The sequence below is a fragment of the Copadichromis virginalis genome, linkage group LG19 (genome assembly GCF_057382275.1).
Source record: "Copadichromis virginalis isolate Kocher_CV1m ecotype Utaka linkage group LG19, C_Virginalis_male_GT1.1, whole genome shotgun sequence".
Lineage (NCBI taxonomy): Eukaryota > Metazoa > Chordata > Actinopteri > Cichliformes > Cichlidae > Copadichromis > Copadichromis virginalis.
The window spans coordinates 20,579,043-20,649,637 of NC_140636.1; the positions used below are offsets into that span (position 1 = coordinate 20,579,043).

A 70,595-nucleotide genomic window follows, 5' to 3' on the forward strand; every position below is an offset into this window, starting at 1 on the left:
GCTGAGTGAACCCTCATCTGGGACTCTCCTCAGCTCTTACTGGAACAGTGGCGCGGCTGCCCCTCTGTTGGTCTTCCATGGTTTCTTGTGTTCTGGGGGCCTCTGGATGTCTGGAGTTTTGATCTCCTCCATACCTGCTTCACACCCTGGAGGACGGGGCTGTGGCCCCCCCCACACTCCCTAGCAGATCGTTACATGGAGAAACCTTTGGAATACAAGCGCGCTGATCCACACAGGTATGCACACGGGTGTTCACTGCTCGTAGACCCAAATTACACCTTTCTTGGCTGCTACTTCGAAGCACATCTGTCCTGCGTGCTGCACAACAACATTGAATATTTAGTATTTACTGCTGTTTACACTTAGCTAGATTAATGCGATGGTGTTGTGTTTAGTATGTTGCTTTGTTTTTTGTTTTTTTTGTCTTTTTTTGCTTGTTTTCTATTCTTCTCTCAACAGGTGATCCAGGAGATTTTTTTATTTTTTTCCTCCCCCCTTTCTCACTGTCCCTCTCCCCTTCTGTTTTTCCTTTCCTTCCTCTTTCTTTCTCCCTTTCCTATCTCTCACTCATGTCTGTCCCGTCTGTAACATCTGAAAATAAAATATAATAAATAATAAAAACAAAGATCGACCAAATGGACCAATACGGCAATGCCACGATGATCCATTTGGCAAAGTAAATCCATTGGGTATCCTTGTTGGTCTTCAGACAACAATTCTGATGGCTAAAGAACCAAATGGGACAGGCGAAAAAAAAAAAAAAAGTAACTTAGTCAGTTTTGAAGATTAACAATGGCTAACACTGAGCAGTGCTGATTTTCTAACACTGGAATATTTCTAACATTTTGAGTTATTTTCCAGTGTTAGAAAATCAGCACTGCTCAGTGTTAGCCATTGTTAATCTTCAAAACTGACTAGGTTACTTTTAAACATATAACACTGTCAAAAGTGTTAATTTAACACTCAACAGTGTTGTAGTTAACACTCAGAGGTGTGGACCCATATAGACACTCTCTAGTGTTAATTTAACACTGGAGATTTTGCTGTGATATACACAGATTAGTGTGTAACTATTACCTTCAAACAAATTGGTTCATTCTCATGAACTTAGAGAAATACACAATACCCAGTTTATTAAAGCTGACATATCGCAACACCATCTAGAACAAAGTGGCTATTCTGACTAATCTTGTTTTACATATGTGGCTAGAGACCAGTACCATATGTAGTACACCTTATAAGTTACTTTTAATTCAATTCAATCCCAAATAGTTTTTTCAAACTATATATGACCATTTAATGTTTGTGTGGGTATATTTTTATAATGTCTTTCTCATAATGTCTTTCTTCTACTCCACCACTGCTGCATTACATTCTCCTCAGGTCAAGCATCATCTAACACACAAAAACCTGCTTAAACAGGATATTTATTCCCAATAAAGTCGCATTTACTTATGTCAGCAGATTACATTGGGATTAGTTTTAATACTTGAATGCAGTCAATGACTGCCTAACATCTATGACCCATGCACATGGACTCATAAGCCCATGAACCTTTGACGTGCTCTGCTAGACCATTACTGCAGCTGCTTATAGCTGCTAGTTTGTCGGTCTCTCTATCTTCATTTTGTCTTCAGTAACTAAAAAAGATGCACATTTGGATTACAGGGTAATTAAAAGACCCACTGAAGAACATAGTATTTTGGGCACCAGTATATGGACTGTTGATTGTGTATTTTTCAATTCAATTCAATTTTATTTATATAGCGCCAAATCACAACAAATATACAAACTATACAAACTAATAATCAAGCTACAATCAAGCTATATAGTTTAGCTAGGAATACATCCACTTAAAACACTAACTAATGTACAAGAGGAGCGAAATTAAAAACTGAAAGTAACCACAAAACATGATAAAATAAATTAACAGTGAATATCATAGACTTGGATAAAGCAACTGTGACTTATTGAGTGAATAATTTAAAATGCATACATGACAATAAAATGTACAGTATTGGAAGCAATCAACCACAAGCTTTGAAAATAGTAATACAGCTGCAAAATATTTTATTGAAAGGATGCAAAAGGGGCACAAAACACTGTCAGAGGTGAGCCCAGTCCATTTATTCCAGCATTTATTTTCTTTCTTCATAACCACCTTTATTTGTTTTACTGGCATGTTTAAATATAAATAAAACATTCCATAGAGATAAAATGTGGGAAAATCCAATAGCACGAACACAAAGACATCTTTACGAATGTAAGCAGTGTTTATAGAGTGTTTTTCGCACTGTATGTGTGTTTATCAGTGTTTACCACAGCTACACACTCTATTTGTATCACCTGCTGCTGCCTAAAGATTCAGTAATAGATGTCTCTCTCATCTCAAGAGCACCTTTGTTGTACTCCTCAGACCACGTTTATAGTGCTATAATTTGCATACATCACTAAGACAGATGAGATAATAAATAGTTCCTTACAGCTGGGTATTATTTCGGCTAAATTGGGGCGTTAACGGTTTGGTCTTTTACTCTATACTGTGTCTCCTGCTGATAATAAAATACACAGTTAGGCCAAATTGCTGAGTTTAGCTATTTATTTTTCAATATAAGAACCCACCTATTCCAGTATTGATCGTAATTTTAGTGTTTTCACACTAGTGTTTTCTGATTTTTTTACTTCAGTGTGACTCTGAAAATAAAATATGGCACTGGGAAAATAAGAGTTTACACATAATCCTCTAATTTAATAAATTCACCATTCCATGTTTGCATTAACATAAATGTAAATATACACATTCTCTGTACTTATGAGTTCTTGTAATGTCACAACATGCATTAAGTTGCCATAAAACATATAGTTTCCTGCCTGCCTCCTTTTATATGCTTTCCATGATGTGGTGTGATAACCTCGGTCAAGACACCTGACAGAAACATAGTCCAGACAACAACAGTAACTGTGGGGGCTTCATTAGTGTGCATCCAGTGGCATTTGGTAGGCTCAGAGCTGAGCCTAGGATGACCCATATTCCTACCCCCTTATCTCTGATTGCTGCACTGTGGCAGGGGCTTGATTAAGTGTTTTCAGCCACTGTGCTGCTGCTCTTGAAGTGTGGTGGGAAAAGTGAAGGCAAGCATTTGACTTTCAAATGAGCCTGGCGGAGCTAAACTTGGAAGCCACATATAGGGGGACTATTCTTGAGCACTGGAGACAAAGAAAAAAGAAAAGAAAAATGATGGGGAAGTTTAAAGGAGCAACACAAACAAAGGATAAAGGTCTAAGACAAGACAACAACCAAGAGTGAGAGCCATGTTACTGTGTCGAGAAACTTTTGTGTTGTGAATGAACGCATGCAAGTTGAAGCCTCGCTTTGTAAACTGAAGGTATTGCAGGAGAAAGGATTGTGGGGGGTGCACTGAATCCATTTCAATGTAATATGTGTCATTCAGCCTTCTGCCAAGGCACTGTGCTATTTGTGGCCAGAGCGGAGAGGGAAAGTTAATGATTGCTCATAATGATTGTCAAAGCCAGAACAGCAGTTAAGGTGTTTTAAGTGACAGTGGTGATAATATGAGAATTCACACACTAACAGATTTCAGAACTTGCACAGTTATTGTCAGGAGTTCTGTCACAGATTAGTTTTAAGAAGGTGCAAATTGCCTCCAGTGTTGATACAAACTTAGAACCTAAAAGAGTGAGAGGCAATCATTAGATCCCAGTTTAAAATATTCGTGAATAGTACCATTTTAAAGTTTCTCACTGTTAAGAGTTATTTTGACTGTGTTAAGTGTTAATTGCTGCATACATGGTGTAATCACACTACTAAGAGCAGGGTTATAGTGGTGGTGAGGTCACAGAGGAAGTCAGACTTACATTGTATTCTCTAACTGCTCCCTTATTTACCTGGGACTGCCACAGCAGATGGACATATTAAATATGATTTTTATACTGGATGCCCTTCATGATCAACCGTGCCAGGGACTTGTCTCCCCCTTGTCCTGTTTTTTATGTATGATGCTGATGTGTTAACCACCATTCTATGAAAGAAAATATACAGTAAATGTATGCTAGAATCTCTGGGATTAGGACCTAGTATCTTGATTTTTGTTCATGTAACTTAATAGTACTTACACCAAAGCTTTAATTTTTGTAAGTCAGGGCTGCTGACCTTGGACACTTCTCTAATTATTTGTATACTCAAGTTCACTACAATAAAATGGCCCAAAATTGTAATTTATTACAAAGAATTTATTCATTACAGAGATTACAAAGAATTCCAAATTTCTTTATCTAATCACAAATGAGTTTCTAATTTCTGGATAGAGATTGGCAGTAGCTCCTCCAGGATAAAAGCACTAGACCTAGGTGAACTTAGCCACTAACCTGCTTGCACTCAAGTAATCAACCTGCAAACAATCTCACTCCTAAACATGCATGCACATTTAGTTTCCTTCCTTGACAATAAAATCACAACATTTACACTAAAAGGTTTAAAAAGGACATATAGCATTAAAAAGATACCAAGGTTTCCAGCCTATGTTCATGTTCACCCAAGAAGGAAAAGGAGCACTGTGTTCAATGACCAACAAACAGTTGTAAATTTCATGCACCAGCAAAAAACCTGGGTTACGTTTACTTTCAGCATTTCCAAGTTTCTCTGTGTGTTGATATTCTAAGGTTTTATTTCTCATCTAGTTCTGTTCTTGGTTTCAGTTTAGATCGTATTTCTTGAGCCCTTCATGTCTGGTCTAGTTCTGTCTCTGTGTTTTGCCTTCCATCCTTCTGTGTCAAGTTAGTAGTAATTCATCAGTGTTTAGTTCTTTGTTCTGGTTCGCCTTGATTTTCTCTCTGTATTCATGGTTTCTTCTTTAAGCCTTCTTTGTTTTACTTTCTGGATTCTGTTCTCAGAAAAGATTGTTTGTATTCCATCCCTCATTTTGGTTATCATGCTTCTCTGTTCTCATGGCTGGTCTAGTTTTCATTTGCCTGTGATGTTGTTTTAACTAACTTACAGTTTTATTGTGCTAGTCCTCATCCTGTGTTTAGTTTTGCTTCTTTTGTATTGTTTCCCTTGGTTGTTGTCATCTGCGCTCCCACCTGTTTCCCATTCTCTCATGAGTATTTATTGTCTGCCTCACCCTCTGTTTATTGTCATGTCTTGGAGTCATAGCTGTGTGCGCCATGCTCTGTGTTTCCTCATTCTCTAGAAGTGTATTTTCCCTAGTACCATTTTTACAGTGGTTTGTTTTTGAATTTGTTGAACAGCCAGCAATAAAGGCTTTTTTCCATTCTACTTCCGATTCCTGAGTTCTGTATTTTGAGCACACCCTGCCCCTTACACACTGACTAATAATTTAGTTAAACAACTAGGAGAATAGTGGTGGCGCTAACTGTGTTATTTCAAGCTTTCTATCATTTTTAAATATAAATATTTAGTGTAGTATTGCTGTGAGCAACAAAAATCTCACATGATGAGCTATTGCTACATGTTCCAGTAAAGGTAGGCAAATATGCCCCACACTGATGTTATTATCATACCCTACATGTATACTATACTAATACTATTTATTTCTGCTACTACTTTCAGGCAATTGGTTGCATATTGTGTGATAAAGAATCTAATAAAACTTCAACTTCAAACAGCTGAAGCTTCAAATTCAAACATGTGGTTAACATGGGCCTTATTTTCAGCCCAAACCTCTTTTCTTAAAGCGCACCATACAGAGAGTGAAAATTAGAAGTCTAAAAACCTCTTGAATGCCACTCTTTTGGTTTGGTCTTCAGCAACAATCCTTAAACTGAAAATAGATTTATTTATTTATTTTATTCTTTATTTATTTATTTCTTTACTTTACTCATCTCTGTCTCATACCACCATCTCTCTGGGAGAAATTTTTTTTTCAGTTGCATTGGGTTCATTTTTTATAAAATGAGTTTAAAAAAAGACTGGCAGTAGAAAATGAACTTGCAAGTAAAAGCAACAGGACATTTTTTTTTTCAGTCAAACCCAATAATGCAAAGTGACAAGTGCACAAAGCAGCAACACTGAGTGCCACCACCTGGTTGGCTCTCATACATTTGCATATCACCCAAATGTCGCATCTACTTCAAATTTGCCACTGAGTGATGGAGTGTTGTGTACTATTGAAATGAATAGTTACAGCTGCAGCAAACCAGTCGCAAAAGCAGTGGTGGGTACAACCTAAACTGAAATTAGGTTAGCTCTCCAATGTCGTTGTTTCAGTGGCTGCATATTTAGGTAAATCTTGTGCTTTAAATAAGGGGTTGACTTTTTAAAACCGCTAATAATAAATGCTATTGAAGGAGTTTTCATTTTACACTTAAGATGTAACAGCTGTTATAATTACAAGTGAAAAATCACAGCTGTAACTGAATCCTAATCATGGATCTCAACAGATCTGCTCTGTGTCACAGACGTTAGTGTGTGGAACACCTGCACAGATGAAATGAAGAAAAGTTCATCAATACAAAAATTCACACAATTGTTTAAAAATAATAAATTTGTTAGGAGGTGGTGGGTAGGTGTATTGTTGTTGTTTGGGTTTTGTTTTCCTTTTGGTTATAGGTAGGCGAGGCGGGGCTTGATGGCATTCCAACACACCTGCGACGCATCGGACGTCATCAGTGAGCGCTTTTAGGGAGCAGAGTCACGGACGTCTGGTGTCGGAGTATTGTCGCTGTCACAAGTGGTAACGAGTTAGCACAGGCTGCATCTGTTGATTTTACGCTCTGGAGCTGTATGTTTTAAGGATCCACGTTTTGCCTGCTTCTCTTTGTCTTAGCCTGTTCCATCGCTTGCCCGCCTACCTAGGATTTTGTGTTGGCTATTGTGGATCCGCGACGGAGTGCCACGTTTCATCAGGCTGCGATCACCGCAGCGGCTGTGGTTTGGGTGGTCAAGTAAGCTCTCCAACTCTCTCCGTCCACTTGTGTTTAACGTTCGGCTATCAACGGTACGCCATAAGCTCTGTTTTGTTCCTCGCACACTTTAAAAAAAAAAAAAAAAAAGGGGCAGGGATAGCTCAGTAGGTAGAGTGGTGGCCCCATGATCGGAAGGTCGGGGGTTCGACTCCACTGAACAGCTACCCTGAGGTACCCCTGAGCAAGGTACCGTCCCTACACACTGCTCCCCGGGCGCTGCACTGGTGGCTGCCCACTGCTTCACTGGGTGAATGGGTTAAATGCAGAGGAACTATTTCCCTATGGGGACTAACACGCACACTTTTTTGTTGTCAGGTAGCTCCGGTGCGTCTGCTGCCTACCTGCATGCCTCGGCTCCGTCTCATCTCCTCGGTGTTTATCTCCTGGCACATTTTATCCATCACTGTATATAGCCCCTTCCCTTGTAAATATCCCCCCTACTCGTGTATATAAACTTGCATCACAAACTATTTTTGCGTCCGTGTGTGTGTTTCTGCCACGTAATCCATCTGTGTAATCCAGCATACCTGACAAAATTGCATGAATATAGGAAATCTTCTAAGTGACTCAGAGTTGTCTCATCGTGCTTTACTGAAGCCTTGTCCTAATTTTTATAGATCAAGGCAAGAGTGCCCTAAGCTTTAAGTGTCCATTAAGTTGTTTGTCATATAGATATAAAAAAAGCTCACAGATTAAGCTGGTGTTAACCACAGGGTTTTTCATTTATATAAAAATGTAGTTTGTTGTTGTTTACATGCTAAAAATAGTTTTATTTGTGTATGTTCATGTGTTGTATATGAGTGTAGACTTGTGTATAGTTAAACATGTATGGATCATATAATGTCGAATTCTGAATATGGATTTTTAAGTAATGAAATTTGAAATAAGGGAGTAGGAACAGGAAAAGTGTAAACTTCATCCTACTTTTTCGAGCACACATATTTTGTAGACATAGATATATACATGAAAACAGTTAAGTTTTTCTTTTTTCTCTTGTTATTTCAGTTATATTTGCATGTTCGAAATAAAATTCTACCCATCCATCTAACCATCTACCCATCTAACTATCCAAAGTTTTCACTTCACTTTGTGAACTTTCTTCACTGTGTTCCTCTAAACTACATTATGAATAAATTTTCCAAAATGTATGAAAGCAAAAAAAGGGGAAAACTTGTTCCAGAGAGTACTACTAAAGGATATACTTTATTTTTTTTATTCTTGTAGCTCTCTAACAGAAGTAATTCCTTTAGGTAAGGTAGGATTTACAGTCAAATGTTCTGAGCTTCCAAATCAGATAGTTTAAATTTAAAAATGACAAAAAAATAATTTTGGCAGATCAAGAGTTTATTCTAAAGTTCCTCTTCGTTTTTCAGCACCAAAGACATCATAAAGGTAAAGGACTAGGAAATGGGTAGCATGGAAGCAAACCTTAACTCCTTCAGACAATGGAAAACTATGAAAGAGAAAATATGCCAACACAATGTGCAAACAAACTTTCAGCAAAACCAAACTAACAAACAAAAAGCCTTCCAAACATACTTTTAAACAGTCATTAGAAAATACGATGGATGCCACTTTGGTTTTCTTGGTTGACACAGTCCCGATTTATCTGCAGATACAAAATGTACTGCGTGTTAAAATACATTAACTACAAAGTCATGCCAGTTGTCACTAACAATTTGACATTGAATGTCCATGTACACAAACACATGGTCACGCAATGTCATGTTGTATTAAAGCAGGCTGAATAATAACAGGAAAGAAAAAAATCATGAATTTCAAAAGTGCAGCTAAGCAAACTTGGAAAGGTCCATTAGCAGTGTTTACCAAACTGAGATGCAACCATGACTTATGCCAACTTAAAAAACTGTTCTGTGACACAAGCAATTAAAAAACCCCAGAAAAAACAACCCTTCAAGTAAAAAGGTCCAGTAAATCAGACGTCCAGCGATACTTGATCCCCAAAGCTCAGGGCTAAACTCCAGAGAGATAACCAGCTGAGCTATCTAGCAGCTTTGATGATACTGTGAAATTTCTCTCCAGTGAAGACTTACTGAAGCGCCACTTGGATTTAAACCCTGAACGTCTGAGTTAAAATTCTGTTTTAACAGTTAGACTGTATCTTTAGAGGACAATACACCCCAAGCTGAGACCCAAAACTAACATTTTACACAACCTACATCACTGTGATAGTTACAAGGAAGCAGGGAGCTCCAATGCCATTTTATTGATAAGTTATGACTGTTTAAAAATTTATTCAAGAATAAGGTTCAGAATTACAACTGGACTTGAACCTCAATCTTCAAGTTAGACATCATAAAGCATAACTTTAGTTAGGCAAAATATCCATCAGCTTTGATGAAGGTGTGAATTTCCTGCAGATCGGCCATTAAATATGAAGTTTGCAGTTGGTGAAGTTCCTTCAACCAAAAAAACTGGGGCAAAAATCCTCTAAGACGCATAAAAAAAATAAACCTGTAAAAAGTATAATAAAATCCAGAGAGAAGATCGCTCAAGTTCATATTTTTATTTCTGAAAGTTCTTACACAGAAAAAAATGAAGATATTGTTTTCACTCTTTTTTTCATTTTTAATCTTGTGTTTTGCACATCATGGAAGTAACAATGTTCATTTATCACATGTTAATTTAAAAAAGAAAAAAGAAAGACCAGTTTCAAGATTGCATCTAATGAAGTATTGTCACAATGTGTTATTTATAGTTAAGCTAAAATTAAAGCTCTGAATACTTTCCTCTCCTATTTTGTACTTGTTCTTTATGGTGCTTTCATGTATATGTTGTCATAACACAGTTTGATTTTATGGCAGAAATAAGCACGTTAGAGCCTGGTGTAAAGTCACTTTCCTGAACTCGACCTTTGGATCCAAATAGAGTATTTTTATTAGAATTATCTGAAAAATAAGACATCTTATTCTACAGTCAAAAACATCTGCGTTCCAGTTGTATGTCTTAACACAGGGTAAATGGCCTGTATTTGTATAGCGCTTTACTTAGTCCCTGTGGACCCCAAAGCGTTTTACACTACATTCAGTCATCCACCCATTCACACACATATTCACACACTGGTGATGGCAAGCTACATTGTAGCCACAGCTGCACCTGTATAATGCTAACACTGAAGCTTCAAAATGCACTAATACAGATGGTTACATCACTGTGACTAAGTACATATTTCATGCATAGTTTGAAAGAAAGACTGATGTGCTTTCCCGAGGCTCTGAGAGATTCTGCATACAATAAAACCATCAATTTCCCAGTGTGAATGTTTTTCATTAACTTCAAGGAAATCTTAGATTCTCATCACTGTACTGTTCCTTCCCATGTGCTTATTTTTCTCTCATTTAGCATTATGATTTAACCTGATAACTGCAAAATTACTTTTCCAAGATTAAAATTCCAATAAAGCTCACTGTAGCAGTTGCGAAAGAATATTAGTACATATGTGGCATCATTGTATACAGTATTTATTACAGTAACATTTCACCCTATTGGACAATTTGAGGGCTTACAGATATGTATTCCCCCTTTTTGAATTATGCCTGAAATATGAAGCACACTTCAGTGTAAATACCTTCCCCCCTATTCATCACAGAAAAAAATAAAATGATGTTTTCCAGATCTAGTGGTGAAAATGAGCCCTTAAACCTGATATCTGACGCTTTGACACTCATCGTTGCACATGGCAGGCGAGCTCTTAACCTTGAGTCATTACACTCGTTCACCGTGTCAGATGAGTTCCAGCTAACAGCACAGGGAGGTGATTTGGTGCATGCATACAGGCCACAGAGCGAAATGGCTGAGGCACTAGAGATGAAGTGCATGCTCAAATCTTCAGCCAGTATCCCAGTGAGAGACAGGGCCAATTTCCTCCAAGAGCGCTTGTCTCCTCCGCCAAGTGTCATGTGTAAGGATGAGACAACTCCAGGACTGCCCGAGATGTCTGATGAGCCAGGATGTGAGAATGAGGAAACTAGCAAACATTACTCGGGCAGAAATGCGCGATGTTCTCAAAACAACACCAAAAACAACCCCGCACATGCAACTCACAGTTCCAAAGGAGTCACCTCCATCCATCCAACAGTGTTTGTGTTCATGTGAGTTTTTGACAGAGTTTAAAGAGTCATTCAGATCTATTAGCAATAAATAAGACACGTCGATTATATTTAGCCATAGCACGAGGAAGAAAATGTGTTATACCCACAGTAGAGTAAGAGGATCAAGAAAGAGTCATCACAGCAATCACTGATAGCTGTATGCTCAAGGTTAAGGGACACTTTGAATTGATGGATAAGGTATCTCGAACATTTTTCTGTGAGGTTTACGCTAAAGTGGATCTGATTCTTGTCAGAATGAAGACATAACCTAGTGAATTATAATACTGATTCATCTTTTTTTCTTTTTTTACAGGCTGTGACCAAAGCTGAAAAATGCTGGTTTTCCAGAATGGTGCTTCTGTGAACTCACTTGGTGGATGTTTTACAAAAGGAATTTGTGAGCAATATGTTAGTATAGATTATTATAATTATGCCAACACTTAGTTTTACAATTTCCTCTTCTACGTTTATCCATGGGTCACAATTGTGAGTTAAAAGGGTCAAAATTACAAGAAACAAGCTTGTTTGTTAGATTCCTCATGAAACTGAATCCTGCAAATATTTGCAGCTCCATCATTTTACTATCCCTTTACGGCAAAAACAGACAGCTGTGTAGCAGTGAGTCTAAAATAAGGCACTGTGATGGTGACTCCCTGAAGTGCAGCTGAAAATAAAATCAGCGGGAATTGAAACAGTAGATCAGAGTATTTTTTTATTTTTTTTTATAAACAATTGAGAGTAAGCAATTATGGATAAAAGTCCCTCTGATCTCATAATTCAGAAACACTAGCAAAAACTTAACTCTATACAAAGTAGTTCAATATTTAATTAGCTTTATCCATTTATACAGTTTCAGTGATGATTTTGCAAAGACAGCACCTTTGTTTCTGAACATAAAAAAATCACTTACTTAGTTAATAGCTCTGCTATAAGCTGGTGGGTGAGTAAAATCACAACATGGAGCAGGTAATGCAATGCTTATGGAAGCTGTAAAATACAGAGAGAACTACAATTATCACCTTCTTTTTTCAAGTGTGTAGTTGGAGTCCACTGATAGAAGATGATTAATCCAGGGTTATTTACTGTCACAACAAATATATAATATTATTTATCATTTGTTAAGTCAGTGGTCTCACCCCTACCGCCACTATACACGTATACAGGTATGCATATAGCTGCTGTTATTCAAGAGCCAACATGAATTGATTCGGTTTCTATGAGTCCAGCTACTCCTGTGCCAAATCTATTTTTAATTTTTAAAATTGTAAACTAAACATTGTGTGGATGTAGTTGGGAAAATAAAAACACATGAAAGTTATCATGGTGGAATTTGGGAAACGCATGGGTAATTTGTGAAATTTAAAAACATTTTAAACAGACTAAAAAATTAACTGAGAAAAGTATTTGCACAATAACCAATGATGCTAATAGTTAGTTGTAGCCCCATTAACTGACTAACTAATAATAATCATAAATTTAATTATTATTATTAGTGACAAGCATTAGTAAATAAGTTTAAAAATAACTTATAACGAAAAGTTGTACAATAACAGTATCTATCTATACAGATATATACAAACAAACAGACAATGCTATTCCTGCTCTTTTTTATATCATCAGGACTCCTGTTATCACAGTGGATGGAGTCCTTACAGCAGTGCTTCTTAGCACTGTGAAGTTAATTGCTTTGACCTGGCCTCCCAGGTGCAAATCACTCCACGATTAGAAGGTGTCAGTGATCCCCTACCTCTGCCTGCCACACAAGCACACACTGCACTTGTAGACCAACTCACACACCATTACAGTTCTTCTACACTCCACCTTTATTCTGTGTGAGATTCAATTACAAGTAAAACACACCAGTAGCTGAAGGTAAGCTAGAATATCACATGCAACCACTGCAAGGCACACTTCATTCTCTGCTGACAAGCAACATCATCCAGCAATAAAATTAAATGGACACCAATAAACTGTTTATTCAATCATCCATTTTTTAAAAAATATTTTAGCATATTCATTTCACACTTTTGTAATTTTGTGTAAAAAATGAAATAAAAAATTAGATCACCTAGTTGAGAACAGGCACCATGTATTAAGCATGAGTCCTATGGTGCATGTCAACTAAACAGTTTCATGTGATTTTAGGACTTTTGATGACTTTCCCAATGCCGCGTGCAGTGACACAAATCATTGTTTCGCTATCATACTTTGCCTGTATACATATATAAGATCATTCGTTTATATGTTTTCTTTTTTCTTTGGTTTTATCATTATTCCTTTGGGATATGATGCGGCAATGCTCGACAGACATCTCTTTGTCTGGACACTTTATATAAGGGGTCTCAGCAATTAGAGCAGAATGTTTTATTCCAATAATCCCAAGATCCTTTGATCTGCAATGCAGATCAGTGGCATGGATGAAAGATGGACTAAGCAGTGTCAAATTCTTCAAAGAGCAGCTTGTTTCTAATAGAAGCCTCAACATGTCCGTCTATGACATGGACGTAATAAGAGGACGAAACGTCACAGAAGAGAAGGCAACAGGACTGACAGAGCCCGAATGAGCAGGGAAGGTCCTTATAAATGTTCCATTAAGTTTCTGACACCTACAAGAAAACAGAGACATTGAGATCCGCTTCTCTTGAACACTGAAGAAGCCCTTCATGCCACTTAAATCACACGGGTTTCTCAGTATTAGAGACATAACAAATTCTTTATCATCTTTTCAAAAGAGCTGAGAACGTTGAAAAGAAAAGTATTTTGAGTAAAGAATCTGCCATCCTCTTATCACAGAGTATTTTAAGATGTATTTTAATATATTCAAGTCATATTTTCAAGGCTGTATGTGGTACATGCTATTACATGCTACCCACTAAATCTTTATGGAAACACTTCAACAGTATGATAGAGTTGTGCAGTCCTGGATGTTTTATCACAGATCGGTCTGTCAGTACAGACAAATGCTGTATCGTCTGGCATTCCTGGCATTTTTTCTGGAATGAAAGGAGCTGAAAAATGAATGACCCTTACTGGCAATTATTTCCAATTACAAAAAGAAAAAAGAAAGGCAGGTAGAATTTTAGCGAGGTCAGCATGACAGCATCAGGAAACTATTGTTTTTTTCCTCTCATAAATCTAATCTATTCAGCTTGGTTTAACTTCATATTTTTCTCTAGTAATTTCTGCATGGATCTATTGTCCAGCAGGGGGTCCACCCAGAGTTTGAGCAACATTGCGTTAGCAGAACAGCAGTAAGCATCATAGCTGCTGTTTTTAAAGACATCTCTTCTTCACACAACACTCCTATTGTCTTAAGCCCCTTCAGTGTTCCGATCATTAATAATCATCAAACCAACTTTTTTTTGATCGTCTTCCCCTTGCAAACAGTAGGCTTGATCAGAAGGTGAACTAGGCCTTACAACCAGAGCTGTGTGCCATAGATAACATTTCTCTTTGCTAAAACATATTGTTGGACCAGGTGACCAGAATCCTCCCTGTAATAGGTCTAGGCTGCTGGAGGCTTCCCAAGATACACTGAGTGTTCTTCACTCACCTTTTTCACTCATTTAATCATTAGTTATTGTTAATCTCTGGCTCTTTTCCAACTTGTATCTTTATCTTGTCTCCCTCCCCTCACCCTAACCTGCTACAACAGAGGTTTCTTCTTGTAAACTGGAGTTTTTCCTTCCCGCTGTCGCTAAAGTGCTTGCTTATAGGGGGTCATGTGATTGTTGGGGTTTCTCCGTTTTCTCTGTATTATTGTAGGGCTTTTAGCTTACAACATATACCCACACTCTATTACATTATTCAGGAGTAGATCTATTCTACCAGGAGTAGAATAGTTGATCTACTTTAGTAAAGCAAATTTATAATTAAATCAGATTATCTGGATAGAAATTTCATGTTGTGATTCTTGTGTACTGGATTTTTATTCAGTGACAGCAGCTTAAATATAAGTACCCCAAAGAGATACAGTGCAACATAAAACTGCTCTAAATACTATCGTAAAATCTTACAGCTCCCACTTAAAAATAATTGGCTGTTCCAAAGACTTGAGGTCTTGTAAATGGAGAAATTTAGGAATAAACAGCAGAGAAATGCAGAAGATTTCTCAATTAAAACTGTACTTTTAGTTGCTGTAATTTGGATTAAAAAGAGGAACCAAGTCAAAAGATCGGAGGAGGCCGCGGTCAACTTCTGTTTAACTTCTTCACCATGCTGATTTTACTACATGGCTAAAGACCCCTGCACTGTTGCAAGTGTCTTTACCCCTTCATGCACTGGAGGAGAAAATTATATTCATCTGAAAGTTGCGCAGTATTTAAATACTGTGGGAATAAAGCAATGTGTGGCCTTTTCTTGCTATGAAAATATTTGAAGTGTGAACAATTCTACTGTGCCAGAAGCATTTTTCGTGAGTTCATACGGTATACAAACTACTAAAAATTAACATCTGCAGCTAAAATTCTTAAAGTATGTATATCTATTATTTGCTTCACCAATAGCTCATAAGATACCTGAAATTATCTGCAGATAACTTGATTTCAGTGATCTCCTTTGTCAAAGACTAAATGACTGAGATTACCACGATACGGATATTTTGCTGGAGCAGCCCTGTTTGTTTACCGTCAGATAAGATCACATTTTATTAGAAGCTATGGCATGAAGTGCAGAGCAAAATCAAATTATTTTCAACAATGGGCTACAGAGATAAATATCCTGCATCCAGCAGCTCTTTGCATGACATTAATTCTTTGGCAAAGATTAGCATTGTGTGTACAGGAAAGTAAAGTCGAGTCGTTTGTCTTCGGCTCGGTCCCTTCACTTGGAATTAATTGTTCTCCATATGTGGAAGAAAGAGAAAGGATCTTACTCTATCCAGACTTCGTTTGTTATAATTACTGTGTCTACAAAAAACAAAAGAACATATTCTGATGTGTGGGATAATTTGACCCATTCATCAGCTCCTGTTGTAATCAAACTGCTTGCCAGTTCTTCTAACAGCAGTGGGACCAGAGCCATAGACAGTGATACTGAGGCACCTTTGTTGCTTTCATCAACATTTTTGGATGTAGTTTGATACCAGTAATTATTGTCTAAAAGCACCATACCAAGTCACAATCAGACTCCAGGAGTGAAGTAATGAGTGCCGACATGAACGTTCCTGGTTTCCCATTTCATCTTTTTAGTATAATTATATATAATTTGTATGTTCCAATAAAATATTTCCTTCAAATGTAGAGAAATTCATATTCACACAGGAATAATTAGAAACATTTTAATCTAACCACTTAAAGCAATTCCATGTAATTTCAAGATGCTGTTTTTGTGCTATGTTCCACCATGGTCCTGGTCTTTAGACCAAGGCTTCTGAGGTGCTGGACATTCAATTATTAATTATTAATACATATTTTCTGTTTGGTTTATTGTTTACATTTTGATCTTCTCTAGTTCTGAGTTTCAGCTTTGATTTTTTTTAACTGTGTGTTTTTATTTGCTCTCTCACTATTCTCATCCTCCTGGGTCTGAATTTCCCTATTATTGTTTCTACTTCCTGTTTTACTTTAGTAATTATTTGGTAATCACTTGAAACCTTCATTTTTCTCTCGCTTCCATCTCTTTGCTTATCTTCACCTGTACCTTATTCTCCTGTGTTCAATTCCCTGATTACCCTCATGTATAAATAGTGCTGCCTTTAGTTTGTTTTTGACCATCTGTGCATTGGCCTGCAAAAATGGCTCTCATTTTCTTCACGCAGTCTGCTTCTGTGTGTTTTTGTTTGTGTCCACTTCTTCTACACTCTAGTTTCTTGATAGATCAGCACATATACTTTAGAAACTAGACATACCCCATTCAGAATTCAAACTAGATGACACAGGGATATAATGCAAGTGTGAGTCTTATATTATAAAGTTCGTTTTGATTTGAATGTTAAAATTACGCCCCCAAAAGATTAGTACATACAGTAACATGTCTGACTTTGTGCTGTTATAGTTTCATGGGTTGTAATTTTATTCAAGTGCTGAGTCATATTCCTTTGTGCTGTTACTAGGCTGAATGAAAGCTTTGTCCAAGCAAGAGATCAAAGGCTTTTACCTTCCTGAGCCGTTTCCAGCTTCTGCAGTTAATCTCTTCAGTGAGAGGAAGATGGAATATTATCCAAAGCAGCAGTATAAGAACATGAGAACAAGGTAGGAACACTTTAATAGGCATTGCTACTGAATTTGTACTATAATAATCAACTCAGGGTTACAATTTTATGTCAGTTATTATTTGTCTAATACTGTAATGTTATTAGTGTACCTGAAAACTCCACATTACCCACTTCACCACCGTTTATTTGGAACAAATCTGTCATAATAAATCCACCCCCGAAAGCTGGTGGAGTCCATTTATTCCATTCTCTCTGTATGATCAGACATTTCCTTGGGTGAGAGACTTGGAGAGAAGCCAGCATATCTATCCCACTCTAATCCACTGATGGGCTGAGAAGCTAGTGACCCATCACATGCTGTACATCATTCACTGCTGACTGCAGGGTGCTCATGTTTAAGTTATGAACAACAGCAGACTGGGAATCTTAATTCTTAAACTGTAACTCTAGTGGGATTAAACTGACAAGACTATTGCAGAGATTCCCAAAAACAGAACAGTTTGAAATGACATAAGAAACGTCTTTCCCTTCCTGCTGAGGAACCTCAGGCAAATTCAGCAGAGTTAAAGATACAGCCTGTGGGTGTGTACATGATTTCATATTAACAAACCGGTTACAGTATATGTTTTGGTTGTCCTTTTCTTTCTTCTTTTCTAGCTACATTCATGAGAAGTCACACAAGGGGAACATTTAGGATGTGATAGCGACACATCTGGGTCTAACATGGGCTACTTCGGACACTAACAACAGCATTGTTATGGCACTTTGATTGCTGGAACTGGTGAGCTTACATGGGTCATGGAAGATGAAGTGTGGGCCAGATGTAGCTCAGAAGTTATAAGCAAGACTTGATACACATCACGAGTGATTTCTGGGCTACATTTGGTAAACCTGGCATCAGTCACTCTTTGTAAGTCAGTGCCTTCAGTTAGGAAAACAACATAATACTTCAAAGACAATTAATGAACACAAAAAAGATTATCTCTGGATCTGAATCAGTTTCACTTCCTGCTAATTTGCATCCTATAGCATGGTTAGTAAACCCACCATGCTCTTAATAGAAGTCATTGTACATTTAATCAAAAAGAGGTTGTTAAAACCTTTTGTAATGACTTCAATACTAAACAGAGCTAGTTGAGTACCACCTCGTTTAAACTTAACTGCACAATTGATTCTTACCATTATTGTCCATTATGGAATCCTTGGATTGTAAATACATAGAGTGCACAGTATAATGGATTATGGCAATTGTTTCTTCTGGGTTTTTTTTCTCAGCTATGCACAGAAGACATCTACACGATTAATTATCTGGAGATTACAATATAATGTTGCTGTATTTCAATAGTTGAATTGTCTGTCATTTTTCATTGAAGTTGAATTCACAGTGCAGAGCACAGAATACATGTGCATGCATAATTCATTTTGGTGAGTGTATGAGACTTCAACATATGGTATAAGGTGAAGAGATCAATCCAATTTAAATTAAAAATCACACAGAATTATCTGTGCTTTTATCACCAAAAAAAAAGAAAAAGAGATTACAATATAATAATAAAGTAAAAAGTTGGCTTTTATCTAACTAAATTAATTAAAGTAGTTAGAAGCACATTGTACAAATATAATAAAGCTTTCTTACGATCCTCTTTGTCCTGATGGTAAGGCTAACAGGATCATTCTTCTTGTTAATACCACACAGTAAGTATAATTGCTGTACTCTGTAAGTTTTAATAGGTTCCTTGCACTTAACAGTTAGTGATAGCATCCAAAGATGCTAAATCAGCAAGCAGCTCTCGTATGTCCATTGGTAATTATTTCTATCAGCCTTGAAGCGCAGCTGGTGTGAGTTTAAGCACTCCAAAAGGTATTGGTGTACAGAACCTTTCTCATTTGCCATACTAGCCCTGGGCTTCCCTTCTAACTTGCCTATAGAAAGCCTTTAGGGCACCTTTCCTGTGCTGGTTGCAATTATTAAGTGCAGGGTTCACATTTTCATATTACTAAACAGCACTTATCTTGTTATAATTTCATTCAAAGGTGCTAGCATGTATTAGGAGACAACTTGCAAATGTTTTATGCAAGTTCCAAAAGTTTCCTCATAGAGTTATAAACAGAGATTAAAAAACAAAATAGTGTGCAAAACAACACAACATTTGCTTTTGTGTGCGTTTATGTGTACAAAATATATACATGAACACATCAATCCGTTTTCTTCCACTTTTCTGGGGACGAGTTCCATGGGCAGTAATCATGGAACCCTAATCAGGAGCTCTGATCTCCCTCTCCCCTGCCACTTTCTTCACCTTATCCCAGGAAACAGGTATTCCCAGACCAGATGGGAGATACTATCTCTTCAGCATGTCCTGGGATCTACCCCGGGACCTTCTCCCCATAGAATATACCCAGAACACACAGAAAGCATCCTTATCAAATGCATGAACCACATCAACTGGCTTCTTTCAATGTGGAGGAGTAGCGGCTTTAGTCTGAACCTCTCTTGAACGACTGAATTTCTCAGTCTCTCTCTATGGGAGAGGCCAGCAAACTTGCAGAGAATGTTCAGTTCTGTTGCTTGTATCTGCCATCTCGTTCTTTTGTTCAATACCCAAGGTTTGTGATGTCAGCTTCACTTTTATGCTGAGCTATCTCTTCATTAGGAATAAACCAGTCATATCTCTGTGGATTATTATTATTATTAACCTTTATTTTACCAGGAAAAGTCCCAATGAGATTAAAAACCTCTTTTTCAAGGGAGTCCTGGCCAAGAGGCGACAACATGTTAAAATTAATGGATGTGGCCTAATAAATGAAAACATTTAAATCTGAAACTATTTTTAAGAAAATTAAAAAATATATTTTTTAAGTGTCTATTTATCAATCTAGTGAGGATATGGCAAGCAAGCTGTATAAACACTCCAGGGTAACTGCTGAAGGAGCAAGAGGTAAGCTGATCGGGAAAACACAGAACAGATGAGGTGGGACTGGGAGACAGGAGCCTAGATATGAAAAGAAAGACTGAAGACCTTTTCAAGGGTGAAGAGGTAATACACAGAAAAACAAACATGGCTCTGAGTAGAAGCCTGGCAGATCTGGATTGTGGATTGGGAACCTCTACACTGATCTCTCACTTTCCATGTTGTAAGTGAAGTGAAAGAAAATTGTTAGCCTGGGGCTAAGGGAACTCTAAGAGTGTGGCTAGAATTACTGTGGTGAGCTTAGCAGAGATAGTGCCCCTCATTCATTTTCTATGAGTAGTGATAAAACCCCCATGAGGTGCACAGAATGAGTACAAGCCTACAGCTAAAATAAATCTGTTAGCCCCCAGTCAATGGAGCTCTTCAGTCACTCAGCATTTGGCAAACTAAACACACATGCTGAGACCATTATGTTGAAACCATACTGAAGCGTAATGGGGTCAAATAAGGTTCTTAGCTGATGACCCGCAGGGTGTTAGAATGGTGTTTAAACAAATGCTAAACAAGCACATTTTCAGGAACCAGTTAAGTCCATAAGTATTTGGACAATGACTCAAATTTTGTGTAATATATGTGTAAATATAAATATAATACACATGTAAATCCAACAATAAAGATGTGATTACATTTCTGCTTTAATTCAAGAAGTCTATACAAAAGTAAGAGGTTATTAACTGTAATTCCTAAACAGCTACTGCAATACTTTTTGTCAAACCCCTTGAAGTGAAGCTGAAAGTGTGTACTTCAGTCACACATACATTGTGTTGGTGTACAGAGACAAAAAGATAAAAAAAATTCATATTAAGTTTATCACGGTATGTCTGAGAATGTCTGCAGAATTCTACAAAACCTGATAACTGTGTGTAAGCAATCCACAATTTACAAAACTAAAGGCTGAATGCTTTGAATGTATATGAAAAATGGACTAAACTGAACATTTTTTCTGTCATTACGAACGTAGACGACAACTAACCTATAAATTTGTCAGTCTAGCCTAAGCCCACCCTAAAGCATAACCTACTTTACTGTCGTTTTTTTTTTTTTTACTCTAATTGGGATCCTAACTTAATGTAGCCCTCTAACGCAGAGTGCTGCCCTCAGGCAATGGAAAGATTTGAGCTCCACGTCCAGTTTTTTTAAATGATTGCAAGCGGACAAAATACTCAAAGTATCAAAGAAGAGTCCAAGGAGTTGTTATCAACAATCTTTGAAAGTGGAGGCTGCTTTTCTTTTCAGTGGAGCATCTAATCCTTCTTTATGACAATTTCAAGCAAGTGACTGACAGCAACCAATCACAAACCAGTTGGGGAATAAATATTTTTTTTCTTCATGACTGGTTGTTGCTAGATGGTCACCTGTGTGACTGGGGCCTTACATTTACTCTGTTAGCACATAGCTTTATTGGGCTGTCAAATTAAGAGATGGCAACTCTGTTGCCTTTTATTTTTTCAATTACAAAGATTTTACTATATAACCACATTACAATGGTAAAAATAAATAAATAAAAAAAAAAATGAAGAATAAAGCAAAATAAGAAGTACAATTAAATGATATGTCTGTACATTTGGAAGACTGGAACAAAGGAGGTGACAAAGAGACATTTGTATTCAACAGTTGTTTCAGGAGGAACACAAACAATTTAAGGCTGGCAAACAATGTCTAATGCAGGATGCAGCAGATCCATTATTGTTATTTTATGGAGTTCACCAACAAGTGCATTTGTTTAAATTAATTTTGAATTGGCAATGATTGTAACCTACGTGTTTTACTGTTATAGCTGAGGCTTTGGGGCACAGTTTAACATAAAGCAACTTGAGGGCAATATTAAGTTAACACGTCGCTTTCTGACTTTGCTTAGACACACAGAGGGCAAAACACAGACCTTACTTTGGCATTCATGAGGCTGCTGCCTTGAATGATTGATACACCAGAAATATAAACGCATCTTCCTCAGGTGTATTAGTACTCCATCAGAACAAACAAGCTTCAACTTGTTTATATGCTGCCATGGTTCAGATTGGTCTTTGGTTATCCATGACTCATGATAATAAGGAGATGAAGTTTAAATCTTTCTTGCAAAGAATGCTGTCACATTAATGCAACTCATTATATCGCTAAAAAAACAAACAGCTAACCATTTATAAATTCTCAAGTTACTACATTTAAATCCATAGTTTAAATCAATGTAATTTCAGTTTTATCTACGGCTATGTATTTATTTATTGTCCTTAATTTTTATTGTTTAAAAAAAACAATGTTAATGATTCTATTTTAACCAAAATAACATATGAAAACTATAATATGACATTCGCAGAAAAGTATGCTAGAATAGTGGCTTTTGGTGTTCAGAGTGACCCACACTGTTGTAAAGACTTTCAGGCCCCCAAAGGTATAGCAAGTGAATGTCAAAGTAATTGCAGATCTAAGCTTTCCATGCATTTAAATTCTCTATTTCCAGAAAAGGACAAGGACACTAAGCTGCAAAACAGAAACCTTGAAGATGAATAACAGCCTTGCTGTTTTTTTCCGCCTCATTTCCATTACAAAGCTCAAGTCACTTTGTTATCACAGTTGAAAAATTGCACGACTTTTAGCAAACAAGTAGGAGTCTATTTTTCTTGTGTTAACAAATGTCCAGAGTTTGAGCAGAAAAGGCCAAACAGAATGACACGAACATCTGAGCTGCTTATAACAAGACTGACTGTGTGTTGGCCTGATTCAAAACTTAACAACATGACATAAATGTAGGAAAACAAAGTTCCTTAACCTTGACAAATATTGTCTTAACTTCTTCAAAGACAACTTTATGTGCAGCTGCAACCAAAAAGGAAAAGCCACTTTTGACTTTTCTGGGTACTCACTTGGATCTCTTGCACAAACCCCCCCAAAAAACAAAAAACACTGAATGAGATTTCCAGCCACTGAAAGAGTGACACTGTAAAGTTTTAGAATGCTGCATGCTTTTATTACTGAGCATAAACCCCCAATATGCCCTGTGGGAAATGCACAGAGGTGTTAGACAGGAAGGAACATGTTGATCTTGAGAAATATGAAGACACTGCGAACATCTTTATAAAAAAAAATCTACTGCAACACTTGGGAACATGTTCTGTCCTCGGTGCTACTAAAATTGAAAGTATCTACGGGCTATTCAGAGTTCAAGAGTAAGACAGTGTATGGATAATTCTTATGAAAAAAAAAAGCTTGGAGCTAATATTGACACTCCTAAATGAGCAGCGAATCAGTACCCAGTTATTTATCTTGCCGAAGGTCAAATGAATCTATGTGAAGGTCACACCATGACAGTTTCAAAGTTTCAAAAGAAAAAAAAAAGTTTCCTTATTTTTAGTCTCTTTGCTTATGTCACGGTTCGGCTGTGTGGCAGGCAGGAGGTTGGACTCACAGGATGTAGGACTCACAACATGGGAGGTTAACTGAAAATGGCAGCTTTATTGCTGGGAAATCCACCATAACATAAACTCACAAAAAACAAACAAAAACCTTGAGCATAGGAACTAGGGACTGAAACACTGGAAAACTAAGCGGGATCACAAGAAAATAAACCTGGAACTGAGAAGCTAGGAATCTAAACAGGAGCACAAAGAGGACCACACAGCAGTGAGGGTGTACAACACAACAAAGGGCAAATGAAAACATGGCTTAAATACACAAGGCAGGAACAAGGGAATGGGAAACAGGAGGGAAACACAGCTGGGCCTAATCAGACTTAATGACAGAAGGGGAAGCAAAACTAGATACACTGCGCCCAGGACAAGGACTATCAAAATATCAGAATCAGAATCAGAATCAGAATACTTTATTCATCCCGAGGGAAATTAGGGGTTACAGCAGCAAGCACGCTAATGGCGCATGCGCACTCACAAAGGAACCTTCTGACCAACTTTACACAAACATCACATTGGGCAGACATGTCAGAAGGTAGGCTGATAGGAAAAAAACAACGAAAATACACTACATGAGGTAAGAGGAGGAGAAAAAAAAACTCCACTCAGACTGAGCTCCTAGTGGGAGAACAGTTTGATAAAAGAAAAAACACCTCAGCACAAAAGCACATGACTATCAATACACCATAGAAACACGAGACAAGCAACAGGGGCGGGTAAAGGGTAAGAGAGAGCCGGCGTAGACAGCGCATCCGGTCCTGCAGCATCTGTGCTGGTCCAGTTGACTGCTATCATCCCCGGTAGGGCACAAGCATCGAAGGCGTTGGAAAGGGAGGGGGATGAGTGAGTGCTTATCAGTGTAAGTGTGTGTGTGTGCGTGTCCATAGTTTAGCTGAGACAGTGTCCTTCGGCCTATCAGGCTAAGTAAACAGTCCTCCAGCCAATCCAGGTGTCCTTCATGGGGCGGGAAGAAAAGTCATCACACAGTCGTTATCAGGGAGTTGTTTTGGTGGGCTCCAGCCTTGGGCCTGCAGCTGGGGCCGTGGTGTCCAAATGTTGAATATTGTTGATTTCTCCTTTGTGAGCAGCTCAAATTCTAGCACTCCGAGGCTGGTCTCTCGATCTCCCGTTGAAGAGCTGCGAGCCTCCCCATGATGGTATCAAACTTCTGTTCCGTGGTGTTATCAGTCTTTTGATTCTGAGACCTCACAACTGCAGTGATCCGTTCCGCGATGTTTTCCAACTGTCGCTCAAGGGTCTCATTTTGAGCAGGCCTCTCTCTGATGTTTCCCCTCATACGCTCAATGGTGTTGTTTTGAGCCTTCACAGCAGCTGTAAGCGTCTCCAAGGTGTTGACCATATTACGTTCGTTGTGAGAGGTCGCACCTCGTCCCGTCGCTTCGAATCCAGCGGGCAGCCTTGTGGGGGTTTGAACAGCTGGTTCCGCTTTCTTATTTCTCTGATAAACCAGGGCTAAGCCAACGCCGATCAGCATGAACCCTGTTATCATGGTTCCGAATAGGTAGATATCTTCAGCGTCCTCGATCGACAGTCCCGCCAGGCACACGGTCCTCCAGTTCTGCCACCCGTCCATCGTGTAACCGGCAGGGAAAGTCCCTCCAGGGCACTCAGGCTCTCCCGAGCCCCGACTTCTCGTTGAGAAAAGGGTGTCAATAGCACTCAGAGACCAGTTGATCAAATCCATAATTCTCTTTTAGGTTTAGAGAACGACAGTGAGAGACTGTTCCAGGGAAAGTAAATTCACACAAGACAAGACAAGGACATAGAGGCGAAGCAGGGAAGATAAGGGTGAGGAGGAGAGGAGAAAGTGCGACCGCCTTCGCTGAGAGCTCAAGAAGAAGGGAAAAACAGGAAACGAGACATTCACAAAGATGTGGACTTAACACAGAGACACGACTGACTGGGGAGACAGAGGGAACATGGAGACAAGATGAGAAACATGGAATAAGGGGAAGTCAAAGAAACGGGAACCTAAAGCCTAAGAACAAAGAATATAACATAAATATAATAATGAGAATCAAAACCATGAATAACAATAATGAAAGAAGATAAATTAATCCACAACAACATAACAGTTTAGCAAAGAAACATCGTTGTTTCACATGAGCTGGCATTCATCAGTTTGTCTATGTGGCTAAATCTATTAAAGTTATTTAATATTTCTTACTAAATAAAACATTTTAATGGCTGGAAAGATTGGAGAAGTGAATTAGTAATAATTATGTTTAATAAGAACCATCACTCCTGGTATTAAAAGGTAAAAAATGAATAGCTTTACTGGCTATATCACAGAATATATCTAATTTTGTGAAAGGTGGATAGAGTACTAGTGAATGATTTTGTGGAGTGGTCTGTTAAAAAATATCTTTTGAATGTGATCTCTGAATGAGATCAGAAAGCTGATCAACTTCAATACATGAAGTGTCTATCCTCAGCCAGGATGCTGATGGAGAAGTACAAATACCTGGTCGTCCACATCAACAATAGAGTGAACTGGAAGGCCAACACAGGCTTTACATAAGGGGTGGATGAACAGGCTTTATTTCTTGAGGATGTTGAGATCCTTCAGCTTGTGCAGCAAAATGTTGGAGATTTTCTCTGTCTGTTGTAACGGGGGTAGTTTGAAGTGTGCTGGATGAGCAGCATCAGAACTGGTTACATCTAAAGATGGAATAAACTGATTAGAAAGGCTGGCTCTGTGTTTGCACTTTGGGTGCAAACTGGACACATTTGAAGCGGTTGTGGCAAAAAGATTACCAAAGAGACTGTTATCTGACATGGATAATCCTGACCACCCTCCTTACTGGACAAGCAGTAGAGCTCCTTCACTAACAGACTGATTCAGCTCAACTCCCACAAGGACAGAAGAAATCTTTTGCACCTCATGTAGTATCGCTCTACAATCCAACACATTGTATATTAGGGTATTTAGCATAGTGAAAAGCAGAATGGGAGCCAGAGCCTTGAACTTTCAGGCCCTTTCAGCCCCTTGGATGCAGGAGATAAGATAAGCCTTGAAACTTTTCTTTTCGATAAGGTGACTCTGAATCATTCTTTTGTTATCTTGCAATAGGCCTAGGCTGCTGGGAGCTTGCTATGATGCACTGACTTCTTCACATACTGTTTTCACCCTGTGTATGTATTATTTATCTCTGGCTCTTCTCTTCCACATTGTGTCTTTTGTCCTGTCTCTTTACCCTTACCCCCAGCTGGTCATGGCAGTTTCTTCCTGTTGAAGGGGAGTTTTTGCTTCCCGCTGTTGCAAAGTGCTTGATCAGGGGGTCATCTGAATGTTATGGTTTTCCTTTACCCTACAATATAAAGTGCCTTGAAGTTGTGTTGTGATTTGGGTAATGTATAAATAAAATTTATTTGAACTGTCTCACAGAGAATCATCTGTTTTCTCATTTTAACATTTTTGTTTCAATGTAGTTTTTTTTTTTTTTTTACTTTACTTTGAATTTATTTTTTCATGAAATTCACTGTTGTAACCAGAGTCTCCCAAATCTGTGTTTAACAAAGGGGAGACTCTGGTTGCTTATCTTATCCTGGGAGTTGCAGACATGTATGAGAATGACTTGCAAAAGTTGAAAAAAAAAGGAGAAACTGAATTTCTAGGAAGAACGAGAAATAACTAGATGATTAAAGTGTTTTTTTTTTCTTGGCTGTGTTAGCAGCCTGGATCAAGGCACCTTACTGCACAGGATTATCTGTGCTTGAGCTTGAACCAGGGGCCTCATAAGATGTGAGCGTCTATTTTGTTTTGTTTATATGAATCATGAGGCCCCTGCTAGAAAAGAGGACTGACCGCAACAGGCATATATAATGATTTGTTGCACCTTTGCTGGAGGGATGCCAATAACCATGCAACTAACATTACAGCATTTCATATACCTTCATTTATATGTGGCTTTGCCTGCCACAAATTGATTTTCTATTTTTGGAGCTGCACATCCCCCCTCACTCTCTCTGATATACTCTCAGACAGATGCCGACACACCTGCAACACGACTTTTTTTCCCCCCAGTGCACACTAACCTCCTTTTCTGAGATCTCTCTGAGCTTTTAACCTGCAGTAGCATCACAGTGCCTATACTTAAACACTTAGAAATCAATTGTGTGTCTACATAAACTGGAGCCTACAGCATTGTTGAGGCAACCCTTGCTTGCGGACATGGACTCTCCAACCATTTTTGGCCACAGCACCTCTTCATAGATCATTTTAAAAATGCCGCTTGGGCTCATTCTCGGTCACATAAGCCAAAACATTCAGGCTTATGTTCAAAATACAAAGAAAAAAAATCCATCCATCCTTTTTCTTCCATTTATTTTGAGAAATAGCAGGAAATGGATGGAAATTGGCCTGCAGCCTATCCCAGCTGTCATAGGGCGAGAGCGGGGCATACCCTGGACAGGTCGCTAGTCTGTAACAGGGCTAACATAGAGACACAGACAGTCATTCACATTTACATCTATAGTCATTTTAAAATCTCCAGTTAAACTAAGCCCACTAACTGCATATCTTTGAACTGTGCGAAGCTGGAGTACACGGTGAGAGGATCCAAATTCCTAACAGAAAGGTGCCGGCCAGATGGTGGATTCAAACCCAGATTTCGTTTTGCTTGATGTGCTGACAGGTGGTTTTTGTTTTCAAAATGATACACATCTGCATTACACAACGGGAAAAGCATCTTCATTATGTTGTTTCAGCTCATTAAGGGATTTATCTGATATATTGTTTTGTGTGTAGCTGCTGTGATGCTGGAAAACTTCAGAGCCATATAAGAGGATGTTAGAGTAACACAAGTCAGTAACAGTAAGTAAGTTACTGTTAAGTAACACAACACAGTCACTTTTCTCTTATCAAATTGTTGATAGGAGAAACCTCCTTGTCCTGAATTGAATGTCACTTTATCTTCTGTTGTATGTGGACTAATATGAGGAGTATGTAGGTATTAACTCTGACATATCGTTACGTATAAAGATTAATTCAATTTTATTTATATAGAGCCAGTTTAAAACAACAGCCATCTTAAGACACTTCTAAGGTAAAAAAAAAAAAAAAAAAAAAGCAACAATCAGACAATCCCTCAAAATGAGCAGTTGGCAAACAGGAACAGGAAGACAGCTCCAACAGGATCAGGCTGAGGGAGGGGCATCCATCTGTTGGGACTAGTTGGGACAGTGAGTTGAAAGAGAAGAAAAACGAGAGCGCACCAGATGAAGAGCAGAAAATAAGCTTAATGACATGCAATAGTGGCCAGTAAGTGCAACAGCAGTGAAAAGACAAAGGGAGACGCAGAAGAATGCTCAGCACATCATAAGACTAAGCAACATAACTAAGGTGGCTTTTGGTCACCTGATCAACCGCAAACTATAAACTTTACCAAACTTGACATTTTTAAGACAGATGTGTTCCCAAATGTGAGCTAGCTTCACAGGAGAGGTGCAGCGTGAAACCAAAGTACTCCTCTGGGATTATATGATGTCTTTGGTCTTTGTCTTTTTACAAGATTTGATCATTCAGGACTCAGAAGGATGTTGAAATTATTTCAAGATTGAACAAGTAGCCCATTAAAAGAAGCTAATATAAAATATGATCTGAGCAGCATTTTGGATCAGGTTTCAGAACAACCTGATAACAAAATTTAACATCGTACAGTGTACAAGTAACAAATATGTGAACTAGTTTTTTCAGCATGCAGTATACTGTAATGTGATTAACTAATCAAAATGTCATACTCTCAGTTCAGTTCACCACCATGCTGTGATGGTGCTAAAATAGTAATCAGTATTTCTATGTTGACACTGATGAGCTTAAACAATGACATTATTGTCATGAACCGTGCGTCTCTGTGCTAATTCATTTATTTATTCCATATATGTGTGTAAGTTTTCCAACCTACTCTCTTGTTTCTCCTGGTGTAAAGAAAGAAAAGACAGTTAAAGGAAGTCGCATAAAAGTGATTTGACTTTGGAACAGCCAGAAGGGCCTCACCTGTGGATCTAAAGTTGAAAGCTGGCTCATCTGGGGTGAATAATTCTGATCTGTAGCTTTCCATCAGAACCAGACATGCTTTAAAAGTGCTCAGTTAATTCTTAAAACGCTATTAAGGTTTAACTGATCCAAACTGAGCCACGAACTACTAAATTCTTAACCACCTGGAAATGCAAGAGTGGTCGAGCCTGTAGAAAGTTAATGCATGAATGATTTATTTCACAATATGATAGCACTGGTTTAATTCAAGAGATGGTTTTCAGTGTTCATAACCCAGTTATAACTCAAAGCCAAAACTACTTAGTAGTTTAATTGTCATGCTAACACACTGAAGCCCGGAAACAGCAAAGAATTAATTTAAGTAAGAGCCATAAAATTATAGTCTATATACTCTTTTCTACAGCATATATTACTATTAACTGTGAACAAGCTGTTTTATATTCACTGCGGGTGGAGATGGTTAATTACTTTCTGTGTAGTATTTAATTTGTGTTTCAGTTAAGAGCTGTTGCTGACAGGTGATGTAAAAAGCAAAAGATAGATCTGATAGATTACTTGTGGTTGTGGTTACTAAAAACCTTAATTAATGACCTCTAAAGGGAGTTGAAAAATAGCTTTGTGTAGCTGCTATTTCTGGTCCTTTAAGTCGGACCACAGGTGCCTTTCAACTGAATATTCAAAGAATGTTAATTTCCTGAGAACTAATGACCAAGAACTTTCCCAAGGCCCAAAGTTCCTCCAGTGATTTGCATTTACAGAGCATGGGATTGACCCAATGAGTATACTGAATAATCAGAAATACAGTGTATTCCCATTTTCTTTGAATTTTGTCCCCTACAAAAATGGACAACAAAGACTGAACTCGTCATTCTGAGGCTCAAAGTAAAAATATCTTTGTAGATCAGCAGCATTTTGTGGCATTTAGCACCCAGGAGCAACTTTTGAGGGGTCTGTGATGTACCTGCCAGAAGAGTTTCAGGCTTTGATATTGAAAGTTCAGTATCGGGCCTTTGGGTATCTTAAAGGCCACTTAACAAATATAAGTGCAATGTTAATTTTCCATTAACTTTTTTTTTTTTTTGGACAACTGTTGTAGTGAGGTGTTAATAACTATATAACAACCCACTATTGACAATTTGCATTCCACAATAAAAAAGTCATTGTTGCTTCGGCAGCGGTCCCCAACCTTTTTTGTGCCACCGACCAGTTTATGTCTGACAATATTTTCACGGATCGGTCTTTAAGGTATCGCGGATAAATACAACGAAATAAAACCAGTACTGGTTCCAGAAAAAGAAGATTTGTTTATAACACATTGGAAAAGACTCAGGGAAACCAAGTTAACGATAAAAACGACAAAAAATAACGATAAAAAATGATTAAAATCCTGAAATCCATAAATTTCACACCCGAGCCTCAACTCTCATGGCTCGGTACCAAATGACTCATGGACCGGTACTGGTCCTTGGCCCGGGGGTTGGGAACCGCTGCAGTAAATTACAGCCTTCAACTTATAGCTTTATGTCTGTACCAGCAGATAACACAACCCAGGGATGTGTCGTGCACCTCAGGTGAAGCTGACAAGCTGCTGAAGTACCTTTGTATCTCAAAGTCTGTATCTTTAGTCCACTAAATAGCAAGGAAACAAAAAAAACAAAAAACAGTTCTCCTCGCCCAAAAAACAAGCAAACCAAAAAGCCCCACCGCAAATTCTCCAATTCAGAAGCACTTCAGAGATGACATCCAATCAACAAATAAAACCTTGAAGGTGATTAATACTTTTTACCTCCTTTTTTATAATAAATCAAAACACACCTGTGATCTTCCTTTAGTCGTCACTGAGTCTTAGCCTCCTCCTTTCCCACAGGAAAGCTCTGTCATGGTGAGAGTGCCACAGACGGGTGTCAAGACCTTTGATGTTTCTGAAGTTGACAGGTGAGTCCCAGGGCATTGTCACTTCTCTCACACTGTTATCTCTGTGCAGATAACAGCAGGATCTGTTAGCAGGTGCCATTCCAAGGTGTGTGGGAAGAACCTGAACTGGGTTGGCAAACTGCAGATGACACTTGAGCTAAAAGGTGATGACTGACAGGAGACAGATGGGTGCTACAGTCTGTCACAGTTTCAATCTGCAAGGAATTTCTAGGGAAACGTTACAGGTATTCATGTGCACGTGGTATAAATCTTTAATGTGTGCAGCAAAGCTCTAAGCAGAAACATATGTTTGAATTTATATAAAATCTGACATCACTCTCCAGTTAGATAACCCAGTGATAACACCTATATAACAATATGTTAGCCTGATTAAAAAAATAAAAAAATAAAAATCCAACTTCTCTACCAGCTCAGCCCAAAACCCATTTGACTCAAATGGAAATATTAATAGTTAAAGCCTCTTCTAAATTTTACAAATTAGATTATATTATATATATATTCACTTTGAGAAATGTGAATACTGTATCTAAGAATCACAATGTTAGCCCCAGGGGTGATTAAAGCAAAATTATTTGAGTTTTAACCACTTGGGGGCAGCAAATATCTCAATTATATCCACAGAATCTGTGTTTGTGCGTGAATTCTTACAACACAATCAGCAGTTTAGCAAGCATGTTAGGCCATTGAATGTTTTTCTCTGTGTCAAATACACTAGTATGAGGTCATCATGTTGTGTAGAAATCAGCTGCCAATAAGCTCAAATGAATCGTTTGTAGTATTTATATGTAGTAGTTATACTGTCCACTGCTGGGTGGTCCGGAAATTACAAACTTAAATAGGAACCAAAATAATAAGTTGAAAAATAGTAAAACACTTTAGAGAGCTAATACGTACTCTGTTCAGTGATGTCAATAGTCTTACAGCTATTTGTTCTGCGGCTAAAAGAACAGTGGAATAGGGCTACTAGAGGTTTAAAATAAAATTATAATAGCAATTTATGAAGTCAGAGAAGGTTACAATAATAAGAGAAAAAAAATCCCAAATTTCTCACAGTTTAAGTTCTCATTTTTTTAAGTTCAATACTAAGGAATAGTCTAAAATTCTAAGGTTTTATAAGGTAAGTGTTCTTATTTACCTACAATGTAAAAAGCATAATGCTGTTATTCATGGTACCCAGGGGCATAAAAGGCTCATTAAGTTCCAAAAACATCAGGCCATTTATAATTTTTACTAAACATTTCCAAATGGAAATAAATTATTTCTTGGAGATTATTTTCCATGGGGGATTCGGTGTTATTCACTTCATAAGAGGTACTTCAAAGTTAATTTCACACAGAAATGGTTGACATTGTTTGTTCACATGCTACAGTACTGGATTTGCCTGGGAGTTGTTATGTATTTACAAGTGGAAGCACAGAAGCAATTAAAGTAAACAGTTGAAACCTAAGTCCCATAAGTCCCAGTGTTGTCCCATGTGCATGGTTATGTACATCAGTGTGCTCAATACTCACAAATTTAAATATTCATAAAAATAGGAATATCACCTATTTTTGGACCTTTACTCTGTCTCATCAATGTTCATGTTAGCTACAGACAATGAAGATAAACACATTTGATGACCCAGTCAGAAGTTTAGTCAATGACTATTTTGATTTTATTCATTTGAATATATATTAGAAATGCAACACAAAAATTTAGCATCCAGCGAGGAAACAAATGTGTCAGATTAATTGGCAATATTAAGTGTAAACTGCAGATTTTTTCTTCTTTTTTGGATTGTGCTCAACTCATGAACAATATAAATGATGCTTCACAGTATTTATTTGTTGTGCTGTCTTAACATTATTGATCATAGCAGCAAAGACTTGACAGTTGGCCAATATGAGAACACCATACTTATTCATACAGCAAATGTTTTCAGTTAAGTGTGATTTTCATCATAATCATGAAAAAGTAGACATATTCTAATGATGATGGCATATCACACAGGACTGGTGTGAATTACCTTACAGTTTCTGGCAGCTGCACTATATAAGATGTCGTCATATAAATATCCTTTCTGACAAGTGTGTGGAAACCTGCAGCAATTTGAGCTTTAAGACTTGACAGTATAGCATCAGCTCTGACAGCTGTCCAATCAAGGTTCAAGGTTCAAGGTTCTTTATTTGTCACATGCATAGTTATACAAGTATAACACACAGTGAAATGTAGCCTGACACGCTCCTCGACATGTGCAAAAATTGGGGGGGGTGTAGAGGAAGAACATTATATATATATATACACACACATATAGTATATACACTGGGTGAATGTGCAGTAGTAGCAGCAAGCAGGTGAATTCTGTACATTAATATGAATAGACATCTGACTATTTTACAGGATAGACAATATAAACATATTTAAAATTAAAGGAATTGAAATGTACATTGTGCCTTGGTTTAGTGTCTGGAAGAGTCCTGTCTCAGTCAATTATAGATGATGTGAGAGGGCGGGTGTGTGTGTTTAGGGCACGGATGGCTTGGGGATAGAAGCTCCTCTTGAGTCTCTCTGTCCTTGCCCGGAAGATGCGGAACCTTCTACCAGATTGCAGAAGTTGGAACTGTTTGCTGCCAGGATGGGACGGGTCCTTCAGTATCTGCGCTGCTCTAGTCCGGCATCTCCTGGTGTAGGTGTCCTGAAGCGGGGGGAGAGCAATCCTGCAGCAGCGTTCTGCTGTACGGATCACTCTCTGGAGAGCTTTTTGGTCCTTCACACAGCTGTTCCCAAACCACGATGTCATGTTCTGTGTGAGGATGCTCTCCACAGCGCCTGTATAGAAAATCCTGAGGATCTTTGGAGAGACCCTGAACTTCCTCAGTTGTCGTAGGTGATACAGGCGCTGCCTAGCCTTTTTGGTCTGGACCTGAATGTGGGCAGCCCATGTCAGGTCTGAGGAGATGTGGACACCAAGATACTTGAAGGACTGCACCCTCTCCACTGGAGCTCCATTGATGATGATGGGCTTGTAGTCTCTGTGCTGACCCCTTCTGAAGTCCACCACCAGCTCCTTGGTCTTGCTGACGTTCAGCTGGAGGTGGTTGTCCTGGCACCACGATGCCAGATTCTTCACTTCATCCATGTAGGCCGCCTCATCGTTGTTGGAGATGGCACCCAACACCACTGTGTCGTCAGCAAACTTCACAATGGTGTTGGAGCCATGGGTGGCCACACAGTCTGAAGTGTAGAGGGAGTAGAGCAGTGGCGAGAGGACACATCCCTGAGGTGCTCCTGTGTTGATGGTGATGCTGTTGGAGAAGCACCTGCCCACCCTCACCACCTGAGTTCTGCCAGTGAGGAAGTCCAACACCCATGCACACAGACGGCTGTTAAGTCCCAGATCCCTCAGCTTTGTGAACAGTCTGCAGGGCACTATTGTGTTAAACGCTGAACTGTAATCAACAAACAGCATTCTCACATAGTTACCCTGTTTCTTGTCCACGTGGCTGAGAGTGGTGTGTAGGACGTGGGCGATGGCATCCTCTGTGGATCTGTTGGATCTGTAGGCGAACTGCAGCGGATCTGTGGTGTCTGGGATGGAGGAGGAGATGATGTTCTTCAGCAGCCTCTCAAACACCTTCATTACTACCGAGGTCAGTGCAACTGGCCGGTAATCGTTCAGGGATGAGGGTTTGCTGTTCTTGGGCACAGGGATGATGGTGGATCTTTTGAAGCATGTGGGGACCACAGACTTCGCCAGGGACTCGTTGAAGATGTAAGTGAACACACCTGCTAGCTGGTCAGCACAGCAGCGCAGCAGACGGCCGGTGATGCCGTCTGGCCCCGCCGCTTTCCTTGTGTTCACTCTCCTCAGTGCCACTCGGACGTCATGCTCCGCGATGCTGGTCACCGGTCTCTCGCTGATGACGTCACTGTCCTCGGTAGTCAGGCGGTAGATAGCATTAGCCGCCTGGCTAACCTCGAAACGGGCGTAGAACCGATTCAGCTTGTTGGTGAATGCAGAGTCGGCGTTGATCGGCGCAGTGTCCCTGGCTTTGTAGTCCGTAATGGTGCGTAGTCCGTGCCACATACTCCGTGTGTCGCCCTGGTGGAAGCGGGACTCCACACGTTCCCGGTACCTGCGTTTGGCATCTCTCACCGCGCGCCGCAGGCCGTATGAGGCCCCTTTGTAGGCGCTCATATCGCCAGTGGCGAGACCCGCGTTGTAGGAGGCGGTCCTGGCGTTTACTGCAGTGCGGATCGATCTGTCCATCCACGGTTTCTGGTTTGGGAATGTGGTGACTCTCGCAGTGGGGATAATCTCCTCCGCTAGCATATTGACGAAGCATACTGCTACTTCCGTAAACTCGTTGATGTCGACTGCGCATGCTCTGAACATGTCCCAGTCTACGTCGTTGAGTGCGTCCTGTAGCGTAGCAAGTGCGTCCTGTAGCGTAGCACTATGGAGAAAGTCCTCTGTATAGCTTTAATTTGACAAAGTGAAAAATAACACTGCATGTGCCTGCTGTGTGAAAAAAATATATTTTAAAAAAGCGCTCACATTACGATCAATTCTAAATATTTTCAGGTACTCCGTTTGGAAGGGGTTAAAAAAAAAGTACATGCTTGAAAAAAATAATGGCTCATGATCATCACAGTATGACACAGTCAGTTAAACTGCAGGCCTCGGATATGCCTCCCCAGACCATCACTGACCCACTGCCAAACCAGTCATGCTGGATGACGTTGCAAGCAGCATAACATTTGCCAGTGTCTCCACACTCTTTCACATCTGTCACATATGCTCAGTGTTAACCTGCTCTCATGTGAGAAGGAAATAGTGTGCTTATGGCAGACCTGCCAGTTCTGGTGTTCTCGGGCAAATGACAGTCGAGTTGCACGGTCCTGCGCACAGGTCCCACTAAAGTATGTCAGGAGCTTACTCCATGCTCACGAGTCTTTTCTAACAATTTGATCACAAACATTCACAAGAGTACAATGCTGGAGGTCATCTTGTAAGTCTCTTGCACTGCAGCCTCTGTTCTTTCTTCCACACAGCAGCAGATACCAATCCTGCTGCTGGGTTGATTCCTATCTATGACCCTTTCTAGTTTGCATCATGTAACAGCCAGTCTCCTGGTGTCTCCTCCACACTCTTGAGGCCTTGCTGGGAGACACAGCAAACCTAAAGAAAAAATATATGTTCTCACTAAGTTTGCTATTGACATAAATCCACCCTTACAGTATATGTTGTCACTTTGTCAGCATATATGGAAGTTCCATCCTGGTAGAGCTAGATTATCTGTACAAACTAAATGGGGTGGGTTACCATCTCATGCTACCAGTAGTTATAAAGACACAAAAACCAAAACTAGAGGAAAAAAAAAAACACAATCCGAAGTAATAAGAAGAGAGAGAGCAATGGTCTATGGGCACCACATGCTCAATGTGGGTTTTTTTTCTCTTTTCATTTAAACTCAAATGAAAAGTCCATGTCGAGGCATTCTTAATTTCATTTATCACCAGAATAAAAGGCACTGATTATTAAAACAGTGTCGTAAAATCGAGCACAGAATTTACATTTCCGCTGCAGTCACATAATCTTAGCCAGATAATTTCAAAATGTATATTTCCAGTTGTCTGCTTTACACTCCTCTGCAGCTGCTGTCTCATCTACATGTGTAAACACTAAGTACATGATGTACCTGTAGCGATGCACAAAATCAGATCTAGTGTGTGAGAATGTTAGTGTGAGAAACTATAATTAAACAGAGGAACATGACAGGTGACGTCAAGTTTGAAGGCATGCATTTAACTGCAAACCAGGTAATGACAAAGAAGGTGATACAGATTACATTTTGTAGTAAAAATTAACAAAATAAAAAAAAAAAAAACATCAGACAATGAACAGGAAACAAAGAGAATGTAAGTTGGTAGCCTAAGGCATTTTGGTATCTGTTTCATCACAACAAAAACCATCAACAACAACATTATTTATCCCGACAGATGGAAGTTGGAAGATTTTTCCAGAGGTTGGATGCAGCAGTAGCAACAGCACGGTCACCTCTGGTCTTCAGCCACGACCTAGGTTGCACCAAGAGCAGTTGACCCGATGATCTTAGGGTTCTCCTAGGGTTATTAAGGGCTAAGGAGTTCAGCTAGGCGCAGTATTTTTTATGATTTTAAAAGTAAGCAATTGTCAGCAATCAAGCAATTAAGCAGTTGTCAAATTCTTTAGAATTTGGGCTAATATGTGATGGTATATGTGATATCTGCAGCAGCAGAACCATCACATATTCTGCCTCAGAGGACCGTTAATTCCATTCATATTATCACAGTTGTCCTTTACCTATAGGAAAACTAACTTCTGACAACTGTGAGCAAATGCCCAGTTACACTGTTCACAGCTAGCATCACATGTGGCATGTGTTGGAGTTTCCAAAGGTTTAGGTGAACCCAGCAAGCAGTTGTAGGTATTCTTTTCAGGTACTAATGTTACATTGTTGAACACCAGCAACTAACACAGATATACATCTGTGTGAAATGCATGTGTTGCAAAGGGTTTCTATCCTGAGGGATACGTAATCCAGCATTAGGTTTGTCAGGTGTCCTCTGGGATTCCTCTTTTAAACTTTTTAGATTGTTCTCCAAAGGTTATGTAATCTTTTCTGGCCTTTGAAAGGGACTCCAAACCTTAATATCGAACTAAAGAAAGAAGCTTTGTCATAACTCATGAGACTCATTGCTGTTGTTCTATCTCTACTGAGCTTCACATGCTCATTATTTCAGTCACACTCGTGTTTTCACATGCTTGAGAAGCAGCATTTTTAAAGCCTTTTTCACGCCTGTGTGGTTTGCCTTCAGGTCATCAACAGTCAGGTAATATTGCATCAGTTTAGAAGAACAACATAATCATATATGGATAAAGATATAATTCCATTCTGACTTTTGTTCATTTTAAAGACCTTCCTGGGCTAATTCCCACACAGGGAGCTTCTTATCTTCAATCAGCAGCAGTGGCACCATTAGTAACTGTCAGACTAATCAAAATGTGTTGTACAGGTATAGCAGAAAATAAAAGCCATGTGACCACTGACATTTAACTGCTGCTCCTGTGCATGTGCATGTACATGTGTGTGCGTGCATGCGTGTCTGTCTGCGTGTGGGGGGTGGAGGGACCGAAAGCATTCCAGACAAAAGGAAAGTTCAATACGCTTGACAAGGGTCTCTCAAATTTTTTAAAAGCTCCGTTCTTGAGGTCGATTGGGGTCCTCAAAGCTCCTCTGATTCTCAGCGTGAGTTGAAAATAACAAGCTTTATCTTTCTCGCAGGCTCTTTTTCTGTATTATGAGGTCTATAGGGGACTAATCACATGGAAACATTTGAAACAAGGTAATCTCAGGGTCAGGCTGCCTTAGGTCACTGTCTCACAGGGGTGCGAGAAAATAAAGTACTCACAATTTACTGTGAATTCAGTTTTACACCAAGAGGTAAAATTCATTTTTATAAAGCTGGAATTCGCTCACAAATGCATTTTCATAGTCTAATTCATTTAATCTCTAGATTACATAAATATCTGTAGCACAACTGGATAATTATACATTTCAAATACAACGCAGGTAGCTATCTAATCAGGGAATCAACTCACAGTCTAAATCAATTAATAAAAAATATGTGACTGATAAATGTTTGCCTTTTAAATTGCGGGACAAAATGTTGTATCATCCAGCTCTTGCAATTAATGCTCACTTGGGAGATAATGAGTGGTTATGCAATACACAGCAAATCTAAAATTAACAATTTAAATAACATTTGAAGAGTAGACACTGATGTTCATATGTCTGTCACGGGCCCACAGTTTATACTGATGGTCTTTTCCAGTCTATGGAACATGCATTTTATTTCATTAAGGCCTGATGGAAGATTGCTCAGTTTTCCAGACTTCATTAAATCTCGCCTTCAGAAGTTTATAAATGGGCGAATTAAAAGTCATGGCAACATGCTGAACCTGAACCTCCCATTTGCTGTGGAAAATGTATAGACTGTATATAAAAGATGGACATTTCACTGCGATGTCACATAATTAAGTGAAATTCTAATGTGAGAAAGTGAAGCTGAGGGTTTTTGCTGTAACCAGCTCACAGTTTAGATGATGAATGTGAGAAACTAGAAACCAGAAACTAAGGGCTATTGCATGAGGCAAGGGAGAGTTACAGAAACGTACTCCCTGTTTTACTGTCGTTTTTGATTCGAACATCATGTTGTACTCACCCAGGCTTAAAAGTAGTGAGAAACCCAGAAGTAAAGAGTTCACTGAATCATACATAGAGCAAGACTGTGCTGCCACTGCTGGGTGCAGTAGCTCCACCACCCCACTAGGGGGAGGAAGCGGGTTTGTGTACTCAAGTTTCTCTAGTAAATATAGGAAAAGTTCATGGAGTCTGGCCAAGTTGATACCAGCACACAAAATATTAGCTCTGAAGTTGGCTGTACTGGAGCATGAGAAATATATGCTTGTAAGTACGATTATATTCTGTGTTCATGTTAAGCATGTGATGTAAAATGGGTTGTTGACTCTCATATTTGAAGCCGGCATGTTAGCTGCATTGCCGATGCTAATTGTGTTAGCATGTCAATAGGAAACTCCATGTGTGTTCTGCCCTCCCTGTACGTTGATGCCCAGTTTGGCAGATAGATAAACAGTTCTTCAAAAGGAGAGGCAAAGGCTTCCAGTTCTCATTGCAGGGTTTATTTGTCTCCCTAATGAAGGCACTGTAAAACTACAAACATAAGAAAAGCATATTAAAACATACATCTGGAACATAATATATTTCTCACATTACAAAGTACAGACTGAAGACTTAGCAACTTGAACTATAGCTGGTATAACCAAGAAAAATAAATGAAAACATGTTAACTCCAAATCCCACTAGCTTGATGCTAACACACAATGGAATTTCCTATTGACATGCTAACACAATTAGCATCGGCAATGCAGCTAACATGCCGGCTTCAAATATGAGAGTCAACAACCCATTTTACATCACATGCTTAACATGAACACAGAATATAATCGTACTTACAAGCATATATTTCTCATGCTCCAGTACAGCCAACTTCAAAGCTAATATTTTGTGTGCTGGTATCAACTTGGCCAGACTCCATGAACTTTTCCTATATTTACTAGAGAAACTTGAGTACACAAACCCGCTTCCTCCCCCTAGTGGGGTGGTGGAGCTACTGCACCCAGCAGTGGCAGCACACTCCCTGCCTGGTATAATGAATTATACCACTACCCATTCCCTGGATGTAGTAGTAAAACAACCTCCGACACTGGCCGCAAATACACTTTAGGAGTGCCATTCTTGACTACCTTCACTTCCACCTTACGTACTCTATGATCTTGGCTAGGAAAGGCTTTAATCACAAGTCCAACAGGCCACTCAGTCCTTTTTACTTGCGAATCCTTCATCAGTACAACATCTCCCACTTGAAGGTTTGGCTTCTCTGTTGTCCACTTTCTCTGTGTTTGAAGCGTGGTCAGATACTCCGTTTTCCACCTCTTCCAAAATGCATCAGCAAGTGCTTGGACCCTTTTCCAGTGTTTGTTGGACAGATCATTAACATCAAAATCCCCAGAGGGAGCAGTCAACGTATCTCGTTTCTGTGTCAACAACATTGATGGGGTGAGAACTGCCGGTGCTTCTGGGTCAGAAGACACTGAGACCAATGGTCTTGAATTTATAATGGCGGTAACCTCTGCCATCAGGGTGACAAGTGTCTCATATGTGAGGTACGATGGATTCAGCCTCAGAAGACGAGCATCTAAGATTCGCCGAGCGATACCAATCATCCTCTCCCACACCCCACCCATGTGGGAAGAGTGGGGAGGATTGAATATCCAAGTACACTTGTTGCTTTTAAGGTAATTCCTCACCTCAGAATCTGATGTGTCAAGTCTGAGTTCTTTACAGGCTCCAGTGAAATTTGTTCCCCGGTCTGATCTGATTGTTTTGATCGGCCCTCTTATGGCAATGAAACGTCTGAGCCCATTGATGAAGCTTGTAGTGGTCATAGTCTCTATAACCTCAATGTGCACAGCTCTGGTAGTCAAACAAGTGAACATTACTGCCCATCGTTTACTTTCCGCATGCCCTCCTCTTGTTCTTCGGGCAGTCACCATCCAAGGTCCAAAAACATCCAACCCTACATGAGTAAATGGTGGATCTGGTGAAAGTCTTTCAGATGGTAAGTCTGACATCTTCTGGTCCTCCATTTTACCTCTCAGCCTTTTGCAAGTTACACATTTGTGTATCACACTAGATACAAGCCTTTTCCCCCCAATCAGCCAAAGTCCTGCCAACCTAATAGCTCCCTCCGTGAAATGGCGTCCTTGGTGCGCAGCCTGTTCGTGATATCTTCTGACCAATAATGTAGCAATGTGCGTCTTGGGAATGACCAGAGGATGTTTATCATCAAAAGACATATCGGCTGAGGACATACGGCCGCCAACTCTTAATAGCCCATCTTTGTCCAGAAATGGTGTCAGCTTTCGCAGTGGACTTTGTTTTGGGATTCGGTCCCCTTTGGCTAGACACTGCAACACCCTTGCAAAGGCATCTTGTTGTGCAGTTTTAATGATCACTTTTACTGCTTGTTCTTCTTCATCCCCAGTGTTGCCACCATGTGTATCTGCAACACTCCTTGCCTTTTTGATTAGTGTGGAGACTGCACGAGTCAAAGCTCTCCAAGTGGAAAATGTAAGAAACCTTTGAGCTCCAAGCGAGCTTTCTTTAACCATTGAGCTGAAGGTCGTTACTTCAGAGCGAACTTCTGGATCCACCTCCGGATGTATCAGCTCAAAGTCATCACTCTGGGGAAGGAGTCGTTTTGAAGGGCCGAATAGAAATGATGGTCCAGTGAACCAATTGGTGCCTTTGAGAGCTGCAGCAGTTGTTGGCCGAGTTCCATGGTCTGCTGGGTTTTCTTCAGTGGTGATGTAATGCCACTGATCTGGACGAGACGACTTTCTGATCTGTGCTATCCTGTTTGACACATAGACATAAAACCTGCGTGAGGTGTTATATATGTAGCCCAGTACTATCTTGCTGTCAGTATAGTACTTCACAGAATGAATGTCAATATCCATTTCATCTTGGATGAAGACTGCCATTTCAGTTGCCAAAACCGCAGCACAAAGCTCAAGACGGGGCACGGTGTGCGCTGGGTGTGGGGCCAGCTTTGCCTTTGCCATAACAAATCCCACGTGGATATCTCCTGTTGCAGAAATTGTTTTCAAGTAAGCCACAGCAGCTATAGCCATGACTGATGCATCTGAAAACACGCACAACTCTCTGTGCTGAGTCTGTGTAGACAAAGACACTGGAACATATAGTCTTGGGATCTGGAGCTGATCTAAGTCTTTCATAGAGTCTTTCCAGAGTTTCCAGTGTTCTTGTTTTGAAGCTGGCAATGGTGTGTCCCAGTCATACTGTTCAATGGAGAGGTTTCTCACTAAATGTCTTCCTCCCACTGTGACTGGCACTACAAATCCCAAAGGGTCAAATAAACTGTTCACTGCAGACAAAATCCCTCTTTTTGTCAAGGGTTTCTCCTCCTTCGACACACAGAAGGTGAAGTTGTCTGTTTCCAGATTCCAAATTAGACCTAGACTCCTCTGAAGAGGTAGTGACTCCACTCCTAAGTCTAGATCTTTCAAATCCTTGGCCAAGTCTTCTGGTGGGAATGCTTGCATAACACTGCTGCTGTTCGATGCAATCTTGTGTAGCTTAATGTTTGATTTAGCTAGCATCGCTTGGGCAGTGCGCAGGACACCAGTGGCTTCTGCTTCATTAGGAAAAGATGCAAGTCCATCATCCACATAAAAATTGCGTGTGATGAACTCCCTTGCACTGGTAGTGGAGTCATCTGCTTGCTTAGCAGCTCGTCTGAGGCAGTAAATGGCAACTGCTGGTGATGGACTGTTGCCAAATACATGTACTGTCATTCGAAACTCTTTCACTGCTTTCTGGAGATCATTGTTTTCATACCATAAGAACCTCAGAAAGTTGCGATGTTCCTCGCACACCTTGAAGCAGTAGAACATCTGCTGCACATCCGCTGTAACTGCTATAGGTTCTCTGCGGAAGCGGATCAGAACCCCAAGGAGAGTGTTGTTCAAGTCGGGTCCACTCAGGAGCACATCATTGAGGGAAACCCCTTCATGTTTGGCACTTGAATCGAACACTACCCTTATCTGGTCAGGTTTTTGTGGGTGGTAAACCCCAAATATTGGTAGATACCACCTTTCCTCACCTTCTTTTAATGGAGGGGCCGGCTCTGCTTGCTTTTCAACAAACATTCTTTGCATGAAATCGATGAAGTGTTTCCTCATTTGTGGTTTTTTCTCCAGAGTTCTCCGAAGAGATGCAAGACGCTTTAAAGCTTGAGGTCTGTTATTGGGAAGGTGGTTTCGTGGTGACCGAAAGGGTAATGGGGAAACCCAAGTATTGTAACTGTCTTTATAGACTTGTTCATCTAATGTCTTCAAGAAACTCTCGTCATCGATTGACATTGCCGGGACGTCATCATGTTGTGTCCTTTGAAACACCTGACTGGCAAACTCACTTTCCTTACTTTTCAAGTGTTGTGCAGAGCTTTGAAGACTTAGGTTCGAGGTGTGACAACCAAGCTTTTCTTTGACTAGCATATTGTTTGGACATGCACTCAAGAGTGAAGCTCGTCCATTTGGTAGAATGTTGGTCTTGTATACACAGATGTTGGATGTCTTATGCACTTCTCCCAGACACACTTCCCCTACGATCACCCAACCAAGGTCGAGTCGTTGAGCATATGGTTCATTATGGAGACCATTATGTTGTTCTCTGACTTTGTGCACACGCAGAATGTCTCTGCCAAGGAGAAGGAGGATGTCAGCTTCTGGATCAATTTCTGGGATTTTTCCCTTGATTGCCTTCAGATGTGGGTAGAAATGAGTGACTTCTGGGGATGGGATTTCCGTCCTATCATCAGGTATCATATCACACTCAATAAGAGTAGGCAGGGGAAGCTGTGTGGTGCCATCAAGGGACTCCAAAATGAAGTCACGGGCTCGTCTCCCTGCTATCTCCACAACACCTGAGCATGTTTTCAGTGTATACGGCTCAAGCTGTCCTTCAATGTTGAAGATGTCAAAAAAGTATGTTTTAGCCAAGGAGCGATTGCTTCGTTCGTCTAGAACAGCATACATCTTGACAGCTTTCTCTGGTTGTCCAGCAGGATACACTCTGACCAAACATATCTTAGAGCATGACCTTGAACCAACTGAGTCTCCGCATACTTCTGTGCTTTTTGATGTCACGTCAGCCACACTTGCTTCTCCTTCTCTTTCTTCCCCGCCATACCCTTCACTAGCCACCAGGCTCTCTGCATTTTGAGGACGAGGATTGGGGTGTAGTGCGGTGATATGTCTTTCACTACCACAATCTGTGCACTGCACTGATTTAGGACAATCTTTGGCCATGTGCTGCACAGAAGAACAACACTTGAAACAAATGTTCTTGTCCTTTAAGTATGCCTTTCTTTCTTCCAGGGTCTTACTTTTGAAAAGACGGCATTTTCTGAGAGGGTGAGGCTTGCAGTGTAATGGACACTGTTTATCGGGGTCCAAGTTGTTCTTGCCTGTAGGAACGTTTGGGCTGGCTGCCAGATTACTTGCTATCTCCGTCCTCTTAGCAGAGACATGTGAACGATACTTCTGTTGTGTCATTGTCTCGATTCTAGGATTGTTGACGTTGGCACCGGTTACACACGAAAAACTCGGGTCATTACGAATTTTAGCTTCTTCGTTCACAAGTTTCACAAAAAAGGAAAATGGAGGATAAGACACTGCATTCTCTCTCTTGAACCTCGAGGCAGCTGCAACCCACTTCTCCTGAAGGTTGTATGAGAGTTTTTCCAGAATCGGATTCACCCCGTGGGCTGTATCGAGGTGTGAAAGGCCTGGGAGATGACCGCTTGTCTTTGCAGCATGAAGTTCTAGCAGAAGATCCCCCAACTCTCTCAAACGCTGGTTGTCTCTGTTCGTCAGCTTCGGTAAATCCTGGATTTTCTTTAAAAGTGCATGTTCAATGACTTCTGGTGCGCCAAAACACTCTTCGAGTCTCTGCCACACCATCTGAAGACCTGCAGTGGGATTGTTTATGTACGCAGCCCTGACTCGCTTGGCTTGTGCTGCTGATTGTGGCCCGAGCCATTTGGATAGCAGGTCTAGCTCTTCTTGAGGTGTTACACCCAGATCTTGAATTGAACTTAGAAAGGAAGCCTTCCAAGCCCAGTAATTTTCTGGTCGATCATCAAACCTCAGCAGGCCTGAGCTGATCATCTCTTTCCTTATCAGGTATCTCGTTAGATCAGACGTGTCAGCATGACTACTCCTTACAGGTGTGGGTGTCCATACCTTAGACTGAGGATGGTGATATCGATCATAGTTTGCTGGCTCGCCTCCATAGCTCCAGTTGCAAGATTCTCTCTTTGGGCTCAAAGCACGGAAGACTGGCAAAGGTGTGAATTCTTGGTTGTTGCTCCTACTGGGCTGATGGATACTTGGTTCCTTGTGAGCTTTTGGTGTTGCATCGATGGCTGTGGCTGGCTGTGGCACCAGAGAAGATAGGAGTTCTGGATGATTAACTTGTGGAGTCTGCAGATCGTCGCCGAGTTCTGACTGTTGCTGCACATACTCTTGGACTCGTTCTAATGGGCTGATTTGCTGCATGCCGTCCAGCTGGGGCTGTTGTGGGTGCTCACTCTCTTGCGCAGATGCTTCCCAAGCTTGAGCCTCAGCTAGGGCTGCTGCAGCTGCCTTCTGCGATTTGAGTACGTGTAGCTCTGCATCCAGATCTGCTTTCTTTTTAAGCTGCTCGGCCTGTTGTTTTAGGATGCTGGCTTCCTGCTTAGCAAAGGAGAGCTGAGCACGGGCAGCTTCTGCTTTTGCTCGTGCTCTGGCGGCAGCAGTAGATGATGTAAGCTGGCTGGAACGTAAAGAACTGGACACTTTTGACCTTGTTTCCAGCGTCTCATCCATCCTTTCTTTTAGAGAACTATCTGGCTGATGAGAATGATGCTTTTTTTACTGTTCTGCCCTCCCTGTACGTTGATGCCCAGTTTGGCAGATAGATAAACAGTTCTTCAAAAGGAGAGGCAAAGGCTTCCAGTTCTCATTGCAGGGTTTATTTGTCTCCCTAATGAAGGCACTGTAAAACTACAAACATAAGAAAAGCATATTAAAACATACATCTGGAACATAATATATTTCTCACATTACAAAGTACAGACTGAAGACTTAGCAACTTGAACTATAGCTGGTATAACCAAGAAAAATAAATGAAAACATGTTAACTCCAAATCCCGCTAGCTTGATGCTAACACACAATGGAATTTCCTATTGACATGCTAACACAATTAGCATCGGCAATGCAGCTAACATGCCGGCTTCAAATATGAGAGTCAACAACCCATTTTACATCACATGCTTAACATGAACACCGAATATAATCGTACTTACAAGCATATATTTCTCATGCTCCAGTACAGCCAACTTCAGAGCTAATATTTTGTGTGCTGGTATCAACTTGGCCAGACTCCATGAACTTTTCCTATATTTACTAGAGAAACTTGAGTACACAAACCCGCTTCCTCCCCCTAGTGGGGTGGTGGAGCTACTGCACCCAGCAGTGGCAGCATAAAAACAGTAATTTTCCTGTAGATGTCTTTGCATTCAAACAAAAGGAGCTGCCCTGACCTGGCAGAACACAGGTAACTCTGCATTAGCTACATCCATGTTTTATAATACTCCCTCTGGGAAAACTCACAAAAACGATGGACATCATGTCTAAAGATACAGGAGATAAATACATTCCACATAAAACAGGGAAATAGCTACAATGAAGGGCACGGAAGGACATGGTGACAAACACAGACCCAGATGAGGTGACACAGGAGACATGGACAACATGCAAATACAAAAGAAGAAAGAAAAGAGCAAAGAACAGAGGAAAACCAAAGGACACAGAAGAGACAATGACACATCAAATAAGATTATAACAAACCACCCACTATTACTGAGACTGTAGAACTTTCAGGAAATTATTTTTTACTAGTAAAAAAAATAATTAAAAATTAAAAATAAATAAAACAGCTATAATTCAGTGTACAAATGACAGAAAATAGTACTGACAAGCTGCACATTGTTAGGAAGTAGAAACAGAACAATAGTGCAGACGTTTCATTGAGTGTCATCAGAGCTCCAGTCAGTCATTGCAGGTGGGGGCGGGGGTATGAGATTGGTGGTTGTAGGGACTGCAAATCAAATACCCTTGAATGGTGCATTAGAGCAAGAAAAACCTACACTGGGTTCGTTTGAAGAAGTCTGGAAAAGGTTTCGCAGACATTGCATCACCGCTTCTGTCTGTCTGTCTGTGTCTGTGTGAGTGTGCATACCTGTGTGTGTGTGTGTGTGTGTGTGTGTGTGTGTGTGCGCGCGCGCGTGCTCACTCACTCACACACTGAGCCGTACTGTATGTGCGCAGTTCACATCACAAATGCACAAACGCAAATCCTCTCTCTGACTAACTCATGCTCACTCCCTCTCTGATCAGAGTTCAAACAGCGGTTTGCTGGGTATTTTCCCCAATGCACTTCATTACTGAGGTTGACAAGTTTTAGATCCATGTAATCCAGAACATTATTTAAAATAGGAATAATAAATATCTAAAACCAAACTAATGTAGAACTGAAATCATGGCTATGTTTAGACCCGGCATGATTTGCAGTACCTGGCATGATTTACGTACATGTACAACTATAACACATAATTACTTTAAGCCTGACTCAAACTAAAACATTTAGCCTTCTAAGGGCCCTGCACACCCACACTGAGGTGCCTCCACTTACCATCTTATTAACCCTCTGCTCAGGTTCAGGTTGAAGTTGTGTGGAGCTGTAGTGAGAATTACATGAGGTCAACACAGTTCATATAAAGATGATAAAGGTGTAAGTTGTCAAACCCTGCAGGTGTTACAAAACTAACAGCCAGAGAAAAAGTAATCAGATTACAGTAACGCGTTACTGTAATCTGATTACTTTTTTCGAGTAACGAGTAAAGTAAGGGATTACTATTGCAAAAACGGTAATTAGATTACCATTACTTTCCCGTAGGAACGCTGCGTTACTGCGTTACTAAAACCGTGATGTTTTGCGAGAATGTCTCACGACAGTGACGTAAGCGAGTGCGCCGTTAGTGACAACAGCTGTGTGCAGATCAACAACGGATCACATATCGATTGTGGGAGAGAGTATGAGCGTGCAGCGTTTAAAGCGTGGAAGTACTGACCTTACTTTGAGTTTGATTCCATAAAAAGTGACAAAAACATTAGCGTCCATCGTGCGTGGGAAGAAAACTTCTTTTTACAGCGAAAAGAACCCCTAAACTTCCAAGGAAGCACCGAGAGCGCAACGACGTAATGGGAAACTCACAGAGACACTGCCGTATCCTTCCACTGACCGCTGCACACCTGCACCAGGGTAAACCTCCGCCTACCGCAGTCCTGCTTTACAGGTGAAAATAGAGCAACAGGACCGCTGAGTCTTTGACTTTATTTATGTTCTGCTGTGTTTTACTTGCATCTATTTGAAAGAGTGAGTGTAAACAAAAAAAATATTTTATTTTATATGCTGGAATGTGCAGAAAATAGGTTTAAATGTTAAACTCATTTATTCAACTCAGAGAATGTTGCATATAATAAAATTTTTGCTTGATACATAAAGTTAAAAGATTAAAACTGATAAAACAAGTTTAAAAAAAGAGACTTTTCCATTTGATTACATTTTGTATGATGGATTATGTAGAAAAAGTAGAATTGGGCTGAAAGATATATCGCTTTATCACCTCTTCAGGTTGTAAATCGTGTTTTTAAAAAGTAACTAAGTAACTAAGTAATTAATTACTTTTGAAAATAAGTAATCAGTAAAGTAACGGGATTACTTTTTGGGGAAGTAATCAGTAATTAGTTACTGATTACTTTTTTCAAGTAACTTGACCAACACTGCTAACAGCACAGTGATAGAAATGTCAGTCAAACACAGCCAGTACACCCACACAGATGCTGAAGAAGCTAATTTAGGGAAAAGTGTAAAAACAAACTAAAGAAAATTAAGATGCGTGAGAAATAGATGTGTGATGAGCATTTATTACATTTGTAAAAATCAATTCCTTTGCATTAAATACTTGTCCTGGTTGCAATGTCACTCCTAAACAGAAACAGATGATTCCAGCTGGATAAATATTTTAGGGAAACTATTGATTTTGGATTTGTCTGAGGTGCAACTTAACTTGCATTACATACATACAGTATATCATTGCTGTGGTGCCTTTTCTCAGATTTGTTTTAATTGTAAACCAGTCAGGGAAATATCTGCTTCTTTATCTCTGTTGTCAGATAGAGGGGGAGGAGGTGGAGGTGGTCAACAAGTACAAGTACCTCGGGCTGTGGGTGGACAATAAACTGGACTGGTCATGCAACACAGAGCACCTGTATAAAAAAGCCCAAAGCCGACTGTACTTCCTCAGGAGGCTGAGGTCTTTTAACATCTGCAGGAAGCTCCTGAACGACACAGGAAATCATTCCTGCCTGTGGCCATCTCCCTGTACAATGCATCCACTTAACACACTGTTTGCTGCTACAACTACACATGTTTCTTTTCCAAATATTTATTTATAAGTGACTTATGTATGTATGTATGTATATATATGTATATATTGTACTATTCTTAGTTAGCGTATTGTCTGTCTTGTCTTAATGTTGCCACCCATTGCTCCGCCGTCTTCCACTCTCAAGAAAAAGCGGCGTGCGCGCCACCGACGCTCCGCACCACAAACGAAAGTGAGTGACTATATTTTGGCTCCTCATGTTTCTTCTCAGGAGAATATTAAAGCTAACACTGCCTTACCAGTTCATGAGCCCGGCTATAATGAGACTGTTTATGATTTTGATGTTGCTAAGACTGAGAATATTTCGGCCGAGTCTTCCACGGACCATCCTATCCCTTTGCAAACTTATCCCGCTTCTCTGTGCGTTGATCATGCCACGAACTATGCTTCTAAGAAGCCTAATTATGAGACTGTTTGCACTGGAGATGCTAGCCATCAGGCTCAGCTAAGCTGCTGTAGGACTGCAAATGCTAAGACTGCTAAACATGAAGTGGACGGCGGGTTCATTTTTGATAGATCCGTTTTTGTCGACCCTGTATATGTTGACCCTGAGCCTGCCGTTTCTGCGACTGTTTTTTCTGAGCCTACTCCCGTTCCTGCTCGTGTTTCTCCTCCCGGGGCAACTCGGGCCCAGCGTACCTCTGCACCCGTGTCTGTTCCTCGGGTGGGGGAGACTGAGGCCCAGTTGGCTCCCGCTCTGGTTTCCAGGCCGGCTGAGGCTCTGACCCTTTCTGCACCCGTACTTGCTCCTCGGGTGGGAAGGGCAGTTGCCCAGCCGTTGCCGGTACCTGTTCTGGTCCCTAGGGTGAGGGCAGCCAGGATACAGCCCGTCTCCGCACCCGTACCTACTCCTCGGGTGGGAGTGGCTAGTGTCCGGCATGCTCCTGCACCCGTCCCTGTCTCTACTGAGGGCTCAGGAGAATTCGGCCTGCAATCCACACCGCCATCGCCACTGCATGCCTTTCAGTCGGTAGTTCGGTCGTCAGCCCTGTTAGCAGCCCGGCCAGTAGCTGACATTCCTGTGCTTCCGTTAGCCCAGCCCTTAACCCACTGTGCAGCTCAGTCATTTGCTCCATCACCTGCTCAGCCTTCTGTCCAGCCGGTGGTCTCTACCCCTGCTGGTCATGCCTCAACAGCTGGAAGGCCCGAGGAGCCCGTCCAGCCTCCTGCCTCGTCAGCTGGAGGGTCCGAGGGGCCTGTTCAGCCTCCTGTCTCCGCTGGAGGGCCCGAGCTGCCCGTCCAGCCTTATGTCTCGTCAGCTGGTGGGCCCGAGGAGCCCGTCCGGCCTCAAGCCATGGCAGCTGGAGGGTCCGAGGGGCCCGTTCAGCCTCCTGTCTCCGCTGGAGGGTCCGAGGGGCCCGTTCAGCCTCACGCCGCGTCAGCCGGAGGGCCCGAGGAGCCCGTCCGGCCTCAAGCCACGGCAGCTGGAGGGCCCGAGGAGCCCGTCCGGCCTCATGCCACGTCTGCTGTACAGGTTGCTTCTCGGCCTGCTAGGAATGGCATGAGCTTTCTCTCCGCCTCAGACTGCCTTCTGCTTCAGCCGTCTCTTCCTGCTGGAGGGCCCGAGGAGCCCGTTCAGCCTCATGCCACGTCTGCTGTACAGGTTGCTTCTCGGCCTGCTAGGAATGGCGTGAGCTTTCTCTCTGCCTCAGACTGCCTTCTGCTTCAGCCGTCTCTTCCGGCTGGAGGGCCCGAGGAGCCCGTCCAGCCTCGGGCCATATCAACTGGAGGGCCCAGGGAGCCCGTCCAGCACCATGCCACGTCTGCTGGGGGGCCCGAGCCGCCCGTCCAGCCTCACGCCTTGTCAGCTGGAGGGCCCGAGGAGCCTGTCCAGCAACCTGCCACGTCTGCTGGGGGGCCTGAGCTGCCCATCCAGCCTCACGCCTCGTCAGCTGGAGGGCCCGAGGAGCCCGTCCAGCAACCTGCCACGTCTGCTGGAGGGCCCGAGGAGCCCGTCCAGCACCATGCCACGTCTGCTGGAGGGCCCGAGGAGCCCGTCCAGCACCATGCCACGTCTGCTGGGGGCCCGAGCCGCCCATCCAGCCACCTTCTGCTTCTGCTACGCCTGGTCCAGCCTCAGCACCTGCTCCTGCTTCGCCTGGCCCGGCTTCGGCTTCTGCTCCTGCTTTGCCTGGCCCGGCTTCGGCTTCTGCTCCTGCGTCGCCTGGCCCAGCCTCAGCTCCTGCTTCGCCGTCGCCTGGTCCAGCCTCGGCCTCTGCATCTGCTACGCCTGGTCCGGCCTCTGCATCTGCATCTGCTACGCCTGGTCCGGCCTCTGCATCTGCTTCTGCTTCGCCTGGTCCGGCCTCTGCTGCTGCCTCGCCTGGTCCGGCTTCGGCCTCTGTTTCTATGTCGGCCTCGCCTGGTTCTGCGGCTGTGTTGCTGTCGCCCAAGCCTCGTTTTGCCCCTCGGGATCGCCGGCCGCTTTCCGGGCCGTCAGCTGGACATCGTTGCCGTCGGGGCCGGCCCCCTGAACTTTTGACCTCTGACCTGCTATGCTCTCGACCTCCGGGTCGGCCCCCTGAGCTCATGGATTTTGGACTGCTGGACCGTTGGCCTCCTGGTCGGCCTCCTGAACTTTTGAACTTTCTTTTGTTTTGCTGTCGGCCCCCGGGGCGGCCGCCTGAACCGCTTCGCCATTCGCTCCTGTTCTGCCGGGTTCATGGTCGCCCTCCTGAAGCTGGGTCTCGGACTTTTGTGCCCTTGTTGTTTTTGGCCTGTGTGCTTCTGGTGCTTTGTTTTTGGTTTTGTTTCCGGCCCTCCAGCCTGGTCCCCCTCCGCCCGCCCCGGGTGGGTTGTTTTGTTTTGTGTTTGTTTTCTTGTTGGTTTCGGGCGTCTGGAATCCGCCCTTGAGGGGGGGGCTCTGTCACAGGCTGGGTCTCTGACCCAGCGCTCTGAGTTCATTTTTGTATATTTCTCATTTTGATATGTGATTAGTTTTTGTGTCATTTCCTATCTAGCTTTAGTTTAAGCTGTTATTTATTATTGTTCCCTTGGTTTTCTATGTTTTGGGTTCTTGTATTATTCTTCACGTATTAGGTCTGTTAAGTTGTGTTGTCATGTCTAGTTTTAGTATTTCCTGTTTTATTCTGACAGTGTCATGTGTTCTTTGTTCATTGTATTTAGCTTTCCTCCTCCTGGTCCTGTCATTTAGGTTTATGTCAGTCAGCTGTTTCCCCCATGTGTCTCCACTTCCCCTGATCACCTCATGTATGTATTTAAGCCCTCTGTTTTCTGCATGTCATTGTCGGGTAGCCTGTTTACCTCACCTCAGTCATAGTTCTAGTCTTCGTCTGTATTTCCACGTTAGTCATAGTCTTAGCCTGTTTATTTCCACCTCAGTCATAGTTATAGTTTTTGGTCTTAGTACCTTTAGTGTTTTGTTTCTTAGTGTTTTGCCAGTTCGTTTTGGTTTCCTGGTTTAACCCTGCCGTCATTTTAATAAAGCCTCACCTTTCTGTTAAGACCTTACTACTCCTTGTCCTCATCTGCTTTTGGGTCCTGTTTCCACACACATCGGCGCACCCCGCCGTGACAGATTTTTAGTTTTAAGTTCACACTTTGAAAATATAAAAGATAGACATGACTCTACTTACAGTCATCAACTGAGTCAGGACTCCTGTGCTTTCATGTCTTGTTCGTTTTTTGTCCTTTTGTCTTCCTACATTCTCCTGCCTAGTCATCGCTTGTTCACTTCTACGTTATGTTTTGTTACTCTTGTTTCTTGTTTAGGTGTCTGTCTGGTGTCTCTCTGTGCCAATTAGTCATGCCTCCACGTTTGTTTACCTTTTTGTCTTTGTCAAGCCTGTGCATCTCAGTCCTGGTCTTTGTATTAGTTATGTTTCCTGTTTTATTGTGATAGTCGTTTGCCTAGTGTGCATTATGTTGAGTTTATCAGTTCAATAAAGGGCTTGCATTTAGTTAAACTTCCTTCGGCCTCTGCATCTGCAATCATGGATTCTCACTCCTCATAACTTTTTGCACCATTTGCTCTATGGTAAAAACTTACTTTAAAGATAAAAAATAAAAACCTAAAGTAGATAATAGGAATATATATCCCATACTTCCTGAGTTCCTTGGTGCTCTTCAAACTGTGATTCAATTTGCATTAACTTAACAAGCTACTGTGTGCAACTTGTATTGATTTTAGCATTCAAAATGGAAAACCTCCATATATGACCCCAGCTTCCAATCCTTATATAAACATTTGTAAGCCTAAGGCTTTGTGTCCAGATGACAGATTGCACTGCTTTCACTGACAAAGCTTCCAATTATGCTCAGAATTACTTTATTCATCTTGAAGATAAAATAAATTATGTGTCGGCCCTGTTAAGGACCTCGCAAGATCAGATTACAGAGACGTCACTGAAGCACATTTCACCTGTGCACATCTAAGATAGAGCCTCAATGTGACTCATTTGTATGTAAATACAGTGCTGTGCTCCTCTCCCTTTTTTTTGTCAGGATTAATTCAATTTGGTGAATAACAACATAAATTGAGATAATGCATGCTCTCATTACATCAGCTGAACTTATTTGATAGCTGTAATAACTTTATTTCATTACATGCCCAAATAGATATGTGAATTGAATATGGGAGGCATTCAAGGGAGGAGAGGAAAACCTATAGAGATAATTTCCTAAAGTCAAGTGAAGCAGATCTGAAGGCTCATCATCTCACAGCTCTACAAAAGAAACTTTGTTCCTCAAAGAGATGCACAGTTATATAATCTCACTTTTATCACTTGGGCAAAACTGACTGCATGTATACACATATATTTTTTTTCTTAAACCTTAATATGCTTCCCAAAATTGTTTAACTGTGTCACAGCAGGAGGCTCTTTAGCCTGCATTAGTATTGTCACTTTGTAACAAAACAGTTGACTTTGGAGTTGACAGGGATTCCTGTTGCGACACCCCTGTAGTGTTTTCACAGCTGAAAGATTAAAAATAGTCTAGCCTTGATTTGGTTCCATTATTAAACATATCACATTTCTGCAGTGCATTGTCTGTTGCCAGGCTTGGCAATGTGTTTCATACACAGTAGAAAGTCATCTCTCCCATGAGTGCCGTGCACTGAAAATCACAGCATAACTAAACAGACTGGTCTTCTCAGTTATTTTGGCTCTACTATAACCTTCATGATTTGTCCCAGCAATTCACTCAGCACACAGCCACCCTGGTTTTTCTATGCGAGGTGTAATCGAACATTAATATGACAGCATGTATTAATCACACAGACTCCCATGCCTCATATGTGTTACAAATCGAACAGGGAAGTGATTTGAAACATCCTGAGATCCATTTGAAACCATTTCTTCAGCAAAGTATCACCTTCCCAATTAAAATAATGGTTAAAGAGAGAATTATGCAACAGCTGATAACCCTCACACTTATCCACTAAATAGCTAGGTGACTGTCAGACACAAAGACTGGTAAGTGATGACGAAGCAGCCTGGTTATTCCCTAATGACCCTGCAAAAAAAAAAAAGCTAAAAATAAATGGCAACACAACTTCTACGTCTTGTATTTCCTGAAATTTGTAAGTCCAATTGAACACAGAAATTCAAAGTCCGAGTATAAGTCTGAAAAACATGTAAATTCTGTTGTCACCTTTATATAGAGCCAACTTGATGATATTTTGTGTAACACTGTAAAAAAATATTTTAAACCTAACCGTGACTTAAACAGCAAGAGAGATGGAAATGGAGTGTAGGTGCAAATGACTGTTAGGATTGTTTAGCTGGAAGACTTACTGGTTTTGCTAACTCACAAAAAAGAAAGCTATTGGCTGAATATGGTTAGCATGTTAATGCTTAGTTCGCTAGCTGTGGCATGTGAACTAAGGCTGTATCCCAATTCAGGGTCTGCAGCCCTTAAAGGACACATTTCAAGGCCGATTACGTCACAGCGGCGCGCTGAAGGCTGTCCCAATTCAAAGGCTGCTCGAAATGCGGCCCTGAAATGTGTTCTTCATTTCCCTGAATTTTAAGGCTGTGGTAGTGTAGACTTCGTGGTCCCATATATCCCACAATTCATAGCGCGGCAGTCGGTGTGGAGAATTCTGCCGCAGACGGCAGAAGCGGGGCGGCCGAAGAGTAAACTGTGAAAAGTAAGTACTGAATATTATGTTACTTATTTATGTGCAAATGTTTAATAACGAAGATCATTAAAACATTACTGTTGGCCACATGTCGGCAAAGTTATGTGACATTAGTGACGTTTGTACTAACTTGGTTTTAAAGCCTTTACTTTAAAATATTCGCCGTTCAATAGCTGAGCTTAATCCTACAGAGAATGATCAAAGCTCATGTAGAAAGAAACAAACAAATGAACAAAATATGTTCTCCTTCATTTCTGTCAAACAAAGCTGTATGACATGTTTCCAGCTGTTAGTATCATGGTTGCTAGGCAACCTGGGCAGCGCAACGGAGGCTAGACCGTCCCATTTCACAAGCCTCGCACTTCCGGCCTTAGCGGTCTTTAAGTACGCGGCCCTTGAGGATCGTTGAGGCTGCGTACTTTAAGGCTGCAGACCCTGAATTGGGATACAGCCTAAGAGTCAAGCAAAAAGTCCCAACTGCAATTCTACGAGAGTGAACTCGCTGCATACATAAAAAATAAAAACAATGATTATACACTAAAAATGTCATTGTTAATATTTGCAACTGAATAAAACTGAGAACATTTTAATAGCAAGTTTAACAACTACTAGTGGTGTGTGGGAAGGGTGCTCTGGGATTGTCGGGTATTGGACACTTTGTTACAGGCTTTTTGGTCCCTGTACAACTAGTCAGGCTTGTTTCCAGTGATTGTTGGACTCTGCCGTGGCTGCCCTTTGTTGCTAATTCTGTTCACTTTTTTTTTTAAATTGACATTTAGGAATCACTGTACAATACCATCAACTTCAACAATTTGTCACTACATGTATTTTTCTTTTTTCTGTATTTAAACAACTAAAATATCCATACAAAAGGAATGAAAGAAGAAAAAAAAGAAAGAAAATAGAAAAAGAAGCAAAGCAAAAAATACAAAAGGCATGTAGGGAGTGTGTTTTTGTTTCCATTAATATAACTAATATTTCCTCTAGTCTTCTAGTAGTTAACACCGTCAAAATCAAAAACTAGCCTGCGTTTTTTAATATAGTCCATCCATTTCTTCCATCGTGATACAAACAGGTCCCTCTTGTAGTTCAGATCTACTGTCATTTTTTCCATCCTGTTCACGATTTCTATGCATAGAATTTGGTACAGCCAAGGGAGAGAGTCGGACTCTGGTCTTGTCTCTGCTTTTTGTGGATGATCTGGGACAGTGAGCTATGCAACAGAGTGTGAGGGACCTGAGAAGAGAATAAGCTCCTCCAAATCAGAGGCCATGGTTGTTAGCTGAAAAGGCTGGAATGCCCACTCTTGTTGTGAATGAGTCGCTGCCCCAAATGGAAAAGTTGTGGAAAGAGGGAGATTGAAGGAAGAATTGGTGTAGCATTTCTAGTATTGTGGATTCTGTACCAGGCTAAAGAGAGCTGACCCAGAAAGAAATGTAGATATTGACCAAAAGAATAAGACTGAAAATAGAAGTGGCAAAAAGGGGATTTTTCCAAATGATGACCAAGCTCTCCTTTAGGGATCGGATAAGGAGCTTATGAATGTGGGAGGAGCTCAAAGTACAGCTGTTCCTCGTTTGCAGATAGGTGCCAAATTAGGATGCTTCACCAGTTGGGGCAATCTGGATCTGGATAAGCAGAAGATGAATGTACAAAATGTTTTTTGGTTTGGTTTTTTTGCTTTTTGAGGCATGGATGCTGAATTTGATGAACATGTTTTCAAACGTTTGACAGACAGTTCACCAGGTACAGAAGGCTACGAACTACCTCTGGCACTGAAAAACGATAACACAGTTGTACTTGCATTTGTATATGGGGAATTTGTTAATATATTTATTTATTTCTATTTCTGTTTTTTTTTTAATTTGGAAGATGTGTATTGAATAATCCTCTGCATTGTATTTGTATAATTTCTGTTTTCTCCCACAGAATGAATAAAAACAAGAGAAGAACAGGAAACAGATCATTACGTTATCCCATGATATTTGTTAAAAGTTGGTTTAAAGTCTGTACAGAGGGCTTGCTTTCACGTATGTACAATTGAGATCTACAAATAGTGGACACATTCTCTACCTCTATTAAAAATGCCAGCATCTATGCTCGAGGATGAAAAAAGATGCTTCTTTTTCTGTTGACTTGTGTTTGTACCAAACACAAAAAAGAGAAAAGTGAGGAAAGCAAGAAAATGCTGTGTGAGGCCACTCAGTGCGAACAGGACTAAAGACGGGGAGTTCAGTAGTGTGGGAAATGCACACAATGGATGAGGAGAAGCAACACCAATATGTCAAGATATCCTCTGCAAAATTTGACTTTTGAGCCAGCAATTAGTGAATACAACACTGATCTTGAATCATAGCAGAAAGGCTGTTGGTGACTTTATGCTACCTAGCTTTAGGATGTTCTCAGGTGAGTGTGGCAGTAAGTTGTAGACTGCCTCGCTGCACCTTGTCTAGAATCATCCCAGAGGTATGCTGAGCCATCTGGAATATGTTGCAATTTGTTTTCTTGCCATCTGAAACACAGTGGATGAAAATTTCATGGGAGTTCTCGAGAATCTGGAACTACTCACTGTGTCTCAGTACTAATGATGGGAAGCATTTTGTCATCCCCCACATTCATTACTACAGCCCACAATTTACAGGGCATTTTTGTTGGGTTATTTTTACAACTATCAAACTTCATGGCTGAAGTTCTTCCCCATCCTTTTTTTTCTGTGGTAAAGGGACTCATAAACCTCAAACTGAACCTAATTTCACTCCCAGGGCGCTAACTTTGTCAGGATTTCTGCAACCTTAATTCCAAACTGCTGTTCCTCTGTCCAGTTTTCCCTGATATTTTTTTTTTCTTGGGTGGAGAAAGATGGCATTCTCAGTGGGAGTGGGATGACATTTTCTTTTGAGGGATTTGGTGGGGGAAACAGATCATATTTGGATGCTTTGTAGTGACTGTGAGTGCGTGATGACTGTTGGGGTCACTGGTGGGGGGTGATGGTGTGAAGTACAGTCTTGTGGATTCCCACTGTCAGGAACTTGCTGTGCTGGAGCTGTGCTTTTCTTTGCCTGCAATACAGAAACATAATATAAAACCATGTGAACAGGTGGTACAGTACACATCTACATCAGACAAAAGAAAAGATCAGTCAAAGGAATAGTATGGCTGGTTCATCAACTCATGACTTTAAATAGATCAATGTTGTTACTTTGTTTTTGTTGACAATAGCAATATTTATGTAATAATACCCTACAGGACAATCATCTGAAATCAGAGTGTGTTTTTATATAAACGTTATGAACAGAACAGAAAATGTTATTAATATTACCTCCATTGGAAAGTTAGAGTAGATTTCCCAGTGTTTCATATCGCTAAAAAGCAAGCTAAATAGGGACACAATTGCAGCAACAGAAACATCGCCACCCGTTGCGTCACTTCTTCCTTTTAACTGCTTTCACCAATTTCTCAAATATTTCCACTTCTGATGACACATCACTGCATCTCTTTCTAGGGTTTGGGTAATTCCCCTCCACAAGTTATTACACATTTAAGTGTCTTTCTATTGTTTTAATGAACAATATTAGAAATGTGGATAGCTACGAACACTGTCATCATCTGTTGACAAATACCTGCTTTGAAATTCCCATGTTAAAATATCTAGTGTTAAAAAGGAACAATTTTACAGCTTGGTGGAAGAACAGTTTGGGTCACTATAGTAAAATGAATGTTAACAAAGCTTGCCGGTAATCTGATAATGTAGCACTCTACCTTCTGCTCTAAGGCTACGTTCATACTGCAGGCGAAAGCGCATCAAATCCGACTTTTCTGACCCAATACTGTTTGCTCTGGGTCTAAACAGAGCGCGTTGTGTTGACGTCTTCTTTTGCGCATGCGGGCCGCTTTGAGGGTTCACACTAGAGCGCGTTTGCAGTCACATTTTATTTGTAGTGTGAACAAGCAGACAAAAAAATTGGATTTGATCAAAAAATCGGAATTGTGCATTAAGACCTGCAGTGTGAACATTGCCTAGATCAGTTCACATCTGGCTCCAGAAAACAAAGATTTGGGGCTAAAACAGTGATGTCCCTGATGTCTCAGTAATATAACATTCATATATTAGCCATTTTTCTTAGTGTTGACTTGCCACCTGCTGAAAAGTGATGAAGTAGAGTGAAAAACTTTTTTTGGCATTGTGCAGTATGTGTTTTGGCATGTTAGCAGTTTTGGTGTAAGTTATACGGTTAATTGATTCCTTTAGCCATCACAACAAACCGTTACTCTAATGCTGCTCCTGCCATGAAGGTAGTTAGAACCACATATTAGATTATTTCTCTCTGCTGTTACCAGACCTTAAATCCTTTGTGTTCTCTCCTCTTCCAGTTTTAGAGTAATTCACAGTTTTAGTATCCCTCATTTATCACACTGTCTGTCTGCTTCTCTCACTCCAGGTTCTTATTTTCCAATTTCTCCAACTCTCCCCCTCTTTGCCAGTCAGGACTGAAGCCAGAGTAAACTTCCCTGCAGTGGAATACCTTAACTGTTTGTAGGGTTTTGCTGCCCGTCTCACTTCACATCAGAAATGTGATTATAAAAGTGTGCAGAAGGAAAACTGTAATTCTTAGCCCCTTTTCTGCACAGGAGATATGAGCTGGTACCCATGAGATTCTTGTTCAATCTATTCATCATCTTCTAGTTTTGATGTTTTTCTTTTTTTTTTTTCTTTTTTGCTGCAGTTTTTCAAAGAATTAGTGTGGGATAAAGCCACTGCTAGCGCTGTCTGCAACTTAACACTTCACTTTGGCACTGAAGCTGTCAGTCTTCCATAATGTGCCCTGTTTTAATAAAAGCGGGTTCTATACCATAGTGCTGAATCAACACTTAAAGTAGTATGTAAAGAGTAAATTCCTCTTTGTGAATTGTGTTTTGAAAGTAAAATGCATGATATATTGTTGATATTGACTCCAATAGGTAATTCCATCTTTCAAGGCTTAAAATCAAATCATAGAACTAATAGGTCAGATTTACAACACCACTTACCTTTTAGACCGGATGTACCCCTCCTGTGTAACTTAATACATTTTGTTTATATTGTGGACTGTACAACAACCTGGAATTAACACACAAAGCACATGCAAAATAACAAAACTCAAATTCTATAACCAAAACTGGAACAAATAGCTAAGACTCCAAATCTTAAACAACAGGCACACGGAAGAAAAAGAGGCCAATATAAGCAAAGTATTAAATTTAGAAGTCTGGGTGAAATACCCAGGACCATAACATATTTAGGGATTTACAGAAGACAGCTGGAGGGTTAACAGTCTCCACGTTTACCCTGATTGTTTTTGAAGAAGACAGTATCATGTTTTCTTTTCCTCCCACTTCCCTGCACTTGAAGTTCGAAACATCAAACATCAGCTTGAACTTCTCATGTATCACGAGGAACTGTTGTTGTTCAGAGTGAGACACAATAACAGTCTTTGTAATCAAGCTAATTAAAAAGCTTTTGAGAGCTGACATGAGAAATAGGATGCATCTATAAAGATAAGCACACACAAAGCCCAGAGCACATGCTACAATATTAACCCTCTTAATTATCCTGACTTTAAAGGGCTCTGAATTTAAAATATATCTGAAAAAGTGCCTTTATGCTCTTTCCACTGACATATTTGACACCTTTAAGTGTGTCTTAAACAGCAAGTGGGTGGGGCATCTGAGCAACTGGACAGGTGTACCTAACAAAGTGACACTACTCCTTGAGCCAGTAGTATCACAGGGCTAGTGGGACTAGTCCTGCGGTTAGCAGGACTAGTCCCACTAGCTCAGAGCTGCAGTGAGACAAACTTAACTGAGGGATTTTCATACAGAAAATATGGAAACTCAAGAACAACAGTACCTTACTGTGGAAGTTAAAGGTTCAGGGTTTGCCCTTTGTTGCCCATGATATTGTACTTTGAAACATTTAATATCACTGCAATTAAATGGCAATCTGTTATGTATATTATTAGTATTACTGGAGACAGTCACTGTATCTCCTGCTTGATGGTGTGTAGTGAAGTAAGAGCCTGCATATACAGTCAAATAGTCAGACACCATATTTTTGATCGATGAATTCTTACCATCAAATGCAGAGATGAACAAGGTGTCTTATTCATCATGTTATACCCATATTCCTGTGATTTAGTCTGACATATTCTGAATATCTGGTAACTTTTAGGATCATCAAAAGAATTTAAAATACATTTCTGAGAGTGTGAACAAAGCTCAGCTGCTCAGTGATAGCCTTCACTTGCAATGCTGATCTACAAAAAACTGTATCACTGTGCACACCTTTACAGCTGCATAAAAATCAGGGTTATTTTGGACTTTTAATTATCTAAGTTTTTTTTTTCTTTCATTTTTACATTTTAAACATCCAATTACAATGTCTGGGACACAGTGGGGTTTTGACTGGTGTGCTACTAAAGCAAACCACAGATATGCTGTTTCAAAGAACAGATAATAAAAATAATACAAGCAGGAAACCACCCAAGCATTAATCCTTCTAGAAAGGACAAATTAATTAGCTTAAAGGTCTGCTGACTTTGATGTGTTCAGACTGTGTGGGGTTTTTTTTTTTTTGTCTCTTCCACCTTTCATGCTGATGCAGAAATCATCATCTGAATGTCATCGCCTTATGTGACCATATTCAGATCTTGAAAAGAGATCGATATCTGCGTGTTTGCGTTGGTGGGGACCATTTGACATTTCTGCCATCCAGTCATCAGTAATTCATTGCAATGCTATGTTCTGAGAGCTCAGCTGTGTGGAACAAACACACAGCTGCTATCTGCAAAAGTCTTGCTGGCTACCCGAAGTTGAAAAGATTTTTTTCGGCAATTAAATCACGAAAGTAACTGTTAACAAGATGGTGTGCAGAAATACAGTCAGAAATGTGGTCAGCTGATACTCTCATTGGTTGCTAGTTAATACAATTTTGTTGCACACTTTAAGATAACCTTTAAGGCTGAATTATTGTCTGTTATTTTAACTACTTACAGTATCCACAACGTAATTAAGAAGGGCTATTTCAGCTACTTATTTTATTTAAACTGTAACAGATTAGATTCATATGAGGAATGTATATCAATTTGAAGGAGCCAAGTAGGGTAGAGCCACGTCTGTATAACTGATGGCTAGTAATTCAAAACTCAAGCTTGCAGAGGTATTATTGGCAGAGGTGCTCAAGATCCACAGGCAGCAGGAGTTTGTTTAAACCTGAGAATCCAGGTTAACCCAACATTATGAGACACTGTTCGTATGAACTTCATGTGGTGGATGCAATGTTTCAGCTTTCTTCAGCCATAACTGCTCACAGGTTATGGTCAGGTAACTTTTGTGCTCACTGTTATTGACTTATTTTTTTCAAGTAGGTCTTTAAAGACTTAAGGTATATTTGCCTTTCTTGCTCTGTGAGTATCCTGTAGTGTCGGGTAGCAGTAGAGCCTTTGGGTCCTGTGACCTCCATAGAATTTCACAGATGCCAGATTTGATCGAGATCAGGGGATCTATAAAAATATTCAGGTTAATAGTGTGTGTGTGTGTGTGTGTGTGTGTGTGTGTGTGTGTGTGTGTGTGTGTGTGTGTCATAGTAACATTTATAAGAATGACAGCAAACATTGCTCTGTAACAAGATGAACAAGATGATTATTATAAACGATACACATTTTTAGTGTTGCATTATAGCACAGGTTATATATTTCTAGTGATACACAGTGTTTCCTCCCCACAGATCAGATCTCCGTTGGATACTATAAGCCCAAACACTGTATATGATCCTCATCCACAGAGTGAGTAGTGGATTCAGCTCTCAGGCCTAAATCCGCTCTCTCAGCCAAGCTGGTGTTAATACAATGAGATTTGTGACTCCCCTGCTACAAGCAACAGGCCGAGGCGAGGGAAAGCCAGCCATCCAGATCAAATGACTCAACTCTCTAGAGTGCTATGTGCTGTCAACATGAAGGATGCCATCCTGATTTGTTTTGATTAGTGGGTATAAATCTAAGGGAAACAAAGCAAGGAAAGAAAGCAGAGGATTCCCTCGTTTATGCTTGTGTGCATAATGGTCTGACCACTGTTGTATGACACACTTGATGTTGTTTTTCCTGCACTCATAGATCACTGACCTCTTCATTTGGGAGGACACATGGGTTTTTTTAAAAGCGTAAAACAAGTAATAGACATTCTTTTTCTTTTTTTTTCCATCGTGGAAATCCCTGAACAATCTTTAAACCACATCAGAAATGACCTTCTATTGCTGTCATCATTTCCTACCAAACCCATTACCAGACAAGTCATCTATAGAGATGAGAACTCACTACTTTCTCTGTTCTCTCTCTCTCCCCTACACTGAGAGCTAAGGTCCCACTAGACATATTCTCTCCTTGAACACTTAATCCAAGGTCTAAAAGTCAGGACGAATGAGGTTTCTATGTAACTTGAGCTCTGTGTGCTTCATTACAAGCACAATTGTTCAATGAAATCTCTTGGGTGCATACTTGTGGGTGAGGAGTTGAAATGGTTTTGAAACATTCATACTAAATTTATTTACTATATTCCATGGTAAATACTTGGATGTCTATGTCCTGTAAAATATGTTACAAAATATTATATTTACATTAAATGTGTCTAAACACAGTAATTTTGTACATTTAATTTTGCAATTTCAATTTCACCCCAAAAGTTAGGATGTAAAATATAAAAGAGAAAAAAAAATCAGAATTCCATGATTTGAAAATAATTTGAAGTAATTTAAAATCCGTGCTAACAGGCAAACCAGACATAATTTCATATTTGATTTGATACCATCAACGAGTCTCATGTCTGCGGATTTATCAGGAAATGCGTGGAAGATGTCGTCCCATCCAGAACAGTTAAATCCTTCCCAAATCAAAAACCCTGGATTAACGGAGATGTTCGCGCGGCACGGAGCACCGCCTTTGCCTCCGCGAACACATCAGACTACAAACACGCACATTACCAACTCCGGAAGACGATCAAAGCAGCGTGAGTACAGGGACAGGGTGGAGCAACAGTTTGACAACCCTCGGAGTATGTGGCAGGGACTAAACACGATCACAGACTTTAGAGGGAAAACCAGCACACCGCAGACCACGGCCTCTCTGTGTGAGGATCTAAACGTATTCTACGCTAGATTCGACACAGCGAACACCATGAGACCGGACAGTGTGCGCACCGCGGATGACGTCAGCGCGCACACTGTGTCTGAGGAGGATGTGCGGAGGTGCTTCAGGAAGGTGAACGCACGCAAAGCTACTGGTTCGGACGGGATTCCCGGCCGTGTCCTCAAGTCATGCGCGGCTCAGCTGGCTGGAGTGTTCACGCACATCTTCAACCTTTCCCTCTCTCTGTCTGTAGTCCCAGCCTGCTTCAAAATGGCCACCGTCGTCCCTGTACCCAAATCCTCCACCATCTCCTCATTGAACGACTGGCGACCTGTAGCCCTGACCCCCATCGTAAGCAAATGCTTCGAGAAGCTGGTCAGGGACTTCATCTGCTCTGCACTACCCGACTCACTGGACCCTCTACAGTTCGCATACCGCCACAACAGGTCCACTGATGATGCCATAGCCCTGACACTACTGCCCTGTCACACCTGGAGAAGAGAGACACGTATGTGAGAATGCTGTTTGTAGATTACAGCTCAGCATTCAATACCATCGTTCCCTCGAAGCTGGACAGGAAACTGCAGGATCTAGGACTGAGCAGCTCCCTCTGCAGCTGGATCCTTAGCTTCCTGTCTGACAGACGCCAAGTGGTCAGACTGGGCAGCATCACCTCATCCCCCGTCACACTGAACACTGGTGCTCCACAGGGGTGTGTACTGAGCCCTCTCCTGTACTCACTCTACACCTATGACTGCACGGCCACTAACAACTCCAACATCATTGTGAAGTTTGCGGACGACACTACAGTGGTGGGTCTTATCACCAACAGTGATGAGACAGCTTACAGGGAGGAGGTCAGCGCCCTGACCCACTGGTGTCAAGACAACCATCTCACCCTCAACGTCACAAAGACAAAGGAGTTGATAGTGGACTTCCGGAGGTGCAGAGAAGTACACACCCCCATCACCATCAACGGCGCTGCTGTGGAAAGAGTGAGCAGCTTCCGGTTCCTTGGTGTACATCTGGCTGAGGATCTTACGTGGTCAGTACACACAAACAAAACAGTGAAGAAGGCGCAGCAGCGCCTCTTCTTTCTCAGGAGACTGAAAAGATTCAGCATGAGCCCCCGCATCCTCAGGACCTTCTATCACTGTGCCATTGAGAGCATCCTCACTGGATGCATCACCACCTGGTATGGCAACAGCACCGCCTACAACTGCAAAGCTCTCCAGCGAGTAGTGCGGTGCTCTGAACGGATAATTGGAGGTGAGCTTCCCTCCCTCCAAGACATCTACAGGAAGCGGTGCCTGAGGAAAGCGGGGAGGATCATCAAGGACTCCAGTCACCCCAGCCATAAACTGTTCAGACTACTTCCATCAGGAAGGAGGTTCTGCAGCATCCGGTCCCGTACCAGCAGACTGAGAGACAGCTTTTTCCATCAGGCCATCAGACTGCTGAACACTTCATAGACACCTCAGCTTCACTACTGGAACTTTAACATTATGCACTCCATACTGTACAGTAACGCCACTGTTTTGCACATGTCTCACTCTGTATATTTTATTTTATATATTTAATTTATTGTTTACTCTATTTAATTTGTAAAATATGTGTACACACACACACACACACACACCCACACACACACGTAGAAAAATATTTAGTATACACATCCAGAAATGCATATACTATTATATATTGTACATATATTTATTAGTTTCAGATGTAGCCATTCTTGTATTTTGCTTGTTTACATTATTGTATTTTGCACAACTCTGTTGCTTGTGAAGCTCGCACACAAGAATTTCACTCACATGTGCTGTACCAATGTACCTGCACATGTGATGTGACAATAAAAGTGATTTGATTTTCATGAAATTGGAACTGACGCAACAGAAGACTGGAAAAATTGTGCACTGCTTAAATAATACCTGGTAAAACACATGAGAACCAATTAGGTTATATTGGTGGGGGTGGTTTTATATATATATATATATATATATATATATATATATATATATATATATATATATATATATATATATATATATATATGTATAATATACATATATATATAATATACACACACACATATATATATATATATATATATATATATATATATATATATATATATATATATATATATATATATATATATATATAACACCCAGCACGCCCCTGCGGGCGGTTTATCCTTCAAGCTCGGGTCCTCTACCAGAGGCCTGGGAGCTTGAGGGTCCTGCGCAGTATCTTAGCTGTTCCCAGGACTGCGCTCTTCTGGACAGAGATCTCCGATGTTATTCCCGGGATCTGCTGGAGCCACTCGCCTAGCTTGGGAGTCACCGCACCTAGTGCTCCGATTACCACGGGGACCACCATTACCTTCACCCTCCACATCCTCTCGAGCTCTTCTCTGAGCCCTTGGTATTTCTCCAGCTTCTCGTGTTCCTTCTTCCTGATATTGCTGTCATTCGGAACCGCTACATCGATCACTACGGCCGTCTTCTTCTGTTTGTCTACCACCACTATATCCGGTTGGTTAGCCACCACCATTTTGTCCGTCTGTATCTGGAAGTCCCACAGGATCTTAGCTCGGTCATTCTCCACCACCCTTGGGGGCATCTCCCATTTTGACCTCGGGACTTCCAGGTTATACTCGGCACAGATGTTCCTGTACACTATGCCGGCCACTTGGTTATGGCGTTCCATGTATGCCTTGCCTGCTAGCATCTTGCACCCTGCTGTTATGTGCTGGATTGTCTCTGGGGCATCTTTACACAGCCTGCACCTGGGGTCTTGCCTGGTGTGATAGACCCCAGCCTCTATGGAGCTTGTACTCAGAGCTTGTTCTTGTGCTGCCATGATAAGATAAGATAAGATAAGATAAGATAACCTTTATTAGTCCCACACGTGGGAAATTTGTTTTGTCACAGCAGGAAGTGGACAGTGCAAAAGTTATGAGGCAAAAATTAGAATACAATAAGAATAAATACAGTACACAACTGTACAGAATAGAATAAAATAAAATACTATATACAGTAGAATAAAATAAAATAAATATACAATAAGATAAAAATAGAATACAAATACAAATACTATATACAACTGAGTAAAAATACAACGATGACAGAAAGGATTATTGCACTTAGTATTATTGCATATGTATGGATGTGTGTGCTTGATCAGTTAAAGTCTTTATTATGGAGTCTGACAGCAGTGGGGAGGAAAGACCTGCGAAATCTCTCCGTCCCACACCGTGGGTGCCGCAGTCTCCCACTGAAGGAGCTGCTCAGTGCTGTCACAGTCTGCTGCATGTGGTGGGAGATGTTGTCCATCAGGGATGACAGCTTAGCCGCCGTTCTCCTGTCACTCACCACCTCCACTGGGTCCAGAGGGCATCCTAGAACAGAGCTGGCCCTTCGGATCACCTTGATGATTAGTGCTTCTGTGCTGTCTTTCAGTCCAGCTTTGTCCAGCCACTGGTAGGATTTCTGGATATCAGCCATCTCCTCTATCTGCCGGTGGTACATACCGTGCAGGGGCCTGTCCTTCCATGATGGTTCCTCGTTTCCCTCCTCTTTCTTGGGTTTCTGCTGCCTGAGGTATTCACTGAGCACTCGGTCAGTTGGGGCCATCTTCCCAATGTATTCTTGGATGTTCCTTGTCTCATCCTGGACTGTGGTGCTGACACTCACCAGTCCCCGGCCCCCTTCCTTCCGCTTAGCGTACAGCCTCAGGGTGCTGGACTTGGGGTGAAACCCTCCATGCATGGTAAGGAGCTTTCTTGTCTTTATGTCAGTGGCTTCTATCTCCTCCTTTGGCCAGCCTATTACCCCAGCAGGGTACCTGATCACGGGCAGGGCGTACGTGTTGATGGCCCGGATCTTGTTCTTACCATTCAGCTGACTCCTCAGGACTTGCCTGACCCTCTGCAGGTACTTGGTGGTTGCAGCTTTTCTGGCGGCCTCTTCATGGTTCCCATTCGTCTGCGGGATCCCCAGGTACTTGTAACTGTCCTCTATGTCTGCAATGTTGCCTTCTGGTAGTTCAATCCCCTCAGTTCTGACTACCTTCCCTCTCTTTGATACCATCCGACTACACTTCTCCAGTCCGAACGACATTCCAATGTCATTGCTGTATATCCTGGTAGTGTGGATCAGTGAATCGATGTCTCGTTCACTCTTGGCATACAGCTTGATGTCATCCATGTACAGGAGGTGGCTGACAACTGCTCCGTTCCGTAGTCGGTATCCGTAGCCAGTCTTGTTAATGATCTCACTGAGGGGGTTCAGGCCTATGCAGAACAGCAGTGGGGACAGAGCATCTCCTTGGTAGATCCCGCACTTGATGGTGACTTGTGCTATGGGCTTGGAGTTGGCCTCTAGTGTTGTACGCCACATCCCCATTGAGTTCCTGATGAAGGCTCTTAGGGTCCCATTGATCTTGTACAATTCTAGGCATTCCAGTATCCAGCTGTGGGGCATTGAGTCATAGGCCTTCTTGTAATCAATCCAGGCAGTGCACAGGTTGGTCAGTCTGGTCTTGCAGTCTCGGCTGATTGTTCTGTCTACCAGTAGCTGGTGTTTTGCGCCTCTGGTATTCTTGCCAATTCCTTTCTGTGTCCCGCTCATGTATTGACCCATGTGCCTGTTCATCTTAGCCGATATGATGCCTGACAGGAGCTTCCATGTAGTACTGAGGCAGGTTATTGGACGGTAGTTGGAGGGGACCGGTCCCTTCTTGGGGTCCTTGGGGATCAGGACCGTCCGGCCTTCAGTTAGCCATTCCGGGTGTCTCTCGTTAACTAGCAGCTGGTTCATTTGTGCTGCCAGACGCTCGGGGAGTGCAGTCAGCTTCTTCAGCCAGTAGGCGTGAACCATGTCGGGCCCTGGTGCTGTCCAACTCTTCATACTGGAGACCCTTTCTTGGATATCTGCCACTGTGATGGTTACTGGACCCTGTTCAGGGAGGTCGCTGTGGTCTGCCCTCAGATCCTCTAGCCACTGAGCATTGCCGTTATGGGTTGCATCCTTCTCCCATATGCTCTT

The 70,595-nt window shown here is 41.1% G+C and overlaps 1 protein-coding gene and 2 long non-coding RNA genes across 3 annotated transcripts; all 3 read right to left on the reverse strand.

Moving 5' to 3' along the window:
- Window positions 1–23,569: 23,569 nt before the first annotated feature.
- LOC146685976 (uncharacterized) lies at window positions 23,570–25,437 on the reverse strand. Its single transcript, XM_085441465.1, has one exon. The coding sequence runs from the start codon at window positions 25,290–25,292 to the stop codon at window positions 24,684–24,686; it is 609 nt and encodes a 202-aa protein (XP_085297591.1). The 5' UTR covers window positions 25,293–25,437; the 3' UTR covers window positions 23,570–24,683.
- Window positions 25,438–40,250: 14,813 nt separating this feature from the next.
- LOC146685977 (uncharacterized) lies at window positions 40,251–40,630 on the reverse strand. Its single transcript, XR_014916860.1, has 2 exons — window positions 40,601–40,630; window positions 40,251–40,297 (listed from the first exon to the last, which is right to left on the reverse strand). It is a non-coding gene; the product is annotated as an uncharacterized LOC146685977 (long non-coding RNA).
- Window positions 40,631–46,729: 6,099 nt separating this feature from the next.
- On the reverse strand, window positions 46,730–47,237 carry LOC146685978 (uncharacterized). Its single transcript, XR_014916943.1, has 2 exons — window positions 47,080–47,237; window positions 46,730–46,776 (listed from the first exon to the last, which is right to left on the reverse strand). It is a non-coding gene; the product is annotated as an uncharacterized LOC146685978 (long non-coding RNA).
- Between the last annotated feature and the right edge of the window lie 23,358 nt (window positions 47,238–70,595).

Coding starts and splice junctions, on each gene's coding strand:
- LOC146685976 (XM_085441465.1), bottom strand. CDS start 25,292: ATGGATTTGATCAACTGGTCTCTGAGTGCTATTGACACCCTTTTCTCA.